The sequence below is a fragment of the Schistocerca serialis genome, chromosome 3, assembly GCF_023864345.2.
Source record: "Schistocerca serialis cubense isolate TAMUIC-IGC-003099 chromosome 3, iqSchSeri2.2, whole genome shotgun sequence".
In the NCBI taxonomy this organism is placed as follows: Eukaryota; Metazoa; Arthropoda; class Insecta; order Orthoptera; family Acrididae; genus Schistocerca; species Schistocerca serialis.
In genome coordinates, this window is record NC_064640.1 from 586098303 (window position 1) to 586170391 (window position 72089).

The following is a 72089-nucleotide window of genomic DNA, read 5'->3' on the forward strand; positions in this document are numbered from 1 at the left end:
TATTTGATATGTTACTTCATCTGCTATTTTCATCGATACTAAAAAACTTGACACCTACATTTCTCCAGTCGCCACAATACATAGCACTACGATTTTTTTCTTAGCTTCCAAGAAGTTTATCCATAATACTTCTGCTATAAAAAAAGAGTTTAGCTTTTGAGATATATAGTTGTCACAAAATTCCTCGGGAAAAGGGTATTTGCATTAGTTTATGGATCAATAGGGAAATTTCTGGCAAGGAATATCCCTTTAGATTCGAGTAATGCTGAAGAAGGCGATTGTGGCGAGCGTATGACGGGGACGCTGGGTGGATGGATGCCCTTCAGTAATTAAAGAAGAAGGCAGAAAGATGAACCACTTCATCGCCGTAAAGGGAGCAAAGCCTTACACCTTAAGTATGAGATCACGCGCTTCAGGCTGTACCACTAACAGCAATTAGCTTCACACTAACACTGTTTTGGATATTGGTAAATATCAGGACCTAGATTTCGCTATGGTGATCCATCTGATACGAGTGAACTTACTAAGAATTAACTTATTTTTTAGTTAATAGAAAATACACGCCATAATCTGTTATTTATTTAAAGCTAGCCGCGAAACCCGGCGTTGCCAGGGTATTTATTTATTTCTCTCTTCTATTAACCCATCTTCTCCTCCCTCCTTTCTCTGCCCATCTCCGCTTGCCGCCTCGCTCTCCCTGTCACCTCCTTCCTCCTCTCTCTATACACCTCCTCTTATCCCCTCTCTCTACCCATCCCTTCTCTCTTTATCCACTCCTCCTCCCTCCTCTCTGTTCCTATCCGCCTGTCCCTATCCATCACCAGCACCCCTCCACCTTCCAGTCCATTTCCATCACCCCCTCTCCCCGTCCATCTACACCACCCCCTATCTCTCTCTATCTCCAACATCCCATCTCTGTCCACCTCCTTCCTCCCTTCTTTCTGTCCGTCTCCTCCTCCCCATCTATTCCATCTTCTCCTCCCCCTCCCCCCCCCTCTATGTCAATCTCCTCCTCCTTGTCCTCCTCCTCCACCTCTTCCTCCACCTCCTCGTCCACCTCTCCCTGTTCTTCTCCTCCTCTCCTTCTCTTTATATATCTCCTTTTCTCCATCGCCTTGCTCATCTTCTCCCCTTTACTTTCTGTGTCCATCTTCTTCTCTCTATCCATCTCCTCGTCTTCAATTTCTCTGAGCATTTTCTGCTCCCCCTCTGTCTGTCCATCTCCTCCTCCCCTGTCTCTCTTCATATCTCTTCCTTCCTCTGTCCATCCCCTCCTCTTTCCTTTCTCTATCCATCTCCTACTTCCCCTCTCTCTGTCCACTTCAAAATGGTTCAAATGGCTCTGAGCACGATGGGACTTAACTTCTGATGTCATCAGTCCCCTAGAACTTCGAACTACTTAAACCTAAGGACATCACACACATCCATGCCCGAGGGAGGATTCGAACCTGCGACCGTAGCGGTCGCGCGGTTCCAGACTGTAGCGCCTAGAACCGCTCGGCCACTCCAGCCGGCTCTGTCTACTTCCCTCCCCTATATCTGTCCATCTGCTCCTCCTACTATCTGTGACTATCTTCTCCTTGTCTCTCGCTGTCCGTCCATCTCCACATTGCTCCTTCTCTTTCCACGTTATCGCACCTACCCCAGTAGGAAGCTGGTGGTACTTACTCCTACAGAGTTTGTTTTCGGATTGTGATTGATGCCTACACGAAATTTGATAGACATCGTCCCACGGGCTTAGGATAAGCTTGTTACCCTCGGCTTTGCTCGCACATGCAGATGTAAACCATATTTCACAATTATTTAACATATTTAACACTTACTCTTACACGTATTTCACCCATATCTCTAATGTATTTCTCCCTGCAGATTCATTTCCATGCGGGTCCAAATTTTAACGTTATGTCTCCTTAACTATGTATCATACAACGATATATTTTTCTAGTGATATTCAACTGCATATATGAGAACCGTCTGAGAAATGTATTGCGAATGTAGTTAGTAATAAAGGAGTAATAAATTAAAACGTCAGGCATGATGCAGGAGTTTTTCATCCATCTCAGTGTTTACGATGTCGTATCTCCTGAACTAAGTGTCTTAGATTGAGATAATTTTTCTAGTAAATTCAGTGGTGTGTGTGAATACTGTGTCAAAAATGTCTCAGGAATACATTTGGTAGTAAATGTTAATAAGTTGAAACGTCATGCTTCATGTGGTAGTTTTACTGCATCAACAGTGGAAATGTGGTAATGGACAAAGTTGTCGTTTTGTGGAGGTAGTGAGCCAGAAAAAGTTTCTCAAATGTTTGAAATTATGTGTAAAGTAGTTGTAGGTCTCTAACTGATCTCACTGCCAAATACTGGATTACTAAAATGTGGGTATTCTCGCGTCCTGGACTACATTGCTTTTTCACCCTCACTTCCAACCCTTTCCAAGAGGTGGGTGGTTCTGAACCCAATAGTGATTCTCTCCAAACAGCAAATGATATGTTTACCTAGTCTGGTTGAAACCGGTTCAGTGGTGTAGGAGGAGATGTGGAACATACATAGATGCATACATACGTACGTACAGTTTTATAATTTGTATGGACACATTATATCAAGTGAAAGATAGTGAGCGTTGTTGTACCAAAGTTTTGTTTGAGATGATGCCGTTTTATCATCTAAACGGTTTACATAACACTGTCAGAGCAAACAGAAATGAAGTTAACTTCTTTTGTTGCAAGTAGTTACGAGAAGTGAATGACAAAAAGAATGTCAATATGACATGTAATTGTATAATGAAATATTCTATACATTTATGTTTATACTGAAAGTATCTAAATAATAAGTTTAAACAAAATATTAAATACATGACTAATCATTTTCACAAAACAACATCAAGTTCCAATGTTGTCATGACACTGCCGGAAAAAGATGTAACATACTCAGAGACAATGTCGGTTTATTGATAAGTGAGAGAACATGTAGTTCATAACTGAAGGAGTTTATGCAACGCAGTCGGGTATTCTCGCATACAAACGATCATGAATTTGCAGACTGGCATGCTGCCGTCGACTGTCCCAAGCATCTTTCGCCTTTTGTTGCTACTCGCCAGTAGTTGTTGCAGGCCCTCAGGGACGAGTAAGTTCCCACTTCATCACGTCCTGCCGGCCACTGTGGCCGGGTGGCTCTAGGCGCTTCAGTCCGGAACTGCGCTGCAGCTACGATCGCAGGTTCGAATCCTGCCTCGGGATTGGATGTGTGTGATGTCCTTAGGTCAATTAGGGTTGGGTAGTTATAAGTATAGAGGACTGATGACCCCAGATGTTAAGTCCCATAGTGCTCAGAGCCATTTGAATATGAACCATGAGGTCCTATGCGTGTTCAATTGGCGAGAGATCCGTTCATGTTGCTAGCCAAGGCAGGTATTAAACATCACGAAGAGCACGTTGCGTCGCAAGGACTGTATGTGGACGTGCAAATTGGTTACTTTACCCTGCGAAATCAGCAAACGTGAGCGCGAGTGTAATTTATGACCATCTACACCCTGAAGCTTGGGATGAAATCTGTGTGTCGTGGCCGAATGCACGCTGGAGTAGGAACCTAACCAGGTTTACGTCTCGCACGTGTACGTCCGTCATTGACATACAGACGTAACCTACTCTTATCACTGAAGACAACAGAATGTCATTTCACTCTTCAGTCGACTCTGTCACAACACCAGAGTAGCAGTGTTGACAGTGTCGTGGTGACAGTGCACACGTGATATTAATCCTATTACAAGCAGGCGGTTCCCAGACACGGCAGGTGCCACATGCGCCCGAATTTCGTCACTGAGTGTTCTGTCGGCCACTGATGCTCGCACCATGCGTAGATTTGGAACATGTATCTGTACTACGTTGACGTCCAGAACCTGGTTACAGGTACGGGAACGTTTCACAGACCACAGTTGAAAGCAGTGCCCGCCACCTTTTCGCTGCCTCAAAGATATGCAACAATCCATCGATACGTCCGTCCAGCCTCCCACAGGCTCACAATGCGATCAAGATCAGATGCCTGAAGCTGTTCAACAGGAGTATATACTCGTCGGCGGGAGATGTACAGTACAGTAGTATTTCACGACTATTTTAGTAAATTTAATGATTCTATCTTCTACTATTTCAAAAATTATTTTTGTTGAAACTTTGCAGTGATTCAATCATTCTAGTAATACAAATAAGCTTACCTATGTATTCTAAAGGGGAAAGTTGTCTGACACTGTAATAAAGATTGGGAGCTACTGATTATATCACAATAAAGGATGAGACCAGCCGACAAATTGTCTAGTTTCAGTGGAAAAGAGATGAATAGGAGCATCAGCAAATCAGTAACCTCTAAAAGACGAGAACTATGTGTACATTGTTATAACACACATCCGACAGAAGCAAGAACAATACAAATGATATCGCAAGGAAGGTATGCTTCAACATATGGTTGGTTGATTGGGGGTAGGGGACCAAACAGCTAGGTCATCGGTTCCATCGGGTTAGATAAGGATGGGGAAGGACGTCAGCCGTGCCATTTCAAAGGAACCATCCCGCCACTTGCCTGAAGAGATTTAGGGAAATCACGGAAAAACCTAATTCAGGATGGCGGGACCATCGTCCTCCCGAAGGGAGTCCAGTGTGCTAACCACTGGGCCACATCCCCAGATCGTTAGCATATGTGAACTACGCAAGGATAATGTAGGATATGTAGTGAGAGTGTGATGTGTCGACATAACTTCAAAACAGTTCGCAGTTTCGTGAAGAAGCATACACCGAAAGTCAGAGATTATATATAATATGAGAACTGTGAGGAACGTATATGGAAATGAACAAGAGAAATTTTTTCATATGATAACGTCAGGGTATGGAAGTACGAACAAAATTTGAAATGCAAATAAACTGTCAAGGAAGAAACATATTTGGGAGTAATCAGAGCTGGTAACAGTAGCCTCTGCAATCTCCTTAAAAACTGTCACATGTAAACGGCAACAGTACAGAAGAACGTTTTTGAAACTCGCTAAATGCATTTCACATCAATCTGTCACAAATGACTATGGCTACAAAATTCACCCCATCTCATACCCTCACAGCATATGTTCTAATCACTACTAAGTTGGCATAAATGTGACACAATAAAAGCCTTTAGTTCCCGCAGAAAGCACCAAAACTGTAGTAACTAAAATTATGCACTGCTCCGTTCAGTTTGTCTGTTTAAAACTTGTGCTAATATAACAGTTTTCAGTTTTCTCTTGTTTCATAGGCTCTTCACCGTATCATTTTTCAAGTCACAGTATCGAGCGAGGTGGCGCAGTGCTATGGATACTGAACAGCAGGTTTCCCTAATTTAGGACTGCTCATAAGTGTCTTTATTGCAAACAATGATTTCCATTTTATTTATCATTTCAGTAAACTCCTAATGTTAAATCTTCACGTGAAGAACAATGTGCTGTACTCTCACAGTTAGAGGTTATGCTGTGAATCAAACTTAAAGTGACACATTCAATAAAAGCATAAAATTAATCTACTCGACGCAGGATGCTGCAGGCCTCCTTATCGTGGATACTACCTAGTAGGCATATATTCATGAGTTGGGATTTTGACAACGCGAACTTTCTTGCTCTTTTCGTGATTATTTTCACTGCCTGTACCACAACATTTGTTCACAACTACAAATATTAAAATTACACTGTGAAAGTTGGGATTCTCTCAGAGGCTACTATAAAGTACAAAAGAACATAACGATTTTGTAAATGATTTAAAGCACCAACAAACGACTTTTTTTAACCAGTCTGCACTGTGGAAACATGAAAAACAAACCTTTAAAATTTGATAACATACAGAACAAAATTATCACCATTCGCAAAAAGATGGCGCAAACAAATTATATCCGTTATGTAAAATAACGACCGTACCATCTGATCACAAAATTAAATGGAAATAAATTTCCAAATCACAAAACAGCGCACCAACAAATACACAGTCATTTCCCCCTCCGCACATGAAAATGAAATGAGACAGGAAATGGCTTATATTAGTGTGAAGCACCCTCCTCTATGCAGAGTACAGTCTGTGACGTAGTATATGGATATAGTGTTGAGAGGAGTCAGTATCGCACTCTTCTCAAGGGGGCCTTGATAGGTACGAGGATATTGCCAGCAGTAATCACTTGTGCATCTAGCCGCTAATTTATTTTGTATAATTCATTTGAGCGTTTTACTCATGATAACAATGAGTGGTATGGTAACTGAGAAACTGTTTTGATACTCGATGTGTCCTTTGGAAGGAAGAAAACATAATCATTTACAATTTCTTTATACTCACATGTCGTTTCGTGCTGCTAAATTGTGACTTAACTTGGAGTTAGTTTATTACAACACACCCAAACTGGATCATTTCCAGTTAATCTGGTATCACTTCTAGAAGTAATAGATCTAATTTTTCTTACCTTTTTGATGTTTTGTCTCTGATCAAAATTACTTCACACAACATGTTTCCCAAATTCTCATTATTTATACAGTTGGTTATTAGTGGTCGATTACAAAACTGATTAGGTCTTGTGAGAAATTTTAATTTGATGGAGGAGCTCAGTTTTTAAAATTTCATAATAGTAACAGGATTAAAAATTTCGACCGCTCTCATAAATCTTTGGTAGAACATTGACATATACTGGTACAAAATAAAAAAAAATCGATTAAAGTAACGTATTGTTTGTTTTTAAGTGACCAGTAACTCGAGAGTTACCGTAACCACAAGGTAGTATTGTTTACATAGTATAGTAAGGAAAACTAATAAAGTCCGTTAAGAATATAGGACGTAGTTATTATTACTTAAAAACGAATACGAATTATTGATAGGTACAAAGAAATATGTCTTAATTATACGTACAGTGATCAGAAAAGAAAGCATTATGACCACTGCCCACCGTGAAGTTGGAAGACGCCTGCGGCGTTGTGGGCACGTGACACGAAGTGGAGCAGACACGGACGGGGGATGAGCCTAGCGAAGATATGGGCTGTAAATGAGGAAATCAATTGAGATATCGACATTGACCAAGGGCAGATTATTATTAAGCAGAGCCTGTGAAGGAGCATCTCGGAGACGGCGAAGCTGGTCGAATTATCACATGCTACTATCGCGAGCATCGTGAAAGAGGTACAAGGACAGTGAAAGTTTCGCTAGGCGCTAAGTAGTTGGACGTCCACGACTCTTCACAGAACGTTTGCTGTGTAAAGTAGGATAGATCGTTCTGTGTAGCATCTCTGCGGAAAGAGCACAATGCTGGTGTACGCACAAGTGTTTCGGAGTACACCGTTCATCGTACATTGTTGAACATGGAGCTCTGCAGCAGACGACACCTACGTGTTCACATGTGGAGTTAATGACACTGTTATTTACGATTACAGTGGGCACGGGACCATCGGGACTCAGCAATCGATCAGTGGAAACGTGTCGGCTCTTCGGGTGAATCACATTTTTGCTACACTCGGTCACTCGTCGACACCAAACGCTGTCACAAACGTCGTCACCGGGATGAACGGCGGCTCGAAACGTGCAATGGTCCAGGAACTAAGTTGATGGGAGCAGTTTTATGCTATGGGAGACTTTTTCCTGACAGCGGCAAACCTTCTGCATTCCTCCATGCTTTATGTCTTCCCCTACGGAAAGTCGTCTTTCAGCTGTATAGATGTCTATGCATCGGATCCAGGACCCTGCCACAGTGGTTTGAGAAGCGTTATAGCGAACTCATGTTGATGTCTCTGGTACCAAATTCGTCTGATGTGAATCCTAGGGAGCCCATTTGGGTCGATACTGAGCGGCATCAACGCGTACGCAAATCAGCGGCCTGTTATTCACGCTAATTACAAAGCAAGTGCGCAGACATCTAATACCTCTTACCACCGCAAACTTAATAACAAACTGTCGAATCCGTAACACACACAATCAGTGATGTATTTCCTTCCAAAGATGGACAAACGAGCTATTAAGGAGGTGGCCATTATGTGCTGGCTCATCAGTGTAAAATGCTTTAACTGAAATTACATTAGCGTAAGTGGCTTCCAATAAACCACTTTAAATAACTTTTGAAATACTATTATGAATATTTTCTAACTTAGACTATGCAGGATGGTCAGAAACTGTTCGAAAAGCTGGTAAGGAAGTAATTGTTAAGAACAAAATTCGATACGTTGCACTTTTCCCATTCAGTTTGAATTGAAGTTATCCATTTAGGCTGTTGTGTGCAAACTTTTAGGTGGCTCGCCAGATACCACTAGTGTCAGTTGCTCTCATAGTGTATATGACAGCGCACAGGACTGCTCAGCCTTGGTTTCGGGTTAGATCCATACTTCCGCCCCATCTTCAAATTTTGTATCGGTCTCTTGGTCGGTTTTACAAAACGAAACGAAAAATACATTTGTCGACATCCTCTCCGGTGGGCCGCTGGAAAATGAGAGGGCAGGGTCCTTATTGGCTATCTCCAGTGCTAATGATCTCGGAAAATGGTCAACTAATCGAATTTCTTTTCTTAACAATCGTTTCTCAGCACAGCCTACCCTGCAACACACCTAAAAGCTTTTCAGACTGTTTCTGACCATTCTACATATAGAACAATGTAACGTGGCAGAATGCGTGTGGTGAGGGTTCATGCTGTTCGTGTTAGTGCAGTGACATTGCTGGAGACTGATTTGCTACTTGCCTGAAACATATGAAGTCATAGCCAAGCTGTATACATTTGCTCTCTAGATGGCTCACCTTCCTGACGGATACACTATCATACTGTGTTGTGAGCTCTCTATATGTTCCTGCACATGGGAAAAAATCTGTTGTGATACTGTTGTGTATATGGCTTAGGAGGTAGACAATAATATCATAAGAGTCCGGAACCCACACTGGCACATCACTCGCCTGATGTCCTCTCAGTTCCGAGCAGCCACCTCCAGGTGGCGCCTACTATTGGGGACCACTTTCTGCTTCTGTCGCCAAGTCCATCAGTACCTCATATTCGACTGCGGATAGCGATGCCAGCAGCCAGAGAGGCGGGGACTGTTTTACTTCTTCCTAGTGCTGGAGGCGATGGAGGTTCATATAAGACAATGTGCCATGGGTGTTCTCTGTACAGTTCTTGCAACGCTATTACTTCCTCCAGTTCACCTTTAACCATCGGTGTGAGCATTTACTGCAGTTACGCCACGGACACATTTCCACGAATTCCGTTCAAAAGACAACTTTTCACATATATCAGTCGCTATTTACAAAGTTACAGGACAGTCAACCGTGTGTCTGCGTAAGTACGTTAAGTCATGATGAGTTTATCATCATACTTAGATATCATTGTTTACTAAGGTGATAAAAGTCATGGGACAGCGACATACACATGTTTGGAGATGGGTCAGAAGGCATAAAACGGCAGTGTATTGGCGGAACTGTCATTTGTACTCAAGTGATTCATTTTAAAGGGTTTCCAACATGATTATGGCAGGACTACGGGAATGAACAAACTTTGAATCGTAGTAGGAGCTTCGCCCACGAGACTTTTCATGTCGGAAATCGTTAGAGAATTCAATACTCTGAGGTTCAGAGTGTCAAACCTGTGCCGAGAATACCAAATTTCACGCAATACTTCTCACCACGAACAACGTAGTTCGTAACGGTAGCATCGACCACCTTAAATGGCAATCGGTGCTAACATAAAAACCTCTGCGAAGAATTTTGAGGAAGTTGTGACCGTGAGATAACCTAACAGAACAATCAGACTGGGATTCGTTTCCGAGACACTTCAGTAGAGTATAACCAACAGTAAACAGGTGGGTCAGGAACAGACGTTCTCTGAGGACAAAAGCAAGTTATAATATTGCGTATTAATATTGGCCTGATTAGGCAGTCTTGTGTCAAGCAAAATAATAAAGCAGAAGGTAGTGCTAAGGCTAACCTAAACATCCTTGACACACACACTAAACTCTTTCTTTATATCTGTTCACATTACAACACAGTACCCTCGCGTTGCAGATAAATATACTACTAACTTGAAAGTTAGACAGACCGATAGCCAATGAGATAAGCAAACAGTAACATATGCCTCTCAACAACACGTACCATAAATGAACTGGATGCAGCAGTTTAGAGAACGAGTCACCAACACACATGGAACTAATAGAAATACTAAACAGGAAACAGCATGAAATGATTCTGACTTAAATCAGAGGGTCTATTAATGATCATACTCTTTAACATTATTGCTTAGGACAGGGTCACTATTCCTGTGCATTATCCAGCTTGCAGTAGAATAGCTAACATAGTAAATATTTTTCTCTTAAGTCCAGTTAGAAGCAATTAAACAGAATGCAAGTCTAACTACACTGGCTCTGAAGGAGCCTTTGCTTTGCTTCAGTAACTAACTAGCCCAGCACATGAGGGCTCTTAGGCTTTCATTGTTTAAAGAACCATGCTCATTAAGAAAACCACGCAAGTATATATGAGAAATGGTAAGTATCTCGTCAATAATTATTAATTAAGCAAAGCACAACAAACTATAACTCTTTAAATAATAAATGTGCTTTGATAAGCAGTCTTTTAACCTACTCAAAATATAGTTGGCTGTGCAAATGTCAGCATAACATGAAATTCAAGTTGAAACACTTTCTCATGAAATGAACACTGATAAAACTTTGTAATTCTGATTAAAGTGCATAAATGCACTTCAGATCAACATTATTGTTCTTTTAAATAACAACTTTACTATTTTCAGGCAGCTTCTCAAGAAAGGGAAATTATTTAAGAAAATGACTGCAGATTGATTTAAAAATGCACTGAAAGAGGAGTATTCGCAAAACTATAAAACTGTACTTTAAAACACTATAACTCCACGCATTATAAAGCAATCACAACTATTTTTACAGCTGCCGAATAAGTATTTCAATAATAAATTAGAACACTCGGAACGAAATCCAGTAGGAGAGGATACCTGTCACGGTTAGTGATTTCGGATAATAACGGGTGTAAGATAGAGTTTTAGCAACACCACGATTATTGTTATAATCAAGCAAGTTTTTCAAATACCTGGTCCATTTACAAAGTGCCAAATATATAACATATAGTGGAAGGCGTAATTTTCAGTGTCCGGTAACATGGCGGCGATGCAGTCAGGGCAGTACTGTTGGCCTCGCCCTGGTACAGATGTTCTTGGCGTCATAATTATATTTTTACAGAGCCAAAAACCATGCCACGATAATAGTAGCACCAAAAGCAGCATCCAAGGCCCATAGATACTGCTCTTAAGCTTTTCTGGCGGCAAAACTCCAAGAATATAAGCCACAATAATCCGCTACAGCTCGTGAGATGTTAACCAGAGCACTGCTCAGCCCAGTAGCTGTGGAGCGTCCTCACATCTTATACATTCAACCTTACGTTCCCTAACTATGGACGTAGTCATTTTCAGTATATTATATAACGATCATTCCAGTAGTTACTTAAATCCATAAGCACAGTTTAAACAACATCGTTCAAAAAGTTCACATCACTGAAATACGTATACATAGCCAAAGGATTTCCGTGACAGATGCAACACACTGTATAAGCAACACTACAAATTGACATAGAAACAACGATACAGATGCAAAATAGGTCGAAAATAGCTATTTTACAAGTTGTTAATTAAGGAACGAGAACAACGGTGCTTCTGTAGAATTGTCAGTGGTAACAGACAAGAAACACTCTATGAAATTACAGCACAAATCAATATTGGACCTATGACGAACGTATCTTTTAGGACAGTGCTGCGGTATTTGGCGATAATGGGCAGTGTCAGCAGACGACCGACACGAGTGCCTTTACTAACAGAACGACATCGACTGCAGCGCTTCTCCTGAACGCATGGCCACATCCATTGGTCCCTAGACGACTGGAAAACTGATTTTAGTTAATAAGAGTTTATGTTAGGGTCCGAGTGTGGCGAAGACCCCACGAAGCCATGGACCAAAATTGTCAAAAAGGCACTGGGCAAGCTGGTGATAGCCCCGTAATGGTGTGGGCTATGATCACACGGAGTGGTGGCAACGGAACATATCATTGACTTGAAATGATAATGTTCAGCTACTTGGAGACCAGTTGCAGCCTTTGCTTCATGTTCCCAAACAACGATAGAATTTTTATGGATGACACTGCAACTTGTCACCCGGCCACAGTTATTCGCGATTAGTTTGAATAATATTCTGGACAGTTCACCAGATCAGCGGAAATACACACCATTAACCATTTATGGGACATAAACGAGAGGTCAGTTCGCCCACAAAATCCTGCATCGGCAACATTTTTGCAAATATCGACGGCTATGATTTTAGCATGGCTCAGTATTCCTGCAGGGGACTACCAACGACTTGTTTAGTTCATGCCACGTCGAGATGCTGCACTATGCGGGCAAAAGGAAGTCCGACACGATATTAGGAGATATCCAATGACTTTTATCACCTCAGTGTATTACGAATAGGGCATCAAGTGCGATGCATCAGAGTGTTATCAAAGTTAATTACAATATTTGTATCATAACTATTAATAAATTTTGTTGGGTGTTTCTTATTGTGTTGCCATAATTCTGCTCTAACGTTCCCATGTCAATCAGGCGAGTAATATGATAGTACTAGCATGAAAACTAAAACCAATTTTATTGAAATATGTTTGGAAATAAGTTTCCTGCAATCCTTAAATTGTAACATTAAGTTAGAACATCCCAGGAGATAAAGTTACCAAAGCGAGATGTACTAAGAAGACAGCATAGTTATTCGATAGTCCTCCTCATGCAACATCTTTTCGTGAAACTGGTTGCTATTCTATTAGTGCGTCAATTGGTTCGTTCGATAGCTGCTGTAGTGCCTACTTGATAAGAATCCAAATGCTGCAGCAGGAGTGTACCATTGGGCGCACTAGCGCACTGTACGTGATTTCCTCGTCACATGCATCGCACTTCCCCAGAATCCTCTCAGCAACTCTAATTCTTCCCTTCACGTTTCTCACCATCAATATTAAGTTTCCACCCTATTTAATATCACATCGTAGTGCTATCCACAATCAATCTGATGATGTGACAGACATCACAAATCTTTTAATTAGATACTAATCGGTTCAGTCGTTTTGTTCTGAACAATAAACTACATTTATAAAGAAAGCTGTGATTCACTGCACCAAGAGGACTGAATGAGTGGACTGATTAACGAATCGTTATTATTCCCACAACGAAGAATACATAGGTGACTGAGAAAAGCTTTTAGAAAGTCTGAGAAAATGTCATTCAGTTAGCAATATCGTGTGTTTTATGATGGATTAATGTAGAGGTACTTTCATAGAACGATTTGCATCATTGCAAGTATGCTTACTGAATATACTGATTTTGACGACAGCTAAAACCGAATAATAAAGTTTTCAGTGAACGAATTATGCACAGATATGTTGAAGAAACATAGCATGTCTTATAAATATACCTATGTACGTTTTAACGGAATATAAAATATCTAGCAAATGAGGGTACTGACATCTACCGACTGCTAATCTTCTCTCCAAGATCACTCGTGTAAATAGCAGGAATATACAAACAAAAATATCAAAATTTTATGAAAATGTTGTTTCTTTTTTATTGCATTGTAAATATTACATTACGGTTTAGGATCGATTTCATGAGTTGTGTGTCCTCTAACCTTATATTTAAGTATAGTGCAGTCAGATACATTAACGAAGAAAATATTTTACGCCATGTTATTTCAGTCATTTATAAGAAAAGTTAGAAGGTTTTCGTCAATAATTGGAATTAAAGGATGTGGACTTAGGAAAACGCATCATTAGCAAAGTAATTTTATTTATCTGTTCACCGGATCAACAAAAATTCATAAGCTTGCAGAAGCGAAAGCCATCACTTAAATCATATTCACTCAAATCTGAACAATTCCCTATACGTGATTGGCAAAATAGTGGAAAAAAGTAGCAATAAACATTGCAGACAGTACATAATTATTACATGTGTTGTTAATATGTGAAACGAAAAGACACTGGCAATAAAATTTTATGTAGAAAATTGCTAGTATGGCTACACCAACGGCGTATGAGTTAGAACTACCACGGACAAAAGAAGGGGGTAGACATTCCATGCTATAGCGGTGAAACACATTTACCAGGATTTAGAAAAATGATATTCAGCTCCAAAGTAATGTTACAACAACTATAAGCATACAAAAACAACATGCTGTGCAAGAGCTATGAACTGTTTTTGTGGAATTTTGCATCCGTTTGAGGGAAACAGCGCTCAGCTACAATCATTTTAGCAACTCTTAGAAGGTTTATGATTGTTAAGATCTGCATTCGTCCTCTTCGGTAGCTGCGCGGTCAGCTAACCGAAGGGGCACGGGGGAGGTTCCCGGCTGGTTCGGAAATTTTCTCCGCTCAGGGACTGGGTGTTGTGTTGTCCTCTCTTTTGTAGCGCCCTAACTGACAGTCCACTATTGAGATGGCTGCATGAGAACGTGACGAAAACTAATAACTTTATTAAAAAGCTGTAGACACCATAAGTCTTACACTAAAAGAGGTACTACTTTTCTGTTTCTTCTGTATTTTGACGTCATTTGTTATTTTGTCTCATATTCAAGGGTATTAGATTTTTACTCCATGTTAATTACGCTCTGACGGAAGTTTATCAATAAATTATAGAATGTTACAATATTTTTGTATTATTTTTGACAAATATTTATCAGTGACATCTTTTGAGCCATTGTTCCCCATCTTTATGCATCGGAAAGGTATACAAAACATCCAGTAGCAATTAAAGGTAAAGAGCAATTCAATGAAATTGTGACTCTTTCGGTAACATTTATCGTTATAACACAGTCAAGAAGGAACACTGTTGTTAATATGACAAACGATAATTCACTAACTTCAGTAGAAGTAGAAGTGGATAGTTCCTGTGAATTATTATGGGTGGAGGTTACACTCAACAACCGAGCTAGGTTAATAATTGGCTGCTTTTACCGACCTCCAGACTCAGCAGCATTAGTGGGAGAACAACTGAGAGAAAATTTGGAATACATTTCACATAAATTTTCTCAGCATATTATAGTCTTAGGTGGAGATTTCAATTTACCAGATATAGACTGAGACACTCAGATGTTTAGGACGGGTGGTAGGGACAGAGCATCGGGTGACATTATACTGAGTGCACTATCCGAAAATTACCTCGAGCAAATAACAGAGAACCGACTCGTGGAGATAACATCTTGGACCTACTGATAACAAACAGACCCGAACTTTTCGACTCTTTAAGTGCAGAACAGGGAATCAGTGATCTTAAGGCCGTTGCAGCATCCCTGAATAGGGAAGTTAATAGGAATATAAAAAAAGGGAGGAAGGTTTATCTGTTTAGCAAGAGTAATAGAAGGCAGGTTTCAGACTACCTAACAGATCAAAACGAAAATTTCTGTTCCGACACTGACAATGTTGAGTGTTTATGGAAAAAGTTGAAGGCAATCGTAAAATGCGTTTTAGACAGGTACGTGCCGAGTAAAACTGTGAGGGACGGGAAAAACCCAGCGTGGTGCAACAACAAAGTTAGGAAACTACTGCGAAAGCAAAGAGAGCTTCACTCCAAGTTTAAACGCAGCCAAAACCTCTCAGACAAACAGAAGCTAAACGATGTCAAAGTTAGCGTAAGGAGGGCTATGCGTGAAGCGTTCAGTGAATTCGAAAGTAAAATTGTATGTACCGACTTGACAGAAAATCCTAGGAAGTTCTGGTCTTACGTTAAATCAGTAAGTGGCTCGACACAGCATATCCAGACACTCCGGGATGTTGATGGCATTGAAACAGAGGATGACACGCGTAGAGCTGAAATACTAAACACCTTTTTCCAAAGCTGTTTCACAGAGGAAGACCACACTGCAGTTCCTTCTCTAAATCCTCGCACAAACGAAAAAATGGCTGACATCGAAATAAGTGTCCAAGGAATAGAAAAGCAACTGGAATCACTCAATAGAGGAAAATCCACTGGACCTGACGGGATACCAATTCGATTCTACACAGAGTACGCGAAAGAACTTGCCCCCCTTCTAACAGCCGTGTACCGCAAGTCTCTAGAGGAACGGAGGGTTCCAAATGATTGGAAAAGAGCACAGGTAGTCCCAGTCTTCAAGAAGGGTCGTCGAGCAGATGCGCTAAACTATAGACCTATATCTCTGACGTCGATCTGTTGTAGAATTTTAGAACATGTTTTTGGCTCGAGTATCATGTCGTTTTTGGAAACCCAGAATCTACTATGTAGGAATCAACATGGATTCCGGAAACAGCGATCGTGTGAGACCCAACTCGCTTTATTTGTTCATGAGACCCAGAAAATATTAGATACAGGCTCCCAGGTAGATGCTATTTTTCTTGACTTCCGGAAGGCGTTCGATACAGTTCCGCACTGTCGTCTGATAAAGTAAAAGCCTACGGAATATCAGACCGGCTGTGTGGCTGGATTGAAGAGTTTTTAGCAGACAGAACACAGCATGTTGTTATCAATGGAGAGACGTCTACAGACCTTAAAGTAACCTCTGGCATGCCACAGGGGAGTGTTGTGGGACCATTACTTTTCACAATATATACAAATGACCTAGTGGATAGTGTCGGAAGTTCCATGCGGCTTTTCGCGGATGATGCTGTAGTATACAGAGAAGTTGCAGCATTAGAAAATTGTAGCGACATGCAGGAAGATCTGCAGCGGACAGTCACTTGGTGCAGGGAGTGGCAACTGACCCTTAACATAGACAAATGTAATGTATTGGGGATACATAGAAAGAAGGATCCTTTATTGTATGATTATATGACAGCGGAACAAACACTGGTAGCAGTTACTTCTGTAAAATATCAGGGAGTATGCGTGCGGAACGATTTGAAGTGGAATGATCATATAAAATTAGTTGTTGGTAAGGCGGGTACCAGGTTGAGATTCATTGGGAGAGTCCTTAGACAATGTAGTCCATCAACAAAGGAGGTGGCTTACAAAACACTCGTTCGACCTATACTTGAGTATTGCTCATCAGTGTGGGATCCGTACCAGATCGGTTTGACGGAGGAGATAGAGAAGATTCAAAGAAGAACGGCGCGTTTCGTCATAGTGTTATTTGGTAACCGTGATAGCGTTACGGAGATGTTTAATAAACTCAAGTGGTAGACTCTGCAAGAGAGGCGCTCTGCATCGCGGTGTAGCTTGCTCGCCAGGTTTCGAGAGGGTGCGTTTCTGGATGAGGTATCGAATATGTTGCTTCCCCCTACTTATGCCTCCCGAGGAGATCACGAATGTAAAATTAGAGAGATTAGAGCGCGCACGGAGGCTTTCAGACAGTCGTTCTTCCTGCGAACCATACGCGACTGGAACAGGAAAGGGAGGTAATGACAGTGGCACGTAAAGTGCCCTCCGCCACACACCGTTGGGTGGCTTGCGAAGTATAAATGTAGATGTAGATGCATGTAGTTTTCAAACTTTTTTGTATGTTAGTTTATCGTAAATAAAATATTTGCATGCTGCAGCGTTGATACTGTGCCCTCAGACGTGTATGGCATTTATAAGCATTCGAAAACGACAGAATACATTTCCGATAGTCCACGTTCAACCCCGAATCACAAATAGAATTTTTTTCTGTACTTATCCTTTTTAACCACTCTGTCACTGTTTTGTGTATATGAACAGCACCAGTTCGCACTGTCAAAATGTATGACCCCCTATACATGCCTGTATAGCTCTTTGATATTGAAATCGACATTCGAGTTGAGAAATGGTTTAGCCTGAATCTGCAACATATAATAATCACACTAATGATCTTATTGTAATCTTTTAGGTTATTGAAAGAAACACAGTCATGAATAAAGAAATCAAGAGAAGGTTAAATACTTGAGCGTGACGGAAGATTACCCGCCTCTGTAGGCAAGGTCGTTGACGCACGATTGTGCGGTGGTGCTTCAGAGCTGGTTTGTATACTCGCTGCGGAAAATTTCCAATGACAGTATTTGGCCGCCAAGGGGAGGAGAAGTGGTAGCATAAAGTTACTGATCAGCATTCTTTCCGCCATTGTCTTGGATTGAATTTCAAATCCCTCGCAGTGTCCCATGAAGTGAGGGCATTTTGCAAGTACCACAAACACCGTGGTTCTTCAAACATTTTTGCAAAGTGGATTTTCCGACCAGAGCTTCCTCCACTGCTCATATACGCCAGACGTTCACCACCAACGGATACTATGCCAGCGTCAGTCAGGAAGTACCACCGACGACATCCTTCATTTCCGTGTACTTTCGTAGGCCTACGCTACATTAGTTCTATACGTTGTGAGTAATGGAAGTAATTGCAACAACGAAAGAGAGGTATTGTTTTCTCACGGATAGTCATCGCTATCGGGAGGATAGAAACTTTGATGAATCTACGAACTGGTTGTGCGTGAATTCCGAACGCAGTAATTGGCAAGACCGTTTAAAATTTGCAAATGACAGAGTTAGGGCTGGACAGCAACATTCCTGCCCACCTGACGAAGCAGCTGTGCAGATTATGAGACGATTGCATAACTGCAGTAAAAGAGTCCGCAAAGAAAATACAGCGCCCGTTTCCCAAATTTTTAAAAAGTAGTCCGACCGTGGGGCCGAGTGGTTCTGGGCGCTTCAGTCTGGAACCACGCTACTTCTGCTACGGTCGCAGGTTCGAATCCTGCCTCGGGCATGAATGGGTGTGATGTCCTTAGGTTAGTTAGGTTTAAGTAATTTTAAGTCTAGGGGACTGATGACCTCAGATGTTAAGTCCTATAGTGCTTAGAACCATTTGAACCTATTTTTTAAAAGAGTTTTAAGATTTGAAAGATATACTTTGATATTTCTTCGCAAGTATTCCAAATTATAACTCCGAGACTGAATTAAGTAAAGCTATAAGGGAAGCAAATGAGACTCCTTGGAAACGTGGCAGAAGTTCGGAGATTCAACTGCACAAAGACATTTTGAAATTAACTGAAGATAATATTTTTATGAAAACTGACAAAAGAATCATGATCTTTGGTTGTGAAGAACCTGAGGAAATACTTTATGAAAATGGAACTGTTCTTATGGACGGTACATTTGACAGTAGTTCCAAACAATTCCAACAACTGTATACCATACACGTTTACATCGGAAACACAGAAGAAGAGACTTATGTATGCGGTCTCATTTGCTTTGCTCCCAGTGAAAAGTCCACATCCACATGAGAGATTTTATTCTTGTTTGAAAATTATGATGCCCGGGTGGTCACCGAAAACAGCTGTGAAAGAGACTGAAATGACAAAAATTAACCGGTTAAGATCGTCAGGCTTCAAGTGTGTACATCAAGATTTACTGCGTCTTAGCTATACCAAAAGCATTTTTTGGCAAAGAAAACCTGAGATGCACATTTTTGAATGTTCAATCTTTTCATCATAAGTGAGTGCTGCCAACTGATGGGCATCACTATGAAAATATCAGCAAGTCATTGTAGCAGTTCGCAGCAGCTCGTGGCCACCAAAATACACGGATATGGATGTATTGCTACATTCCACAGTATAAATGAACACTGTTATTGACTTCGTAAGTAGGTACTTAAGTCCATAAAATGACACCAAGTACACAAAGTGTGTTTAGGAAACGGGTAAATATTTTTGTATAAATCTTGCGCCCAAAATCATGAAAATATCACCTAAGAGCATTACTACATAAAGAAAACTTTTCCTTCATCCAGAAAAAATTTTGGTCTGAAAGGCTTATAGTTATGAAAATGATGTTGAACGAAACGTCCCTTTGCCATTGCAGTTCTTACTTCCATTAGTGTCTCTGAAAGACAAGAAAAGAACTGGAACTAACGGAGGAATACAGGGATAGAAAAGAAGTCCGATTGGTTTATCGTATATGTGTTGTAATGACACATCTTGCACGAAACCTGGATAGGAATAATGGATGAAATACCCAGTGGTGAAAAGGTCATGAAACTCGCAAACTTTTATATGGTCAGTCGGAAGGAAAATCCTAGTATACCAACTGGAATGTGGAATGTTTTTAGCAAGCGGCACAGGACCACAAACGCTGTCGAATTTCGTCATAGGAAACTAAATTCCTCAATAAATTAAAAACATCCAACGATATTCTTATTAGGAAATAATCTGGAATAAGCTGGAGGAGGAAGTAGTAAATGCAGTATTTGAAATTAAGAAAGATTGCATTGGTCTGCCTCTTCACAAAATAAGAGAAAGATACACAGGTTTTGAAAAAAAATGCTAAAAGACATTATAATAATCTATAATCACCCCGGAGATTTTAGGACATGTACAAAATCACTGGTGTTCTCACAAAAAATTGGCTAAGAAATCGTAATTTTTAAAATAAGACAAAAAATTTAATCATATATTGCAGTAATTTTGTAGCGAGAGGAAAGGTGAAAAAGGAAAAATTTATAATGATGGTTCAAATGGCTCTGAGCACTATGGGACTCAACTGCTGAGGTCATTAGTCCCCTAGAACTTAGAACTAGTTAAACCTAACTAACCTAAGGACATCACAAACATCCATGCCCGAGGCAGGATTCGAACCTGCGACCGTAGCGGTCTTGCGGTTCCAGACTGCAGCGCCTTTAACCGCACGGCCACTTCGGCCGGCATTTATAATGATAAAAATTACAAAACAACTGCAATTTACGAAACATTAGCACATGCCTATGAACATGTGCATCTCCATTCCTGAGGCTGAGTAAATTGTGGAGGGATATTCGTACTACAAAACGGACGGCAGAGGCTTCCCCACTGTTGCAGATTCTTTTGACGGTCGGAAAAACCACAGCTAAGGTATTTGTGTTCGGAAAAAACTACGCAGACGTCACTGGTCACAAAGGCCATGGCCGGAAAACCCTGACACTGTTGATGGTGATATGGCTGTACGATGGAGAGGTTAAGCTCAGCAGTCCTCTTGGTGCTGTTCGAGAGGAGCAGACTGTGTGTCAGCACCGGGTTTAACCCTCTCTCTTCCCTTCATCCATAGCGGCAAAAACTCAACACCACACTGTACGAGCTCTCATCAAAGTCGTCAACAAGACACCCATAAACACCTGTCACTTCATTACAGGTTGGAGGAAGGCAGTGTAAAATCATCTCCACTAGGACCTTGCCTAGAACGGGGATACATTTTCCTCCATCTGCTAGCTTTCGCTCTTTACCTGAGTATAGGATTGATTTGATTTCGCGAAATAGTCTGTTTTATATTATGCTAGCCGGGGTGAAGAGGGAATGTCAAAAACGAAGAAAACTGGTTTGAATACTTTATTACGATACGGAATAACTTGAAATATTAAACATTACACAAACTGTCATGGATGTTATACGATGACTGCCGTTGGGTATTACAGAACATAAATGGCAAAACGTTTTTCTACATTTAGGAAAATATTTTATCATCCATTATATACTAAGATTACTGAGGCTATAGAAAGTGATTACTGCCAAAAATTTAGGCTGCAGTTTTGTTATGCTGAATATTGGGTAATTTAAGCTGGTTTACTCTTATCCCAAAGTTATTGTACTAGCACCAATTATAAATGCGCTTTACATAATTTTCTTTCGTAGTTTTCCGGTGAAGCTTTATTGCAATTGATGTATGCAGTTGTGCTATAAACCTTTGTAGAATAAAGCCAGGAAAGATTTTACATTATCTCTGGAACTTTCAGTTCTATTAAGATGCTATGAAGTGCATCTCAAATGCAGACACACCTTACTCTCGCTTGGGAAGACTATGCTTAGGTGCTATCCTCGCTCGTTGCTTCTATTAGTGGAGAGTGATGGCGATATTCGAACGGAGAGAATCACATGAAAGCAGCATCTTTCTCAATAATTTGGCCACGGAGGACAGCCTCCTGCAGGACCTGCTGTTCCGATCTCGTACGTCTAGCGGCTATACAAACATGCGAAAATTAGATGGCTGATACACATCATTTTGTGCACTATGACCGCGTTTGCAAACGTCCAGTGAAAGACACTGCCGGAACAAAAGCACTATTCACAAGATCCCCGTCCATTGTGGCCATACCTATTAATCTTTTATTTGAGCCAGCAGCGGTGCTTTGTGGCGTCGGACGGCTGGCACCGGTGTGTCCCCTGACCTAAATGAACCCTCAGACCGCTCTCACGGAAAGGAGATTATGGAGGCTGGTGATAGGGCACATGCTCCCAGCTAATAATGCTGCTATCAGAATACAAACAGAGGTATGCGTGTCCAAGAGAGCCTAATGGGTGTTGCACTCTGCTTAGGAGGAAATGTTTAAAATTGTGTACGCTCCTGAAAAAGAGTTATTTCTGTTATCTGTTGCCCAAAAAAACCACTTTAGTAAAATTAATCGCAGGCAACACGGAAAGCAAGAAAACGCAGACAATATGTCATTCAGCATACAGCCAATCAGTTACTATCTGTTTCTTGCATTGCCACGGGATGAATTCGTATCATTGCCTAACTTTTCACTCGGGGGGGGAAGACAACATCAGATGACAACTACATGGTCTCCATACAATCAAGCAATCAGCTTAAGTTGGCTGAAGGGGATGAAAGATATCATCTATTGAGACCTACAATGTCACATATATCGAGCGTAAATTCACATTCGGCACTTACGATAAAGCATAACTGCAAGATCAAGAGTGTATTTGTCTATGCCTAAGCAACTGACGGAAAAGAAATGTGCTACGGCATGAAAACATCTGCATCTGCATGATTGCTCTCCAATAAAAAATCAAGTTAATGTTAGAGGATCCGTCGAACCACCGTCAAGTTATTTACATCCTCGAACAACGCTCGGGAAAAGGAACACTTAAATCTTCTGCGTGCTACCTCTGATTTCTCTTATTTGATTTTGATGATCATTTCTCCATATGTTTGTACGTGCCAAGAAAATATTTTCACAATGTGAGGAGGAAGTTAGTGACTGAAATTTCATGTGAAGATTCTAACGCAGCGAAAAACGTCTTTAATGATTGCCACTCCTGTTCGCATATCATATCCGTGTACAATCTCCAGTATTTCGTGATAACAGAAAACGGGCTGCCCTTTCTTGAACTTTCGGGATGGCCTCCTTCAGTCCTGTCTGTTGCGGATCCCGCACCGCACAGCTATACTTCAGAAGGCGGCGGACAAGTGTAGCGTAGCCAGTCCCCTTAATAGACCAGTTGCATTTTCTAAAAGATCTGTCAGTATATCACAGTCTTTGATTTGCTTATCGCACAGAATTAATTATGCGATCGTTCCAAATAAAGATATTGCCACTTGGTAAAGTCTCCACAGCATTTTTCTGTAATTTGTTATTTAGTTACTATCGAACCGGGTGATAAATGCTTTTCTATTATATCGTTCAGAATGTGCTAAATTATGTTTGAAATTTCCCCGGAGGCCTCCACATTTAAGGTCCACTAACTCTAGGACGATTGTTTCATCGGCAGTCACAGACATTATATTGTAAGTCATTCGTTCCGTAAACATAACTGTCTGGTAGCACATAGGAACTGGCCAGATGTTCTACAGTAATGCAGTGACAATTGTTCGTCCACAAGGCTTGAAAATAAATAATATAAACTAGATCATTCCTATTTGAGTTATTTACTTGTACAATTTTAATTTCATCAATAGTCTGTATGTTCATAGTTCCGTTAGCATGAAAAGATTCTTTATGCAGTGCACCTCTGCTGTCATATCTCGAAAGGTTTCATTTCCCGGTTCTTCTACGTCATTTTTAACTTTTTTAGTTGTTTAAGATCTGAAATTCCTTACGACTGTATGCAACATAATTTTAATTCAATGGAGCGCTCGTGAGGTTGCCATTAACCCTTCTTCATAGTACACCAGTTCTCGTGCAACGCTTCGTGTCGGTATGTACCAGATGAGATACATACTCTCCATTCGCCTACTCTCGAATTGTGTGTATATCAGCAAACGATCTGATTCGTGCTTCTTCTAACACTTACACATAAATGAAGTTAGAAGGATTGAGGGACAAAGAAGGGGAAGAAAATCGGTGGTGTTCTTTTTAAAGAGATAAGGCAGGCACTTGCCTGATCGTCTTAGGAAAAATTAAATATAGGTTGCTGTACGAGGATTTCAAAGCTGGGCCTCCCGAAATAGGATCCAGCGTCTCAACCGCTGAGTCATCTCGTTCATTTTAGCAATGAGCTGTTATCCGCGTTCAGTTCAAGAATACGTCTACGTGTGGATACTGTCCGAATTGCTTTTGTGGATAACGCCCTCTAAGGTCAATGAACTCATTTCTCCGCTTTAGTTGATACTTGAACGACGGAATCAGTAAACTCAGTTTTCAACACAGGAACATGAATCCTTTTCAGGCCATTCTCGGTCATAGCATTGGTATGATTTAGTATTTCAGTTTATAGCACAGTACTATTTGTAACAAATTCCAAACTAATTTTCCATTTCTTTGGGAAATGGAAGGATAATGAACTACCAATCGCCGCATCAGGTAAAGTGCTTGCGTTTTAAGTGTTAATTTGTGCGAAAAGTAAGAAGGGGTGGTATCTTACTCGTCCATTCTCCAAGAGGCGCCCTCCTGCATTAATACGGCACAATCGAAACGTTTTGCATCGAAAAGAGCGGGTAAATGCTTCCGCAGCGCACGTGGAACTCATTTTAATTAAGCACGAATTCTCTAACCCGTCTTCTCCTTGGCATTATCTATTTAGTTTTCCTCGGAAACACTAGGCGCTTTAAGTACCGAGGTACTTTACATATTACGCGCATACCAGAAAATGAGGCTTAAGTATTAAGGAGAGTCAGTGAAGAAGTGTAGCTTTATCAGAAATGGAGATCGCGTCGTACCTTGCTTCTCCTTCGCTTTTCATTTTACTTGCACGCAACTTTCGCACCTTAACAGCAAAACTTTTTCCCAATTAATGACGCAGGTTAGATGAATAAAAGTTCGTTTCTCTAAACAGTTACTGTGACTGTGCAAGTAATTGTACGTTCTCATGCAATCTTACGTTTGCACCAAGAGGCTTAACTCCATCAGTTAAGATAAGTGACTGACAGGACACATAAATAAAACAGTAGAAGCAAACAAAAGCGTGCTCTGAAGGAAACTTCTACTGTTTTCTTGGAATTACCGACTTACTCGTAAAAAACGCCTCTTTGAAGATGGGAAATCCGAATATTAGGTACAATTTAAAATTTAAAGCTGTATCCCTTCTTTCATGATCTACTGATGAAATATTCCCTCCCAAAAGTGTAACATTTTGAACACAGAGCTAGGCAGTGGGCAGTACTGAATCTATATTCACCCAGAAAACTCGCTTAGAAAGAAAAGCATACTACAGATGTTACTTTGATATAACACACAATCACACTCACACACACACACACACACACACACACACACACACACACACACACACACACACACACACGCACGCACGCACACGCACACACGGATACACACACACACACACGGATACACACACACACACACACACACACACACACACACACACACACACACTTTAAAGATGAGAGTAATGGCTGAATATACGTTGTAAGTCTGTGTGTGTGCGTGTGTGTGTGTGTGTGTGTGTGTGTGTGTGTGTGTGTGATTACACATAAGCTGGAAAAGTACATCTGGTCAAATTACGTTGACGATTTGAATATTCTTTAAAGAAAATATGCGGAAATTTAAACAGAAAGGAAGCAGATTAAACAAACTATGAACACGGATATCGACTGATAGTGAAGGTAAATACCCGTAAACAAACATGTATGTAATGTATTGTAATTTGGTTCGATAACAAACACACTGTCCATCTCGTTACCCATTTTTCCATCCTACAGAAACTCGCTGTTTTAATAGCAATAATACGAGTATTTCTTACTGAACAACTGAATATAATGAAAACTGGCGTTTGTCTGATACAAAGAAGCTACGAGAAAGGTCCACGTTAAGATATGAGGCGTGTCCCGAAAGTAGCAGTACTGAACTTCTGACGCCAAAGGGTTATACGAGTATTTCGGCAATACAGCAGCACTCTCTTCAAGAATATGGTGTTAGCAGTAGAATGCATATCCGTTTCTCTTAATCGGCTAACATCCCTTGTTTTTTACAGTGTTGAAGGAGATATCTCTATTTCGAATCCCGTCACTTGGAAGGTGAGGAGAGTAGTCCGATTTCTTCCTGGAAAGGGATATGCCTCGTTACTAATTTTTAACGAAATCAAAACTGTTTATAGGGATAGTGTTGTGAATGGTACTTACATGTACAAATGGTGTCGTGAGTTGAAAGCTAGCGGAACGAATGTTCATGACGAACAGAGCACTGCACCTGCCTCAGTCGCGCCTGATGAGATGGTGAACGAGGTCAAAGAAATTAGTCGTGACGATCGCCCACTGTCGTTGAACGAGATGAACACAATGTTTCCAGAAATCACCAGATGAAATTTCCACTCTACAGCAGAGTGTGCGCTGATATGAAACTTCCAGGCCGATCAAAACTGTTTTCCGGACCGAGACTCGAACTAGTGACCTTTGCCTTTCGCATGAGAGCTTCTGTGAAGTTTGGAAGGTAGGAGACGAGGTACTGGCGGAATTAAAGCTGTGAGGACGGGGCGGGAGTCGTGCTTGGGTAGCTCAGTTGGTAGAGCTCTTGCCCGCGAAAGGCAAAGGTCCCGAGTTCTAGTCTCGGTCTGGCACCCAGTTTTAATCTGCCAGGAAGTTTCAAATCACTAGATCTCTTCTGCATTAATTAATTACTGAAACCTTGGTTTCGACAATTATGTGCTATATGAGTTGCTTTGCAACTCACAAGTCAACACAAAATCAACATAATCACATCTTCTCGTGAATTTCTTGAGCGCTTCGTATTGAAAGTTTTACAGTTCCTTGATACAGTTTTGACTGGTGTTGAAATGCGAGACGAAAAGAAACTAAATGCAGAGGCGACCTCTCTCCTCACTATTGGAGAAAAAACTTCAAAAACTGTATTTCGGCTAGAGAAATCGTGATCTCTCTCTTTTATGACTGCGATGGGATTTTCGTCATTGAACTTTTGTCTCGGGCGAAACGTTACGAGGTACTGTGGAAGTCGAAATACTGTGGAGGGCGACACGGAAAAAGTATGGGGCATTATAGCCAAGGGGATGTGCTTGTTGCATGACAATGCAAATCCCCACAGAGCCTGTACCATCCAAGCTTTCATCTTTTCACCCCTCTGAAGCTGTTTATGGGTTGTAAGAGGTTTACTGCTAAGACTGAGGTACAGTGTGGCGTCAAAAAATGGCCCTAAGAGGAGGAGAAATACTTTTTTGACGATGGTATCAGAAAGATCATTACGCTCACAATTTGCTTTGACACGAAGGCGACTACGTCGAAAAATTGTGTTTGAAGTGCATGTATAAATTAGTAATTTTTCACATTCGTGAAATTTTAATCGAGCTCAGTGAATTAATGTGCAATACCTATTTCAGCACCTGCGATGACTTACCAAGGTGATGATTTTAGTATATGGATGTCCAGAACAATGACCACATGAGAAAGCAAGCCACGACGAAGACAGACTAGCAGCAACATCTTGGATATGGAAATTGTCCGACCCTTAAATTACAACATTTTTTGATTTTTTATAATTTTTTAACGCTGTCAGACCACAAAAGTTCCTACAAGAACAATATTCTCACCAAAGAAACAAACGTTATTTTAATTCATTGTGGGAGTAGAGATTTTATTAAAATTCAAAAAATGTATCAGACACCACCCGTAGGCGTAGCCTTGTGAACTATATTAATGACAAGGATTCTACGAATCCACTTTTTTATCCTGTGATGTGATACGCGAATTTTGCTAATTGTTGGATGGGTTACTCTTGTAATTGATACACTAAGGTACGCTCTGGTACATTTCATGTTTGTTGATGGTGTGGTACAGTATCACTATGTACTTCGTAAAGTATTTTATTTATTAGTCATTTTACTGTTGTCTACAGATCTGAAGATGGTTTATGTCCAACTGAAACCCATCACTTTAAGGAACTAGTCTAAATCAGGTGGAAATGAAAAGCTATAGTGCAGGTTACTGTTTCAGTAATTTATATTATCGTCACACACCTACTAAAATTTCAGTTTAGGTCTTTTCAGCACACAGATTACGATTTCAGTACTTTATATTCAAACTCAGATTTTCACAGCTATATCAATTTTAAAACATCTTCTGTTCACAGAGGTGAGGAATCGCTCCGTCTTCCCTAAACTGACGCCATGCTAACATGCTCACTTCGTTGTGGAGTATGAAGTGCTTATCATCTTGTGCCTATATTGCGTTAGAGTTTGAACTCTACGTAACTTGCATCAAATTATGTGTCAACCGGTCAGTAATCATTAATTCCATAGCTGATGAGAATTTTACACAATTTGTTTTATGCATTATGTATTGTGTCTCAGTTTAGAGAGCGTACATTTTTTCTCTCGGTTATATGGGTTCTGTAATACTGTTTTCTGATTACTCATCTTTCTCGAGCACTACTTTTTTTAATTGAATAAATGTGTAACAAACTTTGCGTTAGACTGAAAATGGCACAAACAGCACCCATGGACTTAAGGTGAACGATGATGAACAATGATGATACTAAATGGTAGTATCAGAATGTTCCTATGTAAGAGTAATTGTTAATTTCCATGTTTCCAAACACCAGGATTGACTAGTAGACATGTTTCTCACGTTCACGGTGTTTTGAGGCATACAGTGTAATCACATTTCACTCTTTTCCTTTTTATTCCTTATTCCTTCCAATAGCGTTCCGCTCTTGCAAAAATTACTGATAACTTTTCACATTAAGACGTACAGTCTCGTTATTTTTCTCAAATATTTCCGCGTGCCTCACATTGCTAGGAAATGATACGTTTGCAAAATTTAATATGACTGAATGTGTAACATACTCGTAAGTAAACATACCTATCACATGGTACCTGGTAATTTCCTGGGTACAGAAAATCTATAACTGACCATTTCCACCAGTAATTATCAGTGTTAAGGTCAACATTTATCATTAAAAGCTTCTCTGCAATGACTTTTGTTAATTTTCTATGCATTTCAGCATAATAACCTTATTTAAATTCTCGGTACCAGGAAGTTTCAAAATTTCTTTCAACACCCAACTCGAATTGTGAGTTTGGAAAGCTATTTTTTTATTTTATTTATTTTCTACAGCCGACCTGTAAGATATTTTGAATACCATTCATTGACGTCATCATACAATGACAGAGATACATTCTTACTGTTACTTGACTGAATTCTAGGCGCGCATTCCGGAACCGCGGGACTGCTACGGTCGCAGGTTCCAATCCTGCCTCGGGCATGGATGTGTGTGATGTCCTTAGGTTAGTTAGGTTTAAGTAGTTCTAAGTTCTAGGGGACTGATGACCACAGAAGTTAAGTCCCATAGTGCTCAGAGCCATTTGACTGAACACCAGCATTAATTTTGAAAATGGGTATTTAGAAGGAAAATAACTTATTTCCTTTACCAATTAATGTAGTGAGACTAAAAAACTAATTCAGTTTCTTTTTATGAGAAACGTTGGTTTTACTGAGGTGATAAAATATATAAAGTGATTCAATAAATTTTATGTATGGTTTTTGTACAAACAGGCATTTTCATTTTTCTCAATACCCGCACATTTTTAGTAGGCTCAGTTAGCGTGGCATGGGCACTAAACCCCAACTTTAATTTCGGAAAACTTTTCTGGAAACCAAGAGCCCACCCATTTCCAGTCGTCCTAGTTAGTCTCCTTACATAAATTGTGAAGAAAATTTTTCCTCTTCACCAGTTCAAATGATGTGCCCTGCAGACTCTTAATTGTCATGCCAAAAATTCTTGTCTCCAATAACAAGAGATGGTCATAAATTTCCTTTTCTATTTTTTATGTAAGTGGAGACTGAGATCCTACAAATACCCTCTTGCTGTCTTTAAACCTCTCCTCTACAGTATATGTGTTGGAATTTCATAGGTGGCTGCATTAGTTCTGAAAGCCATGCCATCCTTCACTGCCTTATTGTTCTCTCCGTGTCACATCGATCCTACGACCGTCTGTTGTGCACTTATGTGTACATCATTGCTGAATGGAAGAACTAAATCGTTCATATTATAAAAGGATTATTGTTACTGACGAATTTTTATAGTTACACTCCTGGAAATGGAAAAAAGAACACATTGACACCGGTGTGTCAGACCCACCATACTTGCTCCGGACACTGCGAGAGGGCTGTACAAGCAATGATCACACGCACGGCACAGCGGACACACCAGGAACCGCGGTGTTGGCCGTCGAATGGCGCCAGCTGCGCAGCATTTGTGCACCGCCTTCGTCAGTGTCAGCCAGTTTGCCGTGGCATACGGAGCTCCATCGCAGTCTTTAACACTGGTAGCATGCCGCGACAGCGTGGACGTGAACCGTATGTGCAGTTGACGGACTTTGAGCGAGGGCGTATAGTGGGCATGTGGGAGGCCGGGTGGACGTACCGCCGAATTGCTCAACACGTGGGGCGTGAGGTCTCCACAGTACATCGATGTTGTCGCCAGTGGTCGGCGGAAGGTGCACGTGCCCGTCGACCTGGGACCGGACCGCAGCGACGCACGGATGCACTCCAAGACCGTAGGTCCCTACGCAGTGCCGTAGGGGACCGCACCGCCACTTCCCAGCAAATTAGGGACACTGTTGCTCCTGGGGTATCGGCGAGGACCATTCGCAACCGTCTCGATGAAGCTGGGCTACGGTCCCGCACACCGTTAGGCCGTCTTCCGCTCACGCCCCAACATCGTGCAGCCCGCCTCCAGTGGTGTCGCGACAGGCGTGAATGGAGGGACGAATGGAGACGTGTCGTCTTCAGCGATGAGAGTCGCTTCTGCCTTGGTGCCAATGATGGTCGTATGCGTGTTTGGCGCCGTGCAGGTGAGCGCCACAATCAGGACTGCATACGACCGAGGCACACAGGGCCAACACCCGGCATCATGGTGTGGGGAGCGATCTCCTACACTGGCCGTACACCACTGGTGATCGTCGAGGGGACACTGAATAGTGCACGGTACATCCAAACCGTCATCGAACCCATCGTTCTACCATTCCTAGACCGGCAAGGGAACTTGCTGTTCCAACAGGACAATGCACGTCCGCATGTATCCCGTGCCACCCAACGTGCTCTAGAAGGTGTAGGTCAACTACCCTGGCCAGCAAGATCTCCGGATCTGTCCCCCATTGAGCATGTTTGGGACTGGATGAAGCGTCGTCTCACGCGGTCTGCACGTCCAGCACGAACGCTGGTCCAACTGAGGCGCCAGGTGGAAATGGCATGGCAAGCCGTTCCACAGGACTACATCCAGCATCTCTACGATCGTCTCCATGGGAGAATAGCAGCCTGCATTGCTGCGAAAGGTGGATATACACTGTACTAGTGCCGACATTGTGCATGCTCTGTTGCCTGTGTCTATGTGCCTGTGGTTCTGTCAGTGTGATCATGTGATGTATCTGACCCCAGGAATGTGTCAATAAAGTTTCCCCTTCCTGGGACAATGAATTCACGGTGTTCTTATTTCAATTTCCAGGAGTGTATTATTAGTGACTGATTTCATTGTTTATTATAATTCCTAGGTTATCATATTTCTTGACATAAACAACACCAAAATGGAAGAAGAAGTGTCAGTTCAAGGCAGGAATATTGGCTTCAGCAGCGGACATATTGGCCTCTGGCTGGCTTACTGCCCTCTGGCTGGTCATTGGGTCTGCCTAGACGTCATTCCCCAAATTTTTTTTTAGTTGGCGACGGTCTCCGATGAAGTATTCATGGGAATTTGTCGAGAAGAAAATAATTGACTGAAATGAGGACTTACCTTACATCAGAGGGTATGAAAACCATAGAAAACATGAGTGTGGAACAGGAAGGTATCCATACAATGACTACGCGTAACTTGACGGGGAGAGGGTTTTCGGGACACCTCCATCCAACTGCTGTGCATTTACAGCACTACACGGACTCAGAAATTCAAATGGCTTTTGTTCTTGACTACGGAATTATCTGTTGCAGCTCCTCTTCTTCAGTAACAGCTAGCAAATGGAGATTCTACGGTATTCCGGAATTTCGTGCTTATATTTTATAGCTGCAACAACAAGGTTGTTTTAAGCTGTATAAACACTCTCGTACAGAATATCTAAGAACTGGAACTACTGGTAGCGACGTCCTTTACACTTACATTCTGAAGCTGAAAAGAGTTATATATGTGTGTGCGGATAAAATATCACAGTAACATACGCACACAAGGGAAGTAACTGTGCCAGTAACAGCATATGAGCCTTACTACTTGTTTGTACCTTGCTTGTAATGTCTACATTCCCAGTTAGTCAGCAAGGACAGAGACAAGCCAAGAGTTGTTTGTCTCTGTACATAGTTTTTCAAGGAACCGTTGGTGCAAAATCTAAGTGTATCATATTTCTCCGAATCTACTAAAATGTATGTGCAAGAAGCGCTTGCTTCATAAAGTGTGAGCTGTGTAACTTCACGCAGAAGTACTTTTTGGGTATTCGTAACGAAACTCCAATTATTTAGACAATTTACAATCCTTTCAGATACTTTCCAGTACATCAATTTTTTGTATTTCCATAATTTTCGACTTTTTCATTATTTATCGATATTTTTCGATACCTTAAAATGAGTTATTGTGACAACATGACACTTTATAGAAGCATCGATTGGCTTTGTAACAACAACTTCTGGCTCTATAGAATTATCAGCGGGAGCTATGTCCGAAAAATTTCTGGCCGTGTGATTCTGAACGTGAACAAGTTTTCTGAGATGTTCGAGAACTTTTATGAGATGCATGAGTCGTGATATTAGCAGCTGCTATGGAGCACTGCGGCTGTGTGACAACCTTCGCTGCTCTGGAGCACGACTGTGAAGACTTTGCTAGCTCATTGTAGCACATCGTCACTGAAGGCCACGCTAAGGCCACGTCAACTAAACGCCAGCACAGCTGAAGTGCATAACCTAGATTTCATTATGTTACTTTCTACCACCTAGTTCAGTGGAAATCATAGCAGTTTTTAATTTTACAATGGAAGCGTCGTAGGCAACCACGTTTAGATATTGGATATGTACCATCTGCAAATCGTATATTAGGTGCTAGCTTTACTAGGTTATTATTTCATCATATTTGCAACAATACAATGCAACTTATTCTAATGGCTTCATAAAAAACGCATGAATATATTGGCTGCAATCATTAAAACTTGGAAGAATGTTCATAATCCACGCAATATTTCTTTTAGTCTAACATAACGTACAGAACTTAGTCTATCAATGGTAACAGACATTCCAGAATGAGATTTTCACTCTGCAGCGGAGTGTGCGCTGACATGTAACGTCCTGGCATATTAAAACGGCGTGCCAGACAGAGACTCGAACGCGGGACCGTAACATTTTGTGGGCAAGTACTCTTCCATCTGAGCTACCCAAGTACGACTGAAGGCTCGCCCTCACAGCTTCAATTCTGCCAGTACCTCGTCTGCTACCGTCCAAGCTTCACAGAAGTTCTTCTGCGAACCTTGCAGAACTATAATCCATTCATCATAAGAATAAACCTGATGTAAACAAACACAAACGGGATGATTGGTCAGAATCCGTAGCACACGTACACTGGTGTTGTTACACTCTTGGACATAGGTCCTACTAATGTACTAGATATATTATTTCTAAGTTGCGTTAGATGAAACTTTATGATATTCAAACGTAATAACATCGATCAACGTTTTTCTTAATCACGCTTTTGCTACGCAGTATTAGTTTCCAAAATCGTGTGCAGTCACAGCCTCTGCAGTGTTGTGCTCCGACCGTCGCGCTGTTAATGCGCAGTATGAAAATGGCTGAGACTGCTTTCTGTTCCGTAGTGAAACACGCGTGTAGAACACCGTTAAAAAGTGCAGGGACATAGGCTGTTGTTAATGTTTTTCATAAATTTACGGAGATAATCGGCTTTGAAATTTTCCCAGTCACCGTATGTAATACTCTTGATACATAAATCCAGATCCTAAGTGTACCGTCGTCGGTAGCTTAATGGAAGGGTGAGCAAATACAATTAATGGTTCATTAGTTCAAATCTCTCCACAAACATTTTTTTTTCGTTCAGTTTGAAATACCTGCTTTTCGTAATTATAAAACTCATCATCATTTTCTTTTGAATAATGCATGTCTTCTTGTTTCTAATTACATATTGGAAGCGAAATTCCTGTTTTCATTTGAAATACAAATTCTTACTTATCGATGTTTTATGAAAGAATGTTCATAAATGTTGCTTAAATTAAGAAAACGTAATAATTTAATATTTAAGGCAAAAATGTAAAACTAAATCTTCTTTATTAGGACTGTGTCCATCGTTGTATACCAAAGAGCATCGAGCATCGAGCACATCATACAAATCCTGCGTTTTTACATTTGCTACTGTACCATTACAACATGAAACCAACAGAGCTGACCTGGAGCCAATTTGCGGGATTTGGCCCGATAATTAACGAGACTGTTAAGCTGCCAGCTTTTTTCACACGTCACTGCCGAACGCTGGTGGGATACAGAACGACTCGTCATAAAAGAAGAAGAGAAAATATGGCGCCTGGTTGGCTTCGTGGATTCAGTTGAAGATAGGCTCATTATCAACGTAGCAGGTGACACTTCCAGAACTGAAACGTATTTCTTGAATTCGGATAAGGAAGGAACTAAGTGATTACCAGACGAATGACTGTAATTAATACCTTCAGTGGCTTCAGTGTTCAACAGTACGGTGAATTCCCTGCAGTATGCTTTTGCATTACACACAGCTCGCTTAGAAAAATTACCCTATGTTAAAGTTAGAAATTTTCATCATTCTTGTATGTAATTAGATTGTTACGTCAGGTGAGAACGAGTGCATTTTATGCTTTCCGTCTGGTCACCTAAGACGCGTGCGGTAGTGCTGAAGTTTCTGCGAATATTATTTCATTCTCTTTAAAAATTAAATGACATTCCAAGCAATATTGTTTATTTGCTCGTCTCCTTTTTACGTCTGAAATGCCTCTGCTCGTATCATTGCAGGGTAGTTGGACTGCTGGCTGGCCAGTGCTGTCCTAGTTTAATGCGCCAGTAAAGCTGTTGTCCCGCATTATCGCTCAGGCTATGTGCGTGTAACACAGCACAAATGGCATGTTTATGGTCTCACTTGACTGTACTCGTCATAGCTTGGTTTCCGCTCCACGTAAAACGAAATCCAGTGAGATTCAAGTAAACGCCGAAGAATACATGGTGTAATGTTTACATCAGGTTTATTCTTATGATGAAGAGAGTATAGCACTCCTGGAAGAAAGGATGTTGCGGAGACATGGCTTAGCCACAGCCTGGGGGGTATTTCCAGAATAACATTTTTACTCTACAGCGGCGTGTGTGCTGATATGAAACTTCCTGGTGGATTAAAACTGTGTGCCGGACCGAGACTCCAACTCGGGACTTTTGCCTATACCGAGTTCGAGTCTCGGTCCGGTACACAGTTTTAATCTGCCATGATTTAACGGACCTTAATTATATCATTCAGAACCTCCTTTCATCAGGAAACAAAACAGAACCCCACCTTGCCCTCCAATGAGCTCTCCCTTGACACCACTGAAGTCGGAAATGGTGGTGGATTAGTGTCAGTGGAATGCACGCTAAAGGGCGTCTGGCTCGAAGCTGTTCTTGAACCGATTTGTGGCAGTTTTTTGTGTCACTGTGGTGCCAACTGCTGCTCAAATTACTGCTGCAGATTCAGAATGATGCGCCAGAGGCCTATGTCCAACGCGGTGGTCTTCAGTCCTGGTAATGCCACGTGGCCGTCCAGAGCCCAGTTGTCTTGCGACCGTACATTCTCGTGACCACCGCTGTTAGCAATTATGTACAGTGGCTGCATTCCTGCCAAGTCTTTGTGCAGTACCGCAGAAGGAACATGCGGCTTCTTGTAGCCTATTACATGACCTCGTTCAAACTCAGTGAGCTGTTGATATTGTAATGACTTCTTTTTAACCTTAAATGCATTCTTAACTATCTCAACTCACCACGTCTAATCTCAAAGGCTACTAACATCCATAACCATTGCAGCGAGTATTTAAAGCAAAAGGGATTTGCATCCTCATACTGCCGCAACTAGCACCACTCTAATCCTACTGATGCGAAACTTGAACAGACACCACCTTTCAGATGTAGAAACACGCCTACCAAGTTTCGTTAACGTCGAACAACTCCTCCTTTTCGTTGCGATTTTTTTTTCCGTTAGTGTTGTTATGGTCAAGCTCACTAATGCGCATCGACTGAACTACTCAATGTTATTTAGGATGATTAATTAGATGATTCAAATGGCCCTGAGCACTTTGGGACTTAACATCTGTGGTCATCAGTCCCCTAGAACTTAGAACCTAACTAACCTAAGGACATCACACACATCCATGCCCGAGGCAGGATTCGAACCTGCGACCGTAGCAGCCGCGCGGTTCCGGACTGCGCGCCTATAACCGCTAGACCACCGCGGCCGGATGATTAATTAGACTCTGAGACACTTCTTAACGTACCTTGTATCAAGAATCAGCATAACATTTGTTCCACCAAATTTCGGATGTTTGTTACTTCCTGTCACAATATTTCAGCGCAGAGTCTTCTGACCATCTTCAGATGATATTGGGAAAAACACACTGAGCTCTGATATTTAAGGCCCCTCCGGCACATGCGTGGTGGAGTCACTTGGCGTTTCGCTTGCGCTACTTGAGCGTGGCCGCGCGAGATTTGCCGAGCGGTCTCGGGCGCTGCAGTCATGGTTTGGGAGGCTGGTCCCGGCGGAGGTTCGAGTCCTCCCTTGGGCGTGGGTGTGTGTGTTTGTCCTTTGGATAATTTAGGTTAAGTAGCGTGTAAGATTAGGGACCGATTACCTTAGCAGTTAAGTCCCATAAGACTTCCCACACATTTGAACTTGAGCGTGTTCGATTCTGCTGCACCGCGCGCCCTCCGTGCTCGAAACTCGTCGCATCGATATCAATTCGATTGTCTTCGCGCGGTTGCATCACAGAACAAGGTGTATTATTCAAAAGTTTGCAAAAATTTAGCATTTTATTAATAGCGCCGCTGCAAATACACTCCTGGAAATTGAAATAAGAACACCGTGAATTCATTGTCCCAGGAAGGGGAAACTTTATTGACACATTCCTGGGGTCAGATACATCACATGATCACACTGACAGAACCACAGGCACATAGACACAGGCAACAGAGCATGCACAATGTCGGCACTAGTACAGTGTATATCCACCTTTCGCAGCAATGCAGGCTGCTATTCTCCCATGGAGACGATCGTAGAGATGCTGGATGTAGTCCTGTGGAACGGCTTGCCATGCCATTTCCACCTGGCGCCTCAGTTGGACCAACGTTCGTGCTGGACGTGCAGACTGCGTGAGACGACGCTTCATCCAGTCCCAAACATGCTCAATGGGGGACAGATCCGGAGATCTTGCTGGCCAGGGTAGTTGACTTACACCTTCTAGAGCACGTTGGGTGGCACGGGATACATGCGGACGTGCATTGTCCTGTTGGAACAGCAAGTACCCTTGCCGGTCTAGGAATGGTAGAACGATGGGTTTTGATGACGGTTTGGATGTACCGTGCACTATTCAGTGTCCCCTCGACGATCACCAGTGGTGTACGGCCAGTGTAGGAGATCGCTCCCCACACCATGATGCCGGGTGTTGGCCCTGTGTGCCTCGGTCGTATGCAGTCCTGATTGTGGCGCTCACCTGCACGGCGCCAAACACGCATACGACCATCATTGGCACCAAGGCAGAAGCGACTCTCATCGCTGAAGACGACACGTCTCCATTCGTTCCTCCATTCACGCCTGTCGCGACACCACTGGAGGCGGGCTGCACGATGTTGGGGCGTGAGCGGAAGACGGCCTAACGGTGTGCGGGACCGTAGCCCAGCTTCATGGAGACGGTTGCGAATGGTCCTCGCCGATACCCCAGGAGCAACAGCGTCCCTAATTTGCTGGGAAGTGGCGGTGCGGTCCCCTACGGCACTGCGTAGGATCCTACGGTCTTGGTGTGCATCCGTGCGTCGCTGCGGTCCGGTCCCAGGTCGACGGGAACGTGCACCTTCCGCCGACCACTGGCGACAACATCGATGTACTGTGGAGACCTCACGCCCCACGTGTTGAGAAATTCGGTGGTACGTCCACCCGGCCTCCCGCATGCCCACTATACGCCCTCGCTCAAAGTCCATCAACTGCACATACGGTTCACGTCCACGCTGTCGCGGCATGCTACCAGTGTTAAAGACTGCGATGGAGCTCCGTATGCCACGGCAAACTGGCTGACACTGACGGCGGCGGTGCACAAATGCTGCGCAGCTAGCGCCATTCGACGGCCAACACCGCGGTTCCTGGTGTGTCCGCTGTGCCGTGCGTGTGATCATTGCTTGTACAGCCCTCTCGCAGTGTCCGGAGCAAGTATGGTGGGTCTGACACACCGGTGTCAATGTGTTCTTTTTTCCATTTCCAGGAGTGTATTATCAGACGTAAAGCAAGTATGACATTAGTGAGAGAAGGGATTCGTTTCAGTCGGCCTCAACTGGATTCCGCATCGAAGGAGACGTGTTATCTTCATTTAGAATTGGCAGCAAGACTGTCTACGTTGTTTTCGGACTGGGTGGATAGTGTGACATGGGTCAAAGCAAACTGGAGCCATGACAAGGCTATGACGAGGTAAATGGCCAAGTTCGACCGTCTTTCGACACAGATGCTAGAGGAAGTTCCTATTGGATGATCCGTTATTAATTTGACGGGGAAACCTATAGATGATGCGTCTACGTCTGTGTTAGCAAGAGGTGTCAATTTGCTCCTACACTAGAATGAAATTTTCACTCTACAGCGGAGTGTGCGCTGATATGAAACTTCCTGGCAGATTAAAACTGTGTGACGGACCGATACTCGAACTCGGGACCTTTGTCTTTCGCGGGCAAAGGCAAAGGAAAAGGTCCCGAGTTCGAGTCTCGGTCCGGCACACAGTTTTAATCGGCCTGGATGCTCCTACACTGTTTCACCAACACTGTTGGACTTCGTCAGTTCCATCGAAGAAGCTGTGCGCCGTCTTCCTACACATGAAGCTGAGGAAGTGCACCATGAGTCTTCTGTGTTGACAAGAGTTACACCGCCGAAGAGCAACATCTCGCCTATGGAGAGGGCAGCCCTTCGGAATTTGCAAGCAGATCCGCATACTGTGGTTCTTAAACCGGACAAAGGTAATGCTACTGTTTTAATGCTACAGGAGGACTATATTAATAAGATCAATGTTTTATTAAGTGACTCAGTATATCGCAAGATCGATAAGGATCCTACTACCAGAGTGGTGTGGAAAACTGCAGAACTTCTGACTCACAGTTTCTTACCAAATGAGGTAATTAAGAAAATGAAATAAAATAGTTCAGTTCCACCTAGGCTATATGGATTGCCGAAGATCCACAAGGATAGCGTGCCACTGCTTCCAATTGTGAGTAATATTGAAGCAGCCACCTACGACTTAGCAAAGTATTAGGAATCTTTGCTCAAACCAATGGTAGGAAAGTGTCCACATCACATAAAGAATTCTAGAGAATTCATCAGCAGACTTAAGTTATTGCAGCTGCAAAGTTATGACTTGTTGGTCAGTTCTGATGTAGTTTCTCTCTTTACAAATTACGTCTTGTATGACTCACTATATCTCATTGGCAATAGGGTTGGAGCTGACATTACAGCGTTGTTTGAGTACACACTCTCCTGTAGATATTTTTTATTTAACAACGAGTTTTATGAGCTATCATATTGTGTCGCCATGGGGAGTCCTTTGTCTCCCCTGGTGGCCAAACTCTCCTCTAAATATCTTTTATTTAACATCGAGTTTTATGAAAAATCAGACGGTGTTGCCATAGGGAGTCCTTTGTCTTCCCTGCTGGATAACCTTTTTATGGAAGATTTTGAGAAGCGAGCACTCGCCTCAGCCACTTTTAAACCAACAGTATTTTGGCGATATGTTGATGATACTCTTATAGTTTGGCCTCATGGTTTGGATCATATGTGAGAGTTTCTACAACATCTGAACTCCATACACGAAAACATAAAATTTACTATGGAGTTGGAGAAAAATGGTTTCCTGCCGCTTTTAGACGTCTTGGTGCGACGTAAGGGCGGTGGGACACTTGGTCATTCGCTATACAGAAAGCCCACTCACCAGACCTTTATTGCCAACCGCTAGTAGCCACCATCCGGCACAAACGATGGGTCTTTTGAAGACAATGATTCACTGAGCCCACGTCATCTCTGACACTGATAGTTTGCAAACGGAACTGTAGCACCTGCAGACTGTATTTCCGAAGAATGGGTATTGGTTCCAGCAAGAGGAGAGAGCGCTGCAGACCTGTAAACGATTGAGCAACGAAGAGGAAGAGGCCTATAAAACGACTGCCTATTTATCATATATTGGTCATATTTGACCTCAAATACGTAGAATACTAAGAAAATATAAAGTGAAAGCAATGTTTCGCCATCCTGCTAAAATTTCGTTGCTGTTGGGATCTGTCAAAGACGACCTAGAGCTGCGCAAGGCAGGTGTTTACAAGATTCCATGTGAATGCGGCAAATCTTACACAGAACAAACGACGCGTAATGTGCAGGATCGTATTGTAGAACATCAGCGGCATACTCGCCTTCTTCAGCCCTGTAAGTCTGCCATCGCCGAACACTGTATTTCCACTGGTCATCTCGTGTGGCTCATACGTATAACTTTTGGAGTTCTATTATTAATGAATCTGTGGAAATACGACTGTCTGACAGCGAGTCTCTCATTAATCGAGACGGCGGTTTCCAGTTGAAATCACCATGAAATCAAATGGTTGAAAAACTTCGTGTCCTCCGCAGCCAGCGTAATTCTGTGATGGAACCTCGGGAAGACAATCGAAGTGATATCAATGCGGCGAGTTTTCACCACGGAGGGCGGGCGGCGCAGCAGAATCGAACGCGCTCAAGTAGCGCACGCTCAACGGCAAGTGACTCCACAACGCATGTGCCGGTGGGGCCTTAAACACCAGAGCTCATTGCGTTTTCGCCAGTATCACTTGAAGATGACCGGAAGACTCTGCGCCGAAATATTGTGGCAGGAAGTTACAAAAATAATGCAGTTCTCCTGAAATTTTGTGGAACAATACGTACGCCGGGAAATTTTTAAATCTCACAGCATAACATTTGATATAAGACACATACACAATCAGCAAAATTGTGAGAGTTGGCAGCTCTTTGCATTATCAGTTGTGAGACTATGACAGTTTTCGCGTGAGTTCGTTGGCGACAGCATATTCCTTCAGTAGTCAGAACTCCGTTTTCTTTCAGTCGGTATTTCAGCAGAACTTGTATTTTTGCATACGAAGTTCATTTCGACTCTGAATTAAGTGCACTGAGTCTGAACTTCAACTCAGTTGCCAGTGTGAGACTTTGATATTTTCTTTTATTAATCGACACTTTGGTTCAAATGGTTCAAATGGCTCTGAGCACTATGGGACTTAACAGCTGTGGTCATCAGTCCCCTAGAACTTAGAACTACTTCAACCTAACTAACCTAAGGACATCACACACATCCATGCCCGAGGCAGGATTCGAACCTGCGACCGTAGCAGTCGCGCGGTTCCGGACTGCGCGCCTAGACCACCGCGGCCGGCTCGACACTTTGCTTTAACTGTATATCGATTAGACTCCTATCCGGTTGAGTTAATGTGGAGTTTAACTTCTGTTAATTTCAGCTCTGAACACTGCCTGTGTTTTCCAGCAGTTCCCTTTATTTGTTTTAATAGTGATTAAGCTAACAGCCATGTTGATGGCAGGAGCTAATTTCATTTCATTTAAGCACAGATTAGCTTATCAAAAGACCATGAATTAAGTGTGAGATATGTACAATAAACATTATAAGCTAAACTTGTTGGGCATCTGTAGAATAGTATAGATCTATTATGTGAACGCCGGCCGGTGTGGCCGTGCGGTTCTAGGCGCCTCAGTTTGGAACCGCGTGACCGCTACGGTCGCAGGTTCGAATCCTGCCTCGGGCATGGATGTGTGTGATGTCCTTAGGTTAGTTAGGTTTAAGCAGTTCTAAGTTCTAGGGGACTGATGACCACAAATGTTAAGTCCCATAATGCTCAGAGCCATTTGAACCATATCATGTGTACATGACTTCCTTCAAAAACGAATAAGTCTCAAGTAAGGAAAAAGCAATCTGAATGTTCTCACTTGTGATTCTACAGACACCCATAATTATACAGCGGATCGGAACATTTTGTTTCATTTAATATCTCTTGTATTAGCAAGACAGAAACTCAGATTTTTACTTCCGTGTATGAAGTTGTTATATTTCGTGAAAGTGGTGTTATGATTGGCGTGAAGTTGCTTAGAGTAGCTACGAGAATAGACACGCTAAGTACTTACACGTAGGCATTGGGAATTCGACTACGATCCACACTTGATCTCTTCTATTATCTGACATAATTGATGCCTGCGTTAATAAAAATCACCAAAGGTAACAATCTGAAACAAGGATTCGAGATTTACACTAACTTTATATATGTTATTCTATTTCAAAACTTACAAACATCTTACACATTTCAACTGGTTAATGTACAAACACCTGCTGCTCTTAGCAGAGTCATCAAAAGATATTATGAGAAGTGCACGATCTATTAGGTGAATGAGGAACATACTTACTACACCTGATCATAATTTAACTCGGTTCATAGACAGAGCAAGATCCACCAAAATTTTCCGTAGCCATTCTTACCTGTCTGCTGCAAATTTTACAAGAAGACCTAAGCAACCACACTGCTATAATGTAACACGTCAAGTCGTAAGGAAAAAAATACAAGCTACGTCTTGTTGCTGAGCAGTCAAATATGCAAGAGCGGTGTATGATTATCGTTTTTACGTCCTCAATACGACCTTATTATATTACTCACTCATAGCTCTCTCTCCCTTTCTCTGCATCTAATTGTGGCGGCGCTCTCTACGACTTGAAACCAATGTCACGCCTTCTGCCCACAGCAGTGGCAAAGCAGAATACATCAGACAACTGGATGACCATCACACTGAATCCCCAGTGACCACTACGTAACCAGCAGTGCCTGCCTGCTCGCAACCACAACAAACACACTCCCACTGACTGCTACACTCTGACTGCCACTTCCTCGTTTGGAAATCTTTCCTCCACAAATAAGGTGACCTCATCCTCGCTATTAAAGGGATAAGCCAAGCTCGCTCCAAAAGCCCGAGGTATAGGACTAAGTGTAGTTGATGTAGCAGAGAAAGTACGGAAATCGATCTATGCGTTACCGATACAAAAGCAAAAGTTCGAGACAGTAAGCAACATGCAGATAAATGAAACACATTAAAGGTGGGTAATGGATGATATTTCAAACATTCACAATTGTAGCTGAAGTACGTTATTTAATACTGAATGCATCAGTGTTCAACCCACTAATTGTTTGGAAATCTGTTTAATGCATCAGAGACAAGTTCATTAGTTTATTTTTATTTAAATAGGCGTACAACAACGAGGCAAATATTCTAGCATCCCTCTAATAGACGAGGCAGAGCCTGTCTGAGGGCCTTTTCGTCCAGAAGTTTTTGTTACAATCGCTGCTTGATTTCCAGGACTAGACCAGAAGGCTACGTTGACTCGGAGCAAATGGCAAGTAATACGTTAGGGCCACGAGTTCTTTCATTTTCGTCGAGAACGTGCATCCGTCGCTGAAGTTCTCACAGCAACGCAATTCAGTCCACGCATTTCCCAGTACGCCACAGAAGCGGCCACGCATTCGTTGCCACAAAGTAGCTGTCTCCATGACAGCCCAGCAGCAGCAATCTGTATGGCGTGCACAGACACCGAGTACACACCAGCAGTAGTACAGTGTTTGAACATAAAAGGTAAGTTGAGCAGCATTTGCAGTTCCACTACATTTGTCGTTGCAGCTTGTTAGCCACGCCTGATGGCATCAAGCAATCACCTAGTGAATATGGGCCCGATCAAATAGTGGCGAAATGATTGGTCCAAGTAGATCTATGGGAGAAGAAAATATATATCTGGTGGAAGGAGATGCGATTTTGGGAATAGGAAGTTTGCGGGCATAGCTGCTAGCTATCATACAAAAACTATGAATGTCAGTAAATTTGATGAAATGAGAACTCAAAATGAGTGAAGCATAAAATTAATGGAATAGATTAATTAAAAGCTGAAAATGATGGAATAAATGATCAGTATGGGGTAACTAACAGTAAATTTTATGGGATTATTATGCAAGTTAGAAATGTAAGAAAGAAACTGGCAGACTGACTGACTGTGGTAGAGAGGGTTGGCTAGAGAGAATCGATGTCCTGCAGACGGGAGGTGGTAATAGTTCCAAAGAGACGGAATCTGCACTGAAATAAATATTTGGTAGTATGGACCATGTATTTCAGTGCTAGGTGGAAGGAAGAGCAGAGCTGGACTCGGTGAAATCGAAGACGACCAGTCTGCACACTACTGCGGTTCAAGAGGCAGAAATTTAAAAGAAAAAGGAAGACTGTGTCTGTTAACGCCAAACAAAGTAAATTTGCACTGGATCAGGGAGGGGAAATGGTTACGCACTTCATGGCAAACCCTAACTTGAAATACTTCAGTGGGGCAAGCAGGTACCACACGGTAGAATTTTTAGGGCTGGGAAAGACTGATTTATTGAGGGTATGTCCTACGACGTAAAGATTATGTTTATTAAGTTGCAGCTTGACGGGAGTGCTCAGGCGTAAGCGACTCAAAATGCGGCAGCATTTTGTGATTACGCCGCGGATGAGGGGTTTTTGCTCAGCAAATACCGGGATGTAAGTAAGTAGATCGAGCTGCACCGTTGGGCACACTCACTGGTATGTCCACTCTAAGGCGCACCTACCTGAATTTTTCCTGGGAGATGTGGTCCACAGCCGCAAGTGAACAATAGGTAATGTTCTTGACTTTGTGGAGCGGTTGGGCGCCGCTATGTGCTACTGAAACAGGGAATAGGCTATACAAGTAATAATGGAATCGCTAGGGACGATAGAAATGGGCAATAAGTGCAGAAAGCAAATGAGTGTGCTTCCAGTGTGATGTTAGTAACGTCCTGCTGCATTCCCATAATAGCAGGGAAGCCTGTAGTGGACTCAGCAGAGGAAACAATCGGGAAACTGAAATATCTCCCGACTGTGGTCTCGGAAGGGAGAACACACCATGATGAAAATAGAACTGGAGATGGTTGTGTGAGAAGGTTTGATCATAGTCGTGATAATGTGGAATCAGGAGTGTTGAACAGGGAGGTAGTACTGAGGAGAGGAATTGTCAAGAGACTGGAGGCAGCATGGGAAAAATGTTCTAAAGGACAGAGGCCAGATCAGCATCTGTTCATAATAATTTGAAACGATTGTTTAATATGTGAGGAGGTTAATCATGTTCGATTGGCAGTACATGAGCTGAACAATCAAAATGAAGAATCAGTACTGGCAATAAAAGGTGACGCCAATGAAAATTTTTGTGTGGGTCGAGATCAAGCAATTCCAGTGTTAGACGCTTTTCTTGCTAGCATGGAAGAAGAGGAACTTGTCGCTGCAAAAGTAGAGGCAGGGCACGGAAAGAGGTTTGCCTGTGCTGACGAATTATTTGCTGAACAAAAGGATGCTACAGTAAATAGAGTAAGGGACACAATGAATGACACACTGAGGTCTGATGAGTGTGATTTCAACAGTAGTTTCTGCATATCTGATAGTCGGGATGAGATTAAGACATTCGTCATTGCTAATGATAAAGAGTGACATGTTGTCGATGAATTCTGTTGCGATTGGCTCAGTAAAGAGAACTGCAAGCTCGAACCAAGGGATTAAATTATGCAGGTTCGATTATAGAGTAGGTTTTTACCACAAAGACGGACCACCGAAAAATTTAAGGTAGCCAAGAGACGGCATAGTTTGAGGAAAAGCTAACCTGAATTGCGAGCTGCATTCAAAGTGATATTTGATGAAATAGATGATGCTGAACCTCCGAGAAATGTATTAGTTATTACATAGTACATAGATAGTTCTCAAAATATAGAAAATTATTTGTTGGTTGAAACAGAGTTAAAAGAAGAGGGAGTTGAGAAGGTCTAGCCCATTAACAATGCAGCAGTAGACTGTCTGTTCGGCTCAGGGAGCGACGTGAATTGTATCTCTGAAACATTCTTCAATCTTGTGAGTAACAATTATGTATCCAGAATGAGATTTTCAGTCTGCAGCGGAGTGTGCGCTGATATGAAACTGGGGTAAGCCATGTCCCGAGTTAGAGTCTCGGCTCGGTCCGGCACAGAGTTTTAATCTGCCAGGAAGTTTCATATCAGCGCACACTCCGCTGCAGAGTGAAAATCTCGTTCTGGAAACATCCCTTAGGCTGTGGGTAAGCAATGTCTCCACAGTATCCTTTCTTTCAGGAGTGCTATTCTTTCAAGGTTCGCAGGAGAGCTTCTGTAAAGTTTGGAAGCTAGGAGACGAGGTACTGGCGGAAGTAAAGCTGTGAGGACGGGGCATGAGTCGTGCTTGGGTAGCTCACTTAGTAGAGCGCTTGCCCGCGAAGGACAAAGGTCCCGAGTTCGAGTCTCTGTCCAGCATAGAGTTTTAACCTGCCAGGAAGTTTCAACAATGGTGTCGTTTATTCAGTTGGTAGTGTTTAGATAAAAAGTGCTTCTAGAATCTATAGCAGACAAATAAGAAATTAACGCCTCTATGAAGAGAATATTGATGGAGTCACTTATGTACATGGATTTTTCGTGGTACAAAGTCTTAGTGCAAATATATTCCTAGGGACTTACTTTCCCGCTAAATCTGAGGGTGACGTCAGTTACCAACACACTTTTATTAAGTTAAATTTTGGCGACAGTAGGAAGTGTAGTTTATTCAAAGGTTCACTTACTGATGAAAAGTTGGTGGCTGTTTTATACACCGACAGAAGTGAAGCACTTCTTTTTTTTTTCTATGTGTGTTTGTTATGTGTATTGTTTTCATACGCAATGAATCCGGTATATTAATTCTTGGTGTACAGAGGTGGCACTAGATTTCGTGAGTTTATTAATTTGTATTAGGTTAAGGTGTTAATTAGCTTCGCTTCCTCTCGTATTTATTTTTTATGTTTGACAGTTGATGTATCAGTTCATTTATTCGTTCGTTCGCACTGCGAAGACTTTGAATGAAATGAGATTTCATTTTCTCACGTGTGTAGTGTTGTGGTCAGTGTTATTTCTGAGTGAAGACACAGATCACAGCATCAGAAGCAGAAAACTATAATCGCCCGTCTTCTTCTCAGTACAGTGGCGACACATGTGTTTGCTCTGTTCTGATGAACATTATGTGGTACGAGTTTCGTTAACCAAGGATTGATTTACACAGTGTCACCTATTGGCAACGTATTTAGATTGGAGGATCAAGTGGCTCTTGGTTGCGTGTGTTTCTTTCTTATAGAATGGTCTGGCTGGAAAGGTGTATGGGTATCGCTGCAGTACTGGGAGCACTGGGTTTGTTGATGCTGCAGGACGACACGCACGAATGGTTGACAGTGCGAGCAGTTCCACACATCAAGTGTTACATCGACTGAGTGTCACTCGCAAATTGTACTTCGATACTTATTTTAATCGATGAATAAAATGAAACTGAGGGGAGTTGCAAAAGCCAACATCAGAATGAAAGAAAGAAGGACTTAGTTCCAAAGAAACTGGTGTTGCAAATACATGTAATTGTTGTTATCAGCACAGATGTAACACAGGCACTTATTACTTAAAGTTGATGGAGTGTCTTCAGATTTAAATGTGTTATATGCTTGCATAGTGTCAATCTGTCACACAAAGATACACACGAAGTTAATTTATATATTCATGACTTTTATATGTGAACTTTTTGTTTCCTTTGGTTTTATATTGTTGCACACAGAAATTTACACACTTTTAGTTTAGGGTGCCAAACACGAACATCACATACTGTTCCTACCATTACATAAAATGTTACACTTTTATGTATTTTTGCTGCTCAGAACATGGATCCCTTTGATGAATTGGTTTATTTCTTAGTACTTTCTTCCTTCGTCACTGCGATAAAGGTAAGGTAAGTGGAAGTAATGTGATACGACTTAGCACATGCGAGTGTGGGTGACTGGCTTCGGACGCGAGTGCCATTCGGTTTGCGTGTATGGAGGTTGGGTGCACAGGGCTACAGCTAGTCTATGGTGGGCGAGTCAGCCGCGAGTAGATCCAGTGTGACTGACGACAGAGGCAGCCGCCGACCGACCCATGTTCTACTGTCAGGTTCCAAGGAAACGAATACGACGTCAGTTTCGCCGACAGAGTGCACAAACTGATCTTTTATATTGTTCGCATTTGCACACCTGCAGCACAGTCTATGATAGGAACAGGTGAGGACCATACGTCGTACTGAAGGAGAGAAAAGTATGATTCTGCTAACATGTGGATACGCTTTTTCATTAATGTATGTGGGGAGCTACAACATCGAGAACACTTATTTACTTGAAGTTCAATAAATGATTAATAACTATTGTAGTGTTTATAGTATAGAAGAGATCAAGCGATGAAATCGTTGCACTATATAATGCTCCCCGACTGAAGTAATCATATGTTTTATAGTACAGTTAATTAACCGGTGAGACACTTTTTAATCCAACTTCAAATAAAAATTAGCATGTTATTTGATACAAGAAACCCACTCAATTAGCAAGGCAGTATGTGTTGGCAGATGTGATTAGACACCACATGAGAATTTAGTTTGTAGGATTTACGTTTTCATTGCGTTTTTAAATAATCGTTAATTAATCTGCCTAGTTTCGCCTGTAGCTTAGAAACTATTAAAGCCATCTTAATTCTGAGGATGACAATTAAAAGAGCAGGGAAATTCCTATAATAAAGGGAATGTACATTCATATTAATTTTAATAATTGATGGCACAGAGATAATTACTTGATTTTTATCATTACAACAAAGCTTTCCATTTGTTTAGCATTAAATTTTTGGCCAACTTCTGCACATGGAATTAAGTGGGGTATCAATTTGAAAGGGTACAGTACCGCCCGACATTGAAAATATGTACAACATACTTCATTATTTTTGTCAGAACAACACATTTTTTTTGTAAAATAACTCACATGTGCACTTCCTCAAAAGAAATCCCTACATCCAGTTTGGTGAGATCTGTGAAATGAATGAATGTATGGTCGTCTGCTAACCGCAGATAGTGAATGTGAATATATGATCATCTTTGAGACGATCCTTTGGCCACCTTTGGTGGGACCAAAGAGATGAAATTTACCTGAGCTTTGAGCGCCTGAAATGTGGCTGACCAATACGGTAGTAAGGTACTCCCCCACTTCGGCAGAGGTGCGAGAGGACCTGAAGAATGGCCATGTTTCAGCACTCTGCCACTGGATCTTGTGCTGTTAAGACCTGTCTTAGGTGTGCTCCATAAAGACAAAAGAGTGGAGATATGGTATGCATGTGGAATATTTAAGAGTAGTTTGAAATAATAATTTCTCTATTTCAGGAACTTTTGTGGGAGAATTAAATGTCAGGCAGGTAATATTAATGGGATCGTAGTAATCTTTGGAAGTGACCAACGGTCACAATGAAACCACGTGTAGCAATAAGTTGAAACACTTCCGTGTGCTTAAGTTAAGTTGAATTACTAGCGTGTGTACTATAAGTTGAAATATTTAAGGAATGGCGTGTGCAGGACTTGAAATTAGAGACGAGTACTTCCACATGGTGAGTACTGTGTGAGTCTCAATCTGTGTATGCGACAAAGGATAAAGAGAAGTTCTCGTCCATGGTATCAGTTGAGGACTCGCATGTGTGATGAATATGCTCTTAATATTACTTTGCGTGATATGTTTCCGTGTGATGCTTGATTCAAACTATAATACTCTGAGAGAGAAGCAAGATGAGTCAGCTGTCTATCCAGCAACGCCACTTGGCTTGCATTGCACAGGAAGACGTGCATATATCTCCAGAGTTCATAATAGGAAAGTAGAATTACGAAGTGGGGCAGTGTCATGTGAAACTGGGATAAATATTAATTGAAGTCGGAAAGCTGAAAGTGATAATGTTGTGACTATTCCCTGTGTTGTATTTCATGTTGTAGTGTGGTGTATGTCATGTAACTTAAGTATGCGTGGTTTGCATGGGAGAGTAGCAAGGTAGAGGGTTATGCGTGTTCCTTTTGTACCGCTCGGTCTGGAGGAAAGTTTCATGATGCTGGTTGTGAGAGTCGAAGTGTGAGATATAGAAAAAGATCCACCATCCTATCCAGAAAGTGCACTGTAGCGTTAAATAATTACGAGACCATAAGATAGAGAATCACCAATGTAAAGCCATGCCCACTGGGCGGAATTTCTCATGTGTTATTGTTGTAAGTTATAGAATTGTTTGTATAGGTTATAGAATTTATCGGAATAAATAAGATAATGAAAAGAAAAATATTGGTGGCCTTTTCTTTCGAATTGTATGTTGTCATGATATCCAGAATTTATAATGTGTGCGCCACTCATATTCAGTGCGATGGCCACGTGTTGATAAAAGCCGTTAAATAAAAAAAAAAATAAAATGTGGTATTGCCAGTGCATAGTGAACAGAGTTCTGTAAATTACTGATAGCCAGATGTGTGTGTGCGTTTCCGTTGTGTATTATTCATACAGGAGGATAATTTGTAACTTAATTGTGAGTACGAGAGTTCATGTTACTCGATAAATAAGAATGAATCCATGCGCTTTGCAGACCACTCATCTTGCAGGCCTGACTGCTTGATGCCACAGTATGAGCAAGGCATGTGGGTGCCTCTCATAGTTTCGACCCTGCCAGTATATTTTGCTGTTAGGGTTTGCTGTTAAGATTTTTTTATTTTTTTGATCGAATATATTGTGATAGCACTAAGAAGTAAAATTTTTTTGGTTGCAATTTGTTTCTGGATTGGTGAGGATCTTTTATTTTTTTATGTAAATAATTGCTATATCGCCCAAATCTGGAAGATCGTTGTATAATTATTTTGCGTAATGTCCGTAGTAACTAGGTCGCAGACGAAAGGTGTTGTCACCATGGCGAATAGTGTTTCTGGGATGAACGTAGCAGTGCAGCAGGAAGTAGGTGTCTACCTTGGGTTAATGAGCGAGAACGGCAAACACTCGGAAGGGGCTGAATTGTTGAGCGGACTGTGGCTAGGTGATCCTTTAAGCGGCGGGCTTTGTCCACAATCAGGGGCCTTTCCCGACGACGCGGGCGAGCCGGGACTAGGTCAGGTATGCAGTGAAAGTGTAGCTACCCTTGGCGAAGCTACGGTTTCTCAGGCGAATGGGGTGAGTGCACCGAAAGTAGCAAATGACAATGTGCTACTGCAGTTTTTACAGAGGATGGATAGAGATAATAAGGAAAGATTGGAAGCAATGGATAGAGATAATAAGGAAAGATTGGAAGCGATGAATAAAGATAGTAAGGAGAGAGATAGGGAGATTAAGGAAATATTGGAAGGGATGGATAAAGATAATAAGGAAAGATTGGAAGCGATGGATAAAGATAGTAAGGAAAGTATAGAGGCATTGGATAAGGGAACTAAAGAGGCAATGAGGAAGCTACACACAGTTATCGATTAGCATCTGCCCGTAGTTAATAATCGGTTAGATGAGGGGGAGAAAAATCTGGGTGCGTTGAAGCAAGTATGTGACACCGTGAAAGAAAAAGCCAATAATTTGGAGGTACGAATATTTGCAATAGAGAGTGATACTACTGAACGTAGGGACCGGTTGCCGGACGAGCGAATGAAAGAGGTAGTGGTCAGAATGAATACGATTAGTGCAGATGTAGAAAAGATCAGTATAAGAGGCGAGACAGGCTCTGACAGTACGCAGCGAGAGGTTTATGCCAACCAGGGGGAGATACAATCACTATTACAGCTTAAAGAGGAAATAAGTAGGAAACATAGGGAAGAACCAGCACAGTTGCAATTAGCGTGCAGTAGCGAAGGTGACACACCACCAGGTAGATTGCAGAGGGAGATAAATTCAAAAAACGAAAATAGGCAGAAAGAGGAAGACGAATTCAGAGAGTCAGAAGAACGGTTGTGTCGGATAAAACAGGTGGCAAACCCAACTAGGTATTGTCCAAGGCTGTCTCAATTTCAAGATTCATTACCTTTATCGTGGGGACTGCTCCTCAAAATGAAGATTGTGTGTAACCATTTGAGGGCCGAGGCTAAAGCGAAAATGCAGGAAGTTATTAAAGACTGTAATAGCTATTTAAATGAATTCTGGTCGAAAATTATGCAGGACCTGGTTAAGCAAAGCGTATTGATGATGCCAAATTGTAATGGAGGTGGTATAAGAGATCCAGTGGCGTGTTATCAGGAAATGCTGATACGAAATAGGTATTTGGATGTGCCATACAGAACTGGGGAGCTCATTAGGATCTGTATAACGAAGTTGCTAGTGAGATTGCGCAGAGATATAGTGATAGCACGCAGAGGCTTAGACGATTCCGCCTCATTTCAGCACTTGTTACAGGAACTGGGAAATGAGAGCAACATTGTGAACGGAGACACGACTCATAGGTCAGACAGAGCCGAGGATAGGAACGGCAGAAACTATCAGAATGACAGGAGAGCATGGAATCCTGGCATTTCATTCTTGTCATAATGGATTGAAGGATAGGAGAAACTAATCCAACATATCAGCCCTTAATATATTGCTTTAAAACACATGCAGCTGGCACTGAAAATTGTCTATGTAGCAGACATACTCTACTGATATGTAGGAATGCAAATACCATACTTCTGATCGGAGGATAAAACACCAGTAATGAAATCTGTTAGGCTGGTCTCTCAGAGCAAAATTGGCAAATTTTTATTTGGAACAGTAAAGTAAAAGGACTGTTTCCTCAAAAAAAAAAAAGTCGCTAAAAATGTTAGGTTAATGCCAATGAGTCCAGTTTAATTAGTGAGATTTGACTATTGCAGGTACTTAACACGTAATGTAAAAAAGTCAACATTGTGATCTGTATGGAATAGGGTACGTTTGTACTGCTGTTACAGGTAACATCAGTAATGTGATCGAAGTTTTTAAATTAGATGTCATCTAATCTATAGTATGTCATTGTCGTGGTGACAGTTATAATGAAGTGCTGTGTATGGTTGTTCGGAATCTGGTGTTAGGGGAAGAGGCCACTAGCACCAAAGTTTCTAACACTTGTGCTGTACATCTCTCCCAGTTTGTATACTCTCTGCACACATTTAATTTTCATGTAAGCTCAGATTCCTAACCAGAAAATTCGTTACTGTGTATAGTGCACCATTCAGAGTGAGGCGGGTTGTCCAGGAAAATGCTGTACTGATTGAGACGAACAAGGGAAAACAATCTCTTGGGCTTCATCACATTTCTAACATCAAATTATGGAAAAGATAAGGATAGATCGAAAGTAGGCAATTTATGGTAGATAGTCAGTGTATTTATTTGTGGTGTGTAACTTTGTGCAGGGTCGAATCGAACATAAGAATTTTCTGGCGGGATGTCAGGAAGTATGACGGAATAGACTGGTCGAATGAGCCATGAACAGGAGTTGACAGAGTGGTGTATGTACGAATTTTTTGTCATATGAATAAGGATCAAGCAGAAACGACGTGATGATTAATGAGAGGATAAAGATGGTAGATAGTGAGAGAAGCGACGTGATAAATAGTAGTTGATAAAGGTGATATTTAAGGAGAGAAGCGACGTGAAGCAGTGTGATTAATAAAGAGAGATTCGACGTGATGAAACAGTGGTAAATAATGGTGAGTAGAATTAATAATGTGAAGATGTCTTAGATGTATGTTACAGAGAGGCCTGTGTATGCTGCAATAGAGATTGATGCCAATGGCGAAGGTAGACCAGGAAATCATGGAGTAATCGACGGACAAAGAGCCGAAATACGAATGAAGAGATGAGGACGACTGCACAACGTGAAGGGACATAAAGGGAGTATGAGATCCAGATGGTGAACGTTGTGGAATACTGACGTAAGATGTAATATAAGTGTAAATCTAATTCTTACCATAACATTTGTAATATGAAAAAAAATAACTTTTGTTGTTGTTGTTGAAGCCTGGTACCAGTATAACTAATCACAGTGGTACCAAGAATGTGTACGGTTATTTTGCAGGTTGAATAGTTTGTGTATTTTTTGTTCTTAGATGAAATGTCGCAATTCCAAGTTGATATTTAGCAGGATGAATAATCAGTAAAGTGAATGCAGAGGTAAGCCGATGGAGAGAGGTGCCAGAGTGAGAGGACGAATTCGGAGACTGGAATGCTATCTCCGAAATAGCTTCATGTGTTATGTGGTTGATCATAAGGGAGCAAAGGTATGGCATGTTGTCGTGAGTGTGGTGGTGTTAAGGTTAGCTGACTTCTAGACCTATTCTGTTAGTGTATTAATGGACTGAATGAGAAGGAAAATGTGATGTCTGGTGAGTGAGAGTCATAGAGTAGTGTGTTCAATGCGCGCACACCTGTATAGGGGATGCTACCGATCCATAACTAAAACATTATTGTGCTTTATTGTTTGATTTGGATGAACCTCGATGGCAGGTCAGGGTCTGACATCATGTGGACGGTTCATATATGTCCTAGAAATGTTGTTATATATAATAAAAAGGTAAAATATATAAAGAGATATTAATTTCAGTCTGTCACATGCACAAAGGTGCATTGTATGTTGTAGATTTAGAGTCATCAGTTTCTAAAATGTTTATTGTGTTAGGATGTTAAAGTAGTTTACTATTTAATAACATGTGGTAGGTAATTGTGAGCTGTGTGGATTATTTCTTATTTTTTTGTTAAAACACTTTCAAGGGGTATTAATTTCAGTCTGTCACAAGCACAAAGGTTCATTGTATATTGTAGTTTTAGACTCAACAGTTTCTAATATTTTCACTGTGATAGGATGTTAAAGTAGTCTACTATTTGATATTGTAATTATGAGCTGTATAGATTGTTTCTTATTCCTTTTTTTTAACACTTTCATGTTTTGTATGAGGAACGACAGGTACAATCAGTAGCAGAAGTATGGGCTGTGTACAGAAAAGGGATAAATGTTGATGTTGTATGTGTAGAAAACTAGGGTGTATAATTTTATGTTTTTTAGAACAAAGATTCTTTTATTACCAATGTATCTAATGGATCATACATGTAATCAATGAGTATTTAAATAATGTAAGAATATCCTTTTGTCTGTAATGTTGCGAGATGCACGGAAGGGTCTGACTGATTGGGTGTTGTAGCGCTGAGGGGCTACACAGAACGCGCCCGTACCACGTAAGCCAGGGGAGAGGCGACAGAGCCGCGGCACTCCCCACTCCACTGCCGGTCAGGGTACACTCCACGCGCCCGCTACAGCAGGTCAACGGCCTGGGGCGACACGCACGTACCACTGGCCATTCATAAGTTCCGCCACCCTTACGACTGGGGAAAGTATCCCGCAGAGGCAACAGCGGGTGGTTTCTTCTGCTCAACGCCACGGCAGAATGAACGACGCACAGCAGAGTCCAGCGGGCATTTTTTACCAGCAACTATTAACTAGTACTGGACTGTGGAGCCGTGAAACAAGATGACAGCTCATATGTCTCCATAAGGTGGAAAATGTAGGACTGGTGTTTCCACGTTGTGAGTGGTGGAAAAGATTTTGTCTTTAGCAGACAGGACGATTGTTTTGTTTTGTCTTGACCACTGAACGGTAAGATCCATAAACTTTTGGCAGTGACTTGTTAAGTGTGCTTTGTGAATTGCATGTGGTACACTTGGTATACTTAAAGAGGACAGTTGTCGTTTGGTGACTAATTATTGTATGAACGCAAGAAACTAGAGTGGGACACTGACATTTCCATTTGTAGTAGGAGACATTTCTTTAATTGGTGCAGGAATAAGTGCTGTTTGTTGGAACTTACGACTTTTAATTACACCATGAACTGAAAGGACAGAACCATGGGTAATAGTAGTTGTAGGGCCATTTCTGGACGACCAGATTCGTGTGGATGGTACTCTGAGAGTGACTATGACATTTGTGTTTAATGTGAGATACAGTTTACTGTTCAGTGCATGTTCAAAGTGCCGATTTGAGTGACCTAAGGACTTTCGTCTGGGTAACCATGGGAGAGCTTTGACACTGAGACAGTGTTACTAGGGAACCTGTCAGCAACTTTTTTGACCCCAAGAAAATCACAGAATGAAATGATTCCGTGTGATTCGCAAGATAGGGAATAATGTATTTGTACTTGTAATTGTGTAATTTTTTTTATATGTTTCATTCCTGAAGGGACAGCAAGTGTAATTGTATTTCATTAACATTTGTGTTTAGAATAGTTAGTGTTTATTTTGTTTGTTCTGGGTTATCACATTCACGTAGCATGTTTATTAGAATATTTGGTACAATGATGCTTTAATTATTAGTCAGTGGCGTAATACTAACGTAGCGGCTCTTGTTGCATTGGTCAGTAAGGTTGTCACAGGGGACAAGAGTTTGCATTGCACAACAAATATCGGAATTAACTGATGCATTTTTATGTCGTGGACAGTAATGATGCTTTAATTATTAGTCAGTGGCGTAATACTAACGTAGCGGCTCTTGTTGCATTGGTCAGTAAGGTTGTCACAGGGGACAAGAGTTTGCATTGCACAACAAATATCGGAATTAACTGATGCATTTTTATGTCGTGGACAGTAATGATCTCGTTGGTGTGTTGACTGAAGCCACTTATTTGCATTATCACAGTGGTGATATTTCACATTAAAGTGTAATGAAGGCTTGTTGAAAGGCAAGTTCTTGTCGTCTAAATGTGTAACAACAGAGAAGTGAGCAGTAGAGTAAGATACGAGATCTACTGGTGGATTCAAGCACTTATTGCTAACTATTTATTGCGTGTATTGATCAAAGTTGATGGACTGACTAGCTTAGCAGCAGGTATTTGAGCTGGTGGACAAGGATAAGGTTAAACTCACAGTCGAGTAGTGGTGGCAATTGCGTAAGTGATGATAGTTAATGAGGTATTACATGATGTCTTAGATGAACTACATTACATAACCAGTATGTTACTTGTGGTATATATCATTGTTTTTCTTCTCAGTTTTATTTCTCTGTATGTTTGATGTATATTTTAGAGTAATGGTATGGAGCCTGACATTATACATGGAACTAGTGTATGCAATTTTTCTTTTGTTGATTTTGTTTTCTATTTAGACATTGCCATGTAAAAGATTATTACAACGTAATTTATGAATGTCGGATTACTTGTTCCGTGTGTGGACGGTGAGCTACTTAAAATTTTATGAGTACAATTAGTATTTTTTTTATTTGTCATAGAATTTGTGAAGTTTGGATTACTCATAAAAATAACGAAGATCCCAGTAACTAAGCAAATTTTTATCTCAACATTATTTTTTATTTGTATGATGTAATATTTTATTTATCATGTGGATTGTCGTAAATTTGTATGTGTACGTTACTCCGGATTGTGGAGAGTACAATAATGTAACAACTGTGTCAATAATTTGGTAAAGTAACAGCATTTGGTCGTCTATTTGAGGTCACCAGGGGCTAAGGTCTCCTCCTCGTTATGTTGATGACATGCTACGTTTGTTCTAATACAGCATTCTTAAAAAAATGTTCGGAACTACCCTCGCATTGCAAGGATAGTACCGTACCATTTTTTTCTGCATGGGTAGCCGGTGGTGAAAGGGTACAGTGCCGCCCGACTTTGAAAATAGGTACAACATACTTCATTATTTTTGTCAGAACAACACATTTTTTTGTAAAATAACTCAATTTCAATTAATACAGCGAAGCTGGATACCAGTGTGGGAAAGAATGACAATTTGTTTATTTAGTTGATCACATGTGCACTCCCTCAAAATAAATCCCTACATCCAGTTTGGTGAGATCTGTGAAATGAATGAATGTATGGTCGTCTGCTAACCGCAGATAGTGAATGTGAATATATGATCATCTTTGAGACGATCCTTTGGCCACCTTTGGTGGGACCAAAGAGATGAAATTTACCTGAGCTTTGAGCGCCTGAAATGTGGCTGACCAATACGGTAGCAAGGTGCTCCCCCACTTCGGCAGAGGTGCGAGAGGACCTGAAGAATGGCCATGTTTCAGCACTCTGCCGCTGGATCTTGTGCTGTTAAGACCTGTCTTAGGTGTGCTCCATAAAGAGAAAAGAGTGGAGACATGGTATGCATGTGGAATATTTAAGAGTAGTTTGAAATAATAATTTCTCTATTTCAGGAACTTTTGTGGGAGAATTAAATGTCAGGCAGGTAATATTAATGAGATCGTAGTAATCTTCGGAAGTGACCAACGGTCACAATGAAACCACGTGTAGCAATAAATTGAAACACTTCCGTGTGCTTAAGTTAAGTTGAATTACTAGCGTGTGTACTATAAGTTGAAATATTTAAGGAATGGCGCGAGCAGGGCTTGAAATTAGAGACGAGTACTTCCACGTGGTGAGTACTTTGTGAGTCTCAATCTGTGTATGAGACAAAGGATAAAGAGAAGTTCTCGTCCATGGTATCAGTTGAGGACTCGCGTGTGTGATGAATATGCTCTTAATATTACTTTGCGTGATATGTTTCCGTGTGACGCTTGATTCAAACTATAATACTCTGAGAGAGAAGCAAGATGAGTCAGCCGTCTATCCAGCAACGCCACTGGGCTTGCATTGCACAGGAAGACGTGCATATATCTCCAGAGTTCATAGTAGGAAAGTAGAATTACGAAGTGGGGCAGTGTCGTGTGAAACTGGGATAAATATTAATTGAAGTCGGAAAGCTGAAAGCGATAATGTTGTGACTATTCCCTGTGTTGTATTTCATGTTGTAGTGTGGTGTATGTCATGTAACTTAAGTATGTGTGGTTTGCATGGGATAGTAGCAAGGTAGTTTCAGAGGTAGTGGGTTATGCGTGTTCCTTTTGTACCGCTCGGTCTGGAGGAAAGTTTCGTGATGATGCTTGTGAGAGTCTAAGTGTGAGATATAGAAAAAGATCCACCATCCTATCCAGAAAGTGCACTGTAGCGTTAAATAATTACGAGACCATAAGATAGAGAATCACCAATGTAAAGGCATGCCCACTGGGCGGAACTTCTCACGTGTTATTTTTGTAGGTTATAGAATTTGTGTGTTTAGGTTATAGAATTTATCGGAATAAATAAGGTAATGAAAAGAAAAAGATTGGTGGCCTTTTCCTTCGAATTGTATGTTGTCATGATATTCAGAATTTATAATGTGTGCGCCACTCATATTCAGTGCGATGGCCACGTGTTGATAAAAGCCGTTAAACAAAACAAAAAAAAATGTATTATTGCCAGTGCGTAGTGAACTGTCAGAGTTCTGTAAATTACTGATAGCCAGATGTGCGTTTCCGTTGCGTATTATTCATACAGGAGGATAATTTGTAACTTAATTGTGAGTACGGGAGTTCATGTTACTCGATAAATAAGAATGAATCCACGCGCTTGGCAGACCACTCATCTAGCAGGCCTGACTGCTTGATGCCACAGTATGAGCAAGGCATGTGGGTGCCTCTCAAATTTTATTTAGAATTTTAGCGCCCAGTGTGTGAGTTCATTTCCGCAGGAGTCAGGATAGTTCGATTTTTGCCGGTAGTTCAGCTGAACTGCTATTTTTGCCTGTGAAGCTAGTTAGGTCCCGGAACTATCGTACTGAGACTTAATATGTACGCAATTTGCCAGTGTAGTGTTTTGAATATTTAGTGCTACTAATTAATCAGGACTTAGGTTTAATGCATTGTGTGTCGACTAGACTCTTCTTTAGTTGACTTAGTGTGGAGTCTAACTTTAACTAATTTTAACTGTGAACACTTCCTGAATTTCCAGTAATTTTTATTGTTTATTTTGCATTGTGAGTTCCCTAACCAATAAATTTGAGGCTTGATCTAATTTCCGTTCACTTAACCATGTAATAGCTTATAACCAGCTTAAAAATTAATGTCTAAATTTACAACATTATATTTTATTAGTTAGTATTTAAAAATTGTAGTTGGGATACGATATTTCACATTTAATGTACCTATGTTCGTCCTAGCATTTGTTTATTAATCTGATTAAAATATCAAATGTAAGTTTATTAGACTATTTTTATATAAAAAATGTCCAGTAACTAGTCGAATTCTTTATCATACCCAGGTAACGAGGAGGCACTTCCATTGTCTTCTCAGCCTGGCTTTTTTATGACATTCCGACTTTTGAATGCATAAAAAAATCACTTCCTGCGAAAAAGCAGATGAATATCAGCCTTGAAGACGAAGCAGCGATTTGAGCAGAAGAAATTTTCCAAATTTGCGTTGAATGTCTCAAGTAAACAGGTCTGAAGCACAGAGACCATTGTTACTTTACAGGCAGATTTCTGGGATGCTAACTCTAATCTAAATTATAGTGGTATTTTATGGTGCTTGTCGTATATTACAATCTAACGAATATTGAAGTCCATTTTAAAATAACGAACATACTAAGGAATGGAAGAAACTGAACATAATAAAACGGTGAAAACAAATCGAAGCAAAGAGTCTGAGGTTGCAACATATATGTAAAAGTGTAATACATTTACTAAACCAATCACAGAGGAACATCAATGTGACATAAAGTTTCGATTTATAGATTCCTTAATCCTGTGGCTTGTTCTCTAGATGTTTACGATATTTAAAACTAATGAGCTGAAAAAAAGGAAGTCTTTCGCGAACAGTTAACAATTTAATATTATTGATAAGCTAGGCATTGTTCCATATTAGTATGCAATTGATGAAAACATTCTGCTGGACGAACAGATTCCGCCAGTCGAAGTATCCAAAAGCTTACTGACTGGGGAAACAAGTATCAAAAAATATGCAAAGCAAAGAGCGTGCAGCCACGGCCGTACCGAGGGCGTTACGAAACTGACCCCCGCCAAGAGCTCAGGCACAGAGTTGGCGCGAAATCGGACCAGTTAAGCAAAATGTCCTCTACAGTTGGCCTGCACAGATACGTGAGTTCCTCTACCCCCTCCCATTGCCGTCTTCTGCTTATTAGAATAAGCCTATCCGTCAGCCGACGACGAAACGCACACTGTTGCCACAGTGCCATTCCCAATGCGTCATTGTGTTCAAGTAGCACCGTACAAAAACGACTACCTCTGAACAAGCGTCTCTTGCTGATGTGGTTTGTATAGTAACAGTGCACTTGTCTCACAGAGCTGCTGCCTACATAGCTAGCTAATGTTGAGAACGGCACTTCTTGCTGTAGCTTCACTACAGTATTGTATAATCCGTAATCTTGGCGATTTGATACTTGTACAAATATGCTATTTGAGTGAAGGCATCCATTTTTACCTACTGAAGACTGTTTGAATTAGGGTTCTTTATAATACTGAACCTAATAGAAAGTGCAATGAATGTCTCATATATCAAAATATTTTATCTGACTTTAATTTCGTGTCAATAAACGTCTTAACTGAAATCATTGTTCCTTACCTTGAAAAATGCTCGGCTGACTTTGGCGCCGAATACAGTGTAGCTAGTTAAAGCAATAGCTGCTTTCCAGTTATCGGTGAAAGAGTAGATTAAGAGAATTGAAACGGATGCTTATATGGATATCATGAAAGTTTTTCAAAGTATGGGTTATGAGATGCTTATCCAAACACAGTTATAGCTTTCACAGGAACTGCAGTATCTTGGATGGAAGCAGACTGTTATCTCTAATATTTTGTCCATAGGATAGGACACAGCTGTTAAACGTCAGTGACTTACTCGATGAGTTATTTGTGTCTAAAACAAACAAATGCAAAGTAAAATGATGATACAAACAAAATTCCTGAAAGTGAAATTGTCTCAATGCTTCATTATAGCCGTTTTTCTTCTATTTCTAATGAGTAATGTATGCAATATTGCTAATTTATAAAGAACAAATAAAATCTATTATTTATTATTTGCGTGTGGACCCTGTTAGATCACGCAGTGTTTTAAATTTCTTCCCAGATCTTTCATATGGATCTCTTCCTCTCTCAGTACGTTATTTATATTTCTTCCGTTCACTTGATTCCTGGTTTTTGGTACATTATTCTGCCCGACAGTTTATCATTTGACTGAACAGATTTCTGTGTACTACTTCGTCTGCTTCTATCTGGGCTTTCTTGAGGTCACTTTCACCTTGTTTGCTCCCTGGTATATTCTTTATTTCTCCAATGTATGGTATAATTTGTTATAAGCCTTGTTGATGTGAGTCTTTGAACATATCCACAAAATTGAGATCTCCGTTTCTTAATGTCTGCTGCACTGGTTTGACAATTTTTCTGTTGCTGTGAAGGATTTCTGTCTGAATCGATCCTCCGGTCTAGACCAGTAATTATATTTATAATTCTTTGTTCTATTTACATAAAGTTTTCCAGCTCGCCTTTTGTGATGAGGAATGAATTTGTCTCGTAAAGAGCTTCAGAATTGATCAACCTATTGTAATGCCTAATATTTGTGTGTGTCAATATGCACTTCCGGTTATAGACATGCGTTCTCCTGGGCGCCAACGTGTTTTCGTGATCAAACTCTCAGTGCCCCTTTACGAGTCTCATTTGTTCAGTGATCTTACCGACACATTTGAAGTGTCTGGCTGTTTTAATTTGCCTTTCTTCGTGTATAATTTCTAAATATTAAATATATTACATATAAACTCAGTTTCTTTCTTGTTAAGGGATTTGTAGGCCGCCCTTTCCATCAAATTTGTTGAGCTCTTCTATCTTATAGCTGTCATTTCACTGTCCGCTAATAACGCTAAATCGTCAGTGAAAGCTAAGCAAGGGATATTTGTGTCATATTTGTTCGTCCAAGCAGAATAATTTTTCACATATTTGATTTTTTTTTTGTTCTTGTTACAATTCCCTAAGGAATTTGTCTGAGGTGAAACTGAAGGTGAGTGGTGACACTCAATCTCCTTTGCGAACTCCTAATTTCCGTTTCAAACGGTTTTGATATTGCCCACGTAGATTTTACTTTGGGCCATGCGTCCACGAGTATTTGGTTAATGAGGCTTAATATCTTTGAGTCCAGTCACTGTCCTTATACAATATGAAACAGACACCATGCGTCACTACAGTCCTGCGTTCTTGAGGGTGACAAAAGTTTTAAACGATCGAGCTCTTTCGGAACTCCTTATTATTTCGGTATTGTTTTTAGGTCGAAGATCTGTTCTTAGAATGGACAGACTAGTGGAAAACTCGCTTGGTATTCACTGATATAATGTTCACACTTTGCAGTAAACATGCTGAGGAAATCTCGTAAGTGAGTTGAAGTAGAGGGATCCATCTGTAGCTGTCTGTCTTGTTACCTTTCTTTGAGTGGGTGGTTGAGTGCATACTTCCAGTGTTCTAGCAGTTTCTCGATATGTCAGATATCCATTATGATTTGCATACGTTCCTAATGTATGTTTTCTCGTATATGCTTGTGATTCTGTGTGTGTGTGTGTGTGTGTGTGTGTGTGTGTGTGTGTGTGAGAGAGAGAGAGAGAGAGAGAGAGAGAGAGAGAGAGAGAGAGAGAGAGTATCAATGTGTGAGTGTGTATAGGAGTCTGTCTCCCTGCGAAATCTTGAAAAGAGTTCTGGACAGTTGCGTAGCTCAGAGAAGTGTCGAAATTGTTCTCTGCCCATGTCGTGATTTATCGGAGCCAGTTTACAGTCCTGCTGTTGACTCTGTGCTGGCTATCCACGGACCTTCCCACTGAACGTCCTGTAAAAATCTTGTGTATTGTGTCTGTGGTGTCACCGCCAGACACCACACTTGCTGGGTGGTAGCCATTAAATCGGCCGTGGTCCGTTACTTTAAGTCGGACCCGCGTGTCGCCACTATCAGTGATTGCAGACCAAGCGCCGCCACACGGCAGGTCTAGTCTAGAGAGACTCCCTAGCACTCACCGCGCCCCGCACCAGTTGTACAGTCGACTTTGCTAGCGATGGTTCACTGCCTACATACGCTCTCATTTGCAGAGACGACAGTTTAGCATAGCCTTCAGCTACGTCATTTGCTACGACCTAGCAAGGAGCCATATTCAGTTACTAGAATTACTATCTTCAAGAATGTATTCCGAACAGATAATATTGTGAATCATGTACCGTCAAGAGCGACGTTCATCATTAATGGATTAAAGTTAAGTATCAAACTAATTACGTCCGCTTTCTGAATTCTCATTCCTTGTCATGTTCCAGATCTCACGTCAGTATAGTTCTTTCCCCCTCACGCCAGCCTGCGTGAGCTAAAACGCCTGCATTTCGGCCTCCACTCGTAACACGGTGTTGGCTCTTCTGCTAACACAAAAGTGTCTACTAAAGTTATTTCAGTAATTTATTATTGTTGGGTCATGAATCTCCTCCTTCTCTAATTAATGATTCCCCTCCTTTTTGATCTAAAAAAGGCGTTGTTTAGTCTGGATGATTCTTTACTGTTATATTTCTGGAAGGCCCTCTTTAGCTCTTCTCTGCTTAGACCCATCACGTCTGTGTCTTGTTCTTCGCCGACGGGCTAGTTTTCTCGCTTGACTTGATACCTGCGACGTTACGTAATGGATATTCTGCTGAGTAATAGCTTCCCTAACCTGCATTCCGTGCGAGCAAACCAACTCCGACTTTACCTAACGTTGCTCGCACCTCAGGTAATTGTGCTATGCATGACTATTTTTAAGAAAACACCTGAATAATATCGGAGGGCTGAGTCGCTCAAATATATGGATAGTAGTCCCACGAAAACAACTTTATTAAATGCAATAAAGTTTCGGTGAGAGTGTTACGAGAATGGTAGCAGAATTCCATAACTAAATAGTCATCCAAGACTAGCTAAGTCCATTTCTTGGCTACAGTACACGATTTATTCGCCATTTCAATATAATCCAGAATTCAGCATAACGAATTACATTAAGACACGAGAGATAGAGAGTAGGAACTTGTATTCTGTCTACTCTCATTTCTGGAATGCAAACGAAAAAGTTCGACGCTGGAGTACATTCAGACATCGCGATAGTTTAAGTCTCGTCGATGGTCGAAGTGCTTTAGTGTTTGTTCACTGCCAGAATGTATCACCTATAAGACCGCATACATCGCTGCACCAGAGGCAGGTCTGCCTTGAAGAACCCGAGTGAAAGTCCTAAGCCGCTTCCTTGAGCGCACCAATAAAAAGGTATCAACCTCCACTTGACTTCAGCGGAGTTCTGCCACTGTCTAACTCTCATTGTATGAAAGCCGTCACCACCAATAATACATCGTTCTTAAGTGCTGTAGACTTGATTTTGACTAAGCTTTACCGCTTTCCACACTGAACTAATCTATTACAGCAGTATTTAAATAAAGGAATGTTACAAATATTCGGCCACAATTAGATCTTTTACAAGAAACAAATATACAGTAGTTTGTTCATACTTAAATAAGCTAATATTATTGAGCAAGTGCACTCATGATAAATGACACCAGATTGTCGTCAAATATTATTTAACGATTATCTAAGTCTTCTTTACACAAGCGCCTTTTGGTACCCTTTTCAGTGATGATATCAGCTCACATACAACTGACCACTTTTAAATTACCACGGTTTTTAACATCAGTTGTAATCAACATTTAAGTAAACTTGATGGCAAAACAGCAAATTATTGATTGCATAATTACAGACGTATGACATGATATGGGGTATTCATGCTACATTCAGTTGCTGCCCTATTGTGGAGCGTTCTCTGACAACTACTGATGTTCTGACAAACATTAGCATACTGAAAAGGATATAAAAACGTAAAAAATCAGTAAGTAAAACAGTCGCAGATATCTGACTTTCAGGGATGATAGCAAGTGTGCAGTGCTATCATCTGAGATAGAGTTTGTTGAAATCGCTCACATTATTTCAGAGTTATTGATGCTAAAGTTCATTTTGAAAATATGTAGACATTGTAAAATATTAACTTCTTTAGCTTCTAAGTTATGGAAAATGCCTTTTTCTCAGTTCGCAGATGTGTTCGGAATTGCTTTATTACATAGCTTTTATTTATTGCAGAACTTCTAAGAGTTGTAAATAGTCATATTTCAGACTGTCTGATACTCTGCCATTTCTGGTGCATCGTCTGTTCGTCGGCAAAGCGAGCAACAGTCATTCAGCTGTCCCTCATCGAGGATTCTCCCATTTCCGACCACGCTGACAGTTTTCGTACCTAACCTGGAGCGGTCGCACGAACACCTCGCCCCGCTGACCCACACCTATCCAAGAAAGCAAATTCTCCTCTCAATAATACGAATCCTACACAGCAGAATAGTTTGCCTAAACACGTGTAGCGTTACTCACTCCACCTGTTGTGGCACATTAGCTTGCTAACTTCGCACATTAAGTAGAAGCTAATTTGAGATATTACTGAACGCATAAAATAACATAAATAGAATATACAACATGTGTGTCAAACGGTAGTGTAGATATCTTTGTGGTGCTGTATGAAGCGGCAAGTAGCTCCTAGGATATGTTATATAGTATCAGCACACATTGATTCTAAATATAACACAAATTATAAAACTTCGCCATATTAGTGGAATGCCTAAAGAAACATATATATTTAAAGAAACTTTAAACTCAACTTCAATTACTAACGGAAGTTTTTAGAGCTGTTTTTGTCTTTTTAACCCAGCAGATAACTGTATTATAAATTTATCAAATATTCTTTCGTATTTGCACGATAACACGTTTTATCCCCAGAAGCTTCTCTCACATACACATTACCGAATTACCGACTTATCCCGAAAATTTTACATACGTACAACTATTCAAGACCCTTCCTAAATCACGTATATTATTGAATTGCCCTCAAGTAATGTACTGGAACTGAGCATTATTCTTTGCAGATAATTACATGTTTTACTTCTACAAATAATTAAAGTTTTAATAAGGTCTAATGACCTTAATATACAAAATTTTAAGAGTATAGTAATTACAATTAAACTACATATATCACATGAGAAAGAAATCCAAAAGACTACAAATAAAGTAATTAAGTAACCCATCGAAATTTCCCCCATATCTTATGTACAGTACGATTTAGATTTTCTTTACAAATGATGAAATTATTTGTGTTCTGCCGAGCTCCCCACACCAAGATTCGTGTGGCCATTATATCCTCCTTCGTACACTAAATCGTGCCTCCCTACTCTATCATGTAAATTTTAAGTTCATCAATACCTTGCGCAAGGTTTATCTGTTTAGCAAGAGTAATAGAAGGCAGATTTCAGACTACCTAACAGATCAAAACGAGAATTTCTGTTCCGACACTGACAATGTTGAGTGTTTATGGAAAAAGTTCAAGACAATCGTAAAATGCGTTTTAGACAGGTACGTGCCGAGTAAAACTGTGAGGGACGGGAAAAACCCACTGTGGTACAACAACAAAGTTAGGAAACTATTGTGAAAACAAAGAGAGCTTCACTCCAAGTTTAAACGCAGCCAAAACCTCTCAGACAAACAGAAGCTAAACGATGTCAAAGTTAGCGTAAGGAGGGCTATGCGTGAAGCGTTCAGTGAATTCGAAAGTAAAATTCTATGTACCGACTTGACAGAAAATCCTAGGAAGTTCTGGTCTTACGTTAAATCAGTAAGTGGCTCGAAACAGCACATCCAGACACTCCGGGATGATGATGGCATTGGAACAGAGGATGACACGCGTAAAGCTGAAATACTAAACACCTTTCTCCAAAGCTGTTTCACAGAGGAAGACCGCACTGCAATTCCTTCTCTAAATCCTCGCACAAACGAAAAAATGGCTGACATCGAAATAAGTGTCCAAGGAATAGAAAAGCAACTGGAATCACTCAATAGAGGAAAGTCCACTGGACCTGACGGGATAGCAATTCGATTCTACACAGAGTACGCGAAAGAACTTGGCCCCCTTCTAACAGCCGTGTACCGCAAGTCTCTAGAGGAACGGAGGGTTCCAAATGATTGGAAAAGAGCACAGGTAGTCCCAGTCTTCAAGAAGGGTCGTAGAGCAGTTGCGCAAAACTATAGACCTATATCTCTGACGTCGATCTGTTGTAGAATTTTAGAACATGTTTTTTGCTCGAGTATCATGTCGTTTCTGGAAACCCAGAATCTACTATGTAGGAATCAACATGGATTCCGGAAACAGCGATCGTGTGAGATCCAACTCTCTTTATTTGTTCATGAGACCCAGAAAATATTAGATACAGGCTCCCAGGTAGATGCTATTTTTCTTGACTTCCGGAAGGCGTTCGATACAGTTCCGCACTGTCGCCTGATAAACAAAGTAAGAGCCTACGGATTATCAGACCAGCTGTGTGGCTAGATTGAAGAGTTTTTAGCAAACAGAACACAGCATGTTGTTATCAATGGAGAGACGTCTACAGACGTTAAAGTAACCTCTGGCGTGCCACAGGGGAGTGTTATGGGACCATTGCTTTTCACAATATATATAAATGACCTAGTAGATAGTGTCGGAAGTTCCATGCGGCTTTTCGCGGATGATGCTGTAGTATACAGAGAAGTTGCAGCATTAGAAAATTGTAGCGAAATGTAGGAAGATCTGCAGCGGATAGGCACTTGGTGCAGGGAGTGGCAACTTTCCCTTAACATAGACAAATGTAATGTATTGCGAATACATAGAAACAAGGATCCTTTATTGTATGATTATATGATAGCGGAACAAACACTGGTAGCAGTTACTTCTGTAAAATATCTGGGAGTATGCGTGCGGAACGATTTGAAGTGGAATGATGATATAAAATTAATTGTTGGTAAGGCGGGTACCAGGTTGAGATTCATTGGGAGAGTGCTTAGAAAATGTAGTCCATCAACAAAGGAAGTGGTTTACAAAACTCTCGTTCGACCTATACTTGAGTATGCTCATCAGTGTGGGATCCGTACCAGATCGGTTTGACGGAGGAGATAGAGAAGATCCAAAGAAGAGCGGCGCGTTTCGTCACAGGGTTATTTGGTAACCGTGATAGCGTTACGGAGATGTTTAATAAACTCAAGTGGCAGACTCTGCAAGAGAGGCGCTCTGCATCGCGGTGTAGATTGCTCGCCAGGTTTCGAGGGGTGCGTTTCTGGATGAGGTATCGAATATATTGCTTCCCCCTACTTATACCTCCCGAGGAGATCACGAATGTAAAATTAGAGAGATTAGAGCGCGCACGGAGGTTTTCAGACAGTCGTTCTTCCCGGGAACCATACACGACTGGAACAGGAAAGGGAGGTAATGACAGTGGCACGTAAGATGCCCTCCGCCACACACCTTTGGGTGGCTTGCGGAGTATAAATGTAGATGTAGATGTAGATGTTGAAATGACACTCAAAATTCCTAAAAACTAAATATGTAAATGCACTTATTTACATACTTATATTAAAACGCATGCCATGTTCTCTTTTTTACAAGGTGCAGCTCCGATACCGTTGCCTCTTATAACATTTATACCGTCTGTGTGAATGTCTTTTGAGTCTTACTTTTTTGCGTTTTTTGAACGGATAGAACTCAAAGACTCTTTTCTCGTTCGCAACCGGACTTGCATATTTAAATACAAAAATTTTGGCTACCGCTGGAACACCACTTTTAGATTTGAGAAACGCACACTTTCTTTCTTTATGCACATCGATCATTTCACTTATAAGCTGCAAATTACTCTCGTCCCTCTCGAAACACTGCTCCTTCAAACGATCATTTTAATGTGCCATCCTCTTTCCTTCATACTTATGGTCTATATTAGAACATCAGATCAATCCTCAATGTGGTGATCACCCTCAGACAACCCACAAACACACGATCCGTCCCGGCTTCATCTTTTATCAATTCAAGACCTTTTGTTACTTAAAATTTCTTCCGTGCCCACCAGTTAGGTAATAACGACTTCAGTCTTCTCCCGTACCATCTCCAGTCATTAATAGGGAAGTCACTTTCTTACTTGACGCACCATTCAGTACTGAAATCGTCTCCTAAACAAATAGATTCCCCATTACCCATTTCTGTAGGCTGACTATCTACTTCTAAGTAATTTGTAGGATTTAAAACAGACCCAAAACCCGTCGCCTCGTTGTTCTTGTTAGCATCAAATATATTCCTCCCTTCCTCTGAAGTAACGATATCAACAGCTGCAACCTCCTCACAATTACTCTCAGAACTTACAACTTCATCTCCTTTAAACAAAAGTTTACTTATTTCCGTCGAATTACTACAAACTGTATCATAATTAATTTCATTAACGTCGGTTGATATCCCATAAGCTTCATTACTTGCAACTTTTTTACATCCATCGATGCATTATAAAAATCACGACCAGTAACTCCATGTGGCACATCACACAAACTACCGCTACTGCATCGCCCCACATCATAACTAACGGTACACTCGACTAACGCCAAATTCGGCTTTACCTCTGTCTCCGTCATTTTCTCTCCTCTGAGACGCCTCTGGAATTTCATACCTTAACATACTGTCTGACACATTACTTTTACATTCATCCTTCAACATCCACTCAAGATTCGTGTTTTCATCAGATGCTCTTGGTTCACGTCTGTCAACAGAATTAAATGCACAAATTCGTGTTTCTAAGATATCAAAATCAGAAGCTTCGATCTTCGCTACTTCAGCACCTAAAACATCACCTTTACCTCCCTTTAAGAGTACATCACTCGCTTCCGCCGATACATAGCAAAATTTATCAGTAGCTAACGAGATCAGCGCTATGCCACCCACACCGCTATATTCACCTATTTCCATCAATACATACAAAATTCATCTCCAGCTGACGAGACTACAGCTACGCCACCTTCACACATAGCTTTACGTACCTCCTTCGGTACAGAGTCATCTATATTACTTTCACCTACATTACTATAGTTGTTGGTACTGCCTGTTGACATAACAGAATTTGTCATACATTCCACCTCAACCAATTTCAGATCCAACTCAGCCTCTCCTCTCATCAGTTCCCTTCAACAAAATAAATCTTTCAGCCCAATATAATCATTATCAAATTTCTCAATACATTTTACGACATTTCTTGCGTCCTCCTTATTGTTGTGTCACTTAAAATTCCCCATTTTTTCCTTACTTGTTTCTACTGCCATTTCTAACATTTGTGGCTTCGTTGCCGAATGTTTGAGAATCAGAGAATGTTTAAAGTAACGCATTCATTTCAAAGCCAGTATATTTTCCCACCTGCGGACCTGAGATTCTACGATCACTTGCTTTCCGACCACTTATTCTGGTGTTGCGTTTTGTGATGCACCTGTCCCTGAAATATTCTTTCCTGGTTTTTATTCCCATTTTCATTTTCCCTTTGCAAATTATTATTTCTGTTATGACAATAATTATTTTGGTTATGACCGGGATAACTGTCTTAATGATTGTTACGGTTGCCTTTCTGATACCCGTTTTCCAGTGAATTGTTGCCATGTCGCTGCTTTAATTTCAGTGCCTGTTCTTATAATCGATTCAATTTGTCGGACAAGATCCAATTGTAAGAATTCCGGTAAGTATCTCTTGGGCATCGTGATTTCCGTTAACACTTCCAGCGGACGGTTTATGTGCATCAACTCAACCATTTCACGCACACAAAAATCCCGATCTACCCACTTCTGTATTTGAAACATGGTCCGTTTAGGAACTCACGCGGAAGTCGCGTTTGCTTCGCTTCACTCCGAATATGTTCAGGAAACAACTATCAGACACGTCATAGGCAAAAAATGCAACACTCGTCAAGTTTGCCCATTGTTGTGTGTTGCCGGCAACACGCGTTTTCACGAATTTAGTTTTTCTCTCTTTCGACATTCCTCTCACAAAACCATCTCTATATGCAACAATGAAACCAACTCGATGGTATTTCTCATCATTTACAAAGCATTTTGACGTTCCTGAACCAACCCATGG